A 65645-nucleotide genomic window follows, 5' to 3' on the forward strand; every position below is an offset into this window, starting at 1 on the left:
ATTTCAATTTTTTTTTTAAATCAAACTCGAACTTCAGCTATTCAGATTTAATTTTGGCTCAAGTTGATAAAAACGAATTGGCTAGATTCACAAATTTAAACGAGTTTTTTATACGCATAAAATAATAATATCTTTGTATGTGCTTTTAAATTTAAACATGTATCTTCTTAATTGCTTGACTTATATGATAGAAATAGAGAATATTTTAAATGAATTATACAAAATGATATTTACCAATTATGCATTTTATTGAGAGCTTAATCACTCAAAAGTTCTCCATCTTTAATTTTTTTAATTGTACCTCAAATTATTAAATTGACCTATTTTCACATGAAAAAAAAATTAAAATAATCTTTCATTTTTAATCTATATTTTAATTAAACACTGATATTATTAAAATCATTCTTCCTAAAATTATATCCAATAACTTTTTAAAATCAAAACTAAAAAAAATTCAATTTAGGGTACAATTGAAAAAAAATCTAAAGATGGGGGGATTTTGAGAGGATTTTCCTACGTTAAGGTGCAATTGAAATTGAAATGGAATTTAAAGGTAGGAGGATTTTAAGAGAGTTTTTCAACGTCAGGGTACAACTGAAAATAAGTTTAAAGGTGTAGGGTTTTTGAGTGATTAGGCCTTTTTTGAGTATACAAATAGCTTGAATATCATTAAAGTTTGAAAAAATAAATTCATTCAAACTCGAGCTCCAACTTGTATAAAACTTTTGAATTCGAATTTAAACTTGGCTCTTTTCATTTTCATCCCTATTTGGTGGCATCTACATCATATCATATGGTAATTTCAATGATCTTTATTTCCTTAAAACTGCAATTTGAAGTTTTTATATCAAATGGTAAACCGTATAGTATAGGTCAAATGATGCTAAAAAGTCGATTGTTTTTTCAATTTTTTGTAAATTTATTTAAAGCTTCTAAAGTTTGTAAACTTCTCCCAATTTGACTATTTGTTTTTACAATTCTATCCATTTTTTTAATTGTGTCAATCTTTTATTCTGGTGTAATGACTATTTGCCTTATTTTCCATTTTTAATCATTTTTGGCTTTAATTTTGCTTCTTCTTTAAGGAGTTCGTATAAAAATTCAACTAAAAACTGAGATAATCAAATTGATTAGAAATTGTTTGATATAATTGCAATAAAGCTATCAAATTACAATAGATTTGCAATTTTTTTTTTTGCATAAATTTATTAAACATCAAAAAGCTAAGTTTTTTTGGCACCGTTAAAATTATAGTATATAGTACATAAGTATTTGCATTTACCACATAAATTTTAAAAGAATGCAAGCATGAGGTGCAATATAATTTAACATAAACCTAATTACAATTTCACTAAAAAAAAGGAATTTGGTAATTAATTTTCTTTCCCCTTATTATTTCACAAAATCAAGTTGACAAGTCTAATCAACACGCATTCATAAAAAAGAGTCTAATTAACTCGAATTCAAAAAAAAAAAAAAACTCTTATCAACTCAAAATGCAAAAATGATGTGATGATCATCTTCCATATCATAAGCAGACAATTCTAAAAATACACGTATATATGGAGTATATTGATTGCATATAATTATGGAATATATTAATGAAAATAATTATAATGTTAAGGATGATGATGTCCTATTGCCTCCTTTTTAAGGTTTTGGACTTAATTTAGACCCCTAATTTATGTGTCCCTTTTCGTTTTTGTTGGTATTAACTAACGACAAATCAAGGGGATAACTTTCTTCCTTGGCATATTTCGTCATCGTTAATCAATCATGTTTTGGATAAGTTCTCCCCTAAACATGATTAGACATGCTTTTCCATCTCTGCAATGATTTATGTTTAGTTTAGTGTTTAATCTATTCGCTATAAACACCTAATATCGATATTTTTTGGGTAATTTTTTTTTCATATTTTGATGAATAATTTATTTTTGTGACGAGGATTCACTTTACTGCACCGTAACTTAATATTATTGTTAAATCCCGGAATATGGACTGCCCGCAAACCCACATATCTGATAATTCCGAACTATAATTGCCAGCAGCCCAACCTCAACCACTCCATATTAAAAAAGGGCGTAGCCGGTCTTCGAACCCGCGACCTTTGGCGTTCAGATGGTTAAGAGTTAGACCATTGGCTTGATGAATAAATTTTGATTAGTCTTATTTGATTATTTAAATTTTATTTTATTTTAAACGAGGTTTTCCGGCTAAAACACATATGGCAGTCAAATTTTGACATGTGGCAATCGGATTTTAATAGTTTTACTTTAAAAATTTCTCACGTATATATAATTTTAATTAAATCTTTAAAATTAAATTATCCATACATGACAACTTTTCAAGTAAAAAAATTAAAAAAATTATTTTTGAATAAAAGACCTCTTGTTGAAATAAAATTAAAATAAACTAATTAAATTTAGTCAGCTAGTTGTAAAAAAATACCATAGTTTAAGACTCTCATAATCAATTACCCGTATCTTTTTGAGAGAGCATTTGGTCGATATTTACAATTTTAACAAATTTTAAGTTGCATGCAATCATTCTTTTTACTTATTTGATTTAAAAAAAATTATAAATTAAATTTTAATCTTTGAAAATTATGACTATATATTTTAAAAAAAAAAAAAATTATTTAGATACTAATGACAAGTAGGACCTGGAACACCAGCCTCAAGGATATAATGCCAAAATTCTGATTGGATTTATGAGTAGTCAAGCTTCTCATTCAGCTTAGCTTCCAAGTGAAAACAGTACGGAATTATACTTGCTTAGAAGCAAAAACATCATCTATCACATCAATCAGAATTAATCCAGCTACTGGAGAAAGCAAAATCAATCTCAAAAACTGCCAGCTGAAAATAACACTTTATCTTATGTACAAATCCTAGAGATGTTTTTGCTGTACAGAATTGACCCAGATCTAAGAGATGTACTAAATGTCACCACGAAAACCAAATGAAATGTACTTCAAAGTGTACAGAAACATAGGCATGCAATATCCAATCATATAGAACTCTTTCAAGAACTAATAATTGATTAATTGAATTTAAATCCTGAAATTTTTGACATAAAATCAAAAACAAATTCATTTATGTATACATTTGTTCGAGAAAAATCAATTCCGCAGTTGGAAAATCGAATGTACTGGCTCATAAGGGATTTTATTTTCCTTTCCCTGCATATCAATTCATTCTGAATAATAAAAATGAGCATCTTCTAAACTAAACTCAAGTGACCTCAAGTAAATACAGTTCGTCTTGCATTATACATGCTGCTCCAGCACTTACGATAAGCCGATTACACCTCAAATGGATGTTGCAAGAGATAGTGTCGCTTTCAATTTTCATGTCTAATCAACATATGTGTGGTTTGGTAAAATTTTCAAGAATCCCCGGACAAAAAATTTCAAGTTGCACATCTAACCAAATGTTGTCAGACGTTGAAGCGAAATAACATGACATCTCCTTCTTGAACAACATAATCTTTACCTTCTGATCTCAACTGTAGAATCCAATGAAAACAAAAATAGTAATAAACGTAAGTAACAAGTCCTTGGAAGAATAGGACCAGGTTTGAACTTGCAGTTCAGAGCCTTGGAATATATGTTATCTCAGCAAAACAACAAACTTACAAGTCCTTTTTCCCTTGCAGCTGCTAATGAACCAGCAGCAACAAAATCATCATAGGCCACCTGCAGATCGCAGTAAAAAGAAAAAAAGAAATGAACGGCTTAAACATGAATAAAATTCCTCATTTTCAACAATAGATTTAATTCAAAGGTCAGGGACTCCACTTCACATATAAAAAATCCTGAGAATGGACATCCAAAAGTTTAAATTTTGCTTGAAAGACTCTGGAAGAAAGGATAATAGTCTTTGTTGACTTTCTAAGTTCCCGTTGTAGCAGTTATGTATACTTTTGATAAGGATTTATCAAAAGCAAGGGAACAAGGCAATGCAGGAAATTGAGGAAAAGTAAGCTTAGAGCAGGAACAATCAGCCCTCACCATTCACCAATTACTTTGTGGAACTGCCAGTTTATGTAGTTGTGGATTAATCCATTTGTCGTTGCCCTTTATTTCACATCATTAAAAATGCTTATATGCAATAATCTCAAACATACAGCTTACTCACAGCAACATTATACAGGATGTTGTGTAAACAATAGCATTTGCAGTACACTTATTTAAAGCATACAGAACCAAATGGCAGAATCTAGCAATTTAAAATTGTAAATATGGCATCAAAAATATTCGAGTTTACCTAAAGCATACAGAAAATTTGGCAGACTCTTTTTCATTTTTAAATGCAGAAAAGAAGTAGCGCAGCAATTTTAGTATGGACTATTAATCATGTGCATGTGGTAGTTAGGCCAATTAGGGATGTTAAGGTTAAATAAGGGTGTGGGGCTCATGGCAAGCTACACTTTGCTGAAATTTTAAGGTTTCAAATTTCTCTTTCCAAACACACAGGCATCAATATTCTAATGTAAGTATCAGCTGTCAGCAATGTGTTCCAAGTGCTCTTGCCATTAGCATGGTTAATCGCAACAATAGCTCAAGTTTTTATAACCAGCTTATTATTCCATGGGCACATGTTACCTTCATATAAAACCGGCAAAATAGATAAACTAGAGCTGTAGATTTGAATACTATGTCTTTCGCGGTAAAGCTATAGCATTGCTCAATATACCCCATAAGAGAGGTGTAACATGTCTACCCAAATGCATAAGTCTACCACAAAGTTATTTTATGCAGAACAACTTAATTGGAAACTGAGAACCACATTAACATGAGTTGACAACTTTTGCTCAAGATGCTTACTGTCTCAGCTCGAATAAAACCCTTCTCAAAATCAGAGTGTATAACTCCAGCAGCCTGGGGTGCAGTCATTCCTGAATGATGAGAAGAAAAATTTAGATAACAATCCCCTTCAACTCAACAGCATAGAGCAGCTAGCAGGAGTTTCCACTATTTGCAAACAAAACAAACTCCATGCACAGCCTGTCCCATCTTTAATTATTGCTAAAATCAAGTATAATAACAGCAAAGCAAAACTAACCTGTTAGTATGGTCCATGCTTTTGTTTCCTGCAGAAAAGATGAAACTATACTCCTTTAGAGTGTAAACAATTGACAGCATAGTTTTTGAGGAATTTATTGTCAATCATTTTTCCTCACCTTTTCACCAGATGTAAAGTATGTACGAAGTCCTAAAAGGTTATATGTAGCTCTAATAAGGTTTCCAAGGCCACTTTCACTGACTCCAAGTGAATTTAAAAACTCAGTTCTCTCTTCAGCTGGCAGTTCAGTAAGTTCTGACTCAACCTGAAATGTTATACATCTCCACAATTAATTGCCTTTGTAATATTACCATGTGCAACCTTAATACCAATAGAAGTTATGAAGTAGACATGAGAATGTGCGCGCACATCCAAACCATGATATTGTTACTCAACCTGTGCTGAAACTGCAACCAGTCCAGATTGCAATTCAGATGCAAGATTCATCACTTCTTTGACATGTGGATTACTATCAGGATCAGCAAGGTCAGATTCAGCAACATTTGCAACATATATGATTGGTTTCATTGTAAGCAAGCAGAGATGCTTTATGGCATCCTTTTCAAGATCTGGTAAAGCTACAGAACGTGCTGGTTTTCCGTCCAGCAGTGCCACTTGAATTTTTTCCAAAGCAGACTTTTCTGCTTCCTCCTAATGTAAACAAAAACAGGATTTGCATATTAAAAAATCAGCATGCTAACTAAAAGTACATGTAAGCAAAGTTACTGCTACAGTTTCTCAAAGTTAAAAAGATACACGTACCTTGACTTTAGATTGTGAATCCTTTGCTTTCCCTTTTTTAAGCTTCTCTAATCTTTTTTCAATCTGCATTTCTTGTAAAATATATATTCAGTTCTATCAGCTCATCTTGCAAGTTTAAACAATATCACCAAGGCAATAAGGGCATAAATCAAATGTTATTCAGCAATACCTGATCTAAATCCGAGAAAACGAGCTCTAAATTAATTACATCAATATCAGACTTAGGATCAACCTTTCCGCTAACATGAACAATGTCATTATCTTCAAAACACCTCACAACCTACAACATTAACTTAATAACCTCAATATTACGTACATTCAATAAATAAAAACAACGTAAACACTAATCGTCCATAATTATAATAACATCAACCTGAAGAATAGAGTCAACCTCGCGAATATGAGATAAAAACTTATTACCTAATCCCTGTAACATAAAAGCATAAATAAGATCAAATGATAACCTAAAATTAACTCAATATAAACTCAATCAAGGAACTAAAATGGACTAAATTCAACCTCTCCTTGGCTAGCTCCTTTGACAAGACCAGCAATATCAACAAACTCAATAGAAGCTGGAACCGAACGCTGAGATTTGCTGAGTTCCGAAAGCACTTTTAATCGCGGTTCCGGAACCGCAACCGTTCCTACATTTGGCTCTATTGTACAAAATGGAAAATTAGCTGCCTGTGCTTTACCATTCTCCACCTAACACAAACACATTACTCAATAACTCAGCTAATTTTACCTAAAACAAACAGTAAATAGTAATTTAATTCAGGTTATAAAGGAGTTACTTACAACGGCGTTAAAAAGCGTGGATTTGCCGACGTTAGGGAGGCCGACAATTCCGGCTTTTAAGCTCATGCTTATTTTAACGGCGGATGAAAACCGCCGGTTGTGGCCGGAACCGGTGATGAACTGAGAGGTTTTAGTGAATAAAATTGGGTTTTTGCATAGAAATTGTGATGATAATAATAATTTCGCCATTTTTAATTCGTTTTTTTTTTGAATGGAGATGGTCTGATTGTTTAATTATTATCCGAATGAAATGATGGAGGGAAAAAATTGGCCACTGGTTGAAACTAAAACCCTTGGCTTTTGGGAATTTAGATGTTTTGTTCTAGTGTGGTGAGATGTACATACAAATTTTTGTAGCTAATTATCTCATGCCATCTGTTCATTGATGCCTGGTGGAATCACGTACACGTGTTCATATCATATATACTGGCCGGTCTTAAGAGGCTAAAGCTATCTAGTGCATTACTCAGATTTCGGTTTCGATTTTGAGTCTTGGTAAGGCCAGCCGATTAAAACCAATTTAAAATTTAAAAATCTAATTACTATAATTTAGATCCACTAAAAAAATATTCATATACACTGACGAAACCGAGCTATAATGTGACGAAACCAGAATTTATATGCCCAAAAATATAATAATAAAAATTTAAAATTGAATAGCGTTTACTATATTATAAAAAAATGACAATTTTTATCGGTAAAATTTAAAAGTATATAGTTTTTTTTTCTGAAAATATACAAAATAGAATCTATTACATATGACGTATAAGTATAAACAACAATTTATACGTCATCCACGCCGTTTACGTTAAATATGTCACGAACAACATCATGACGATAAGATCGACTACTTCTGACGCCCGTAGCCTTCACTTTATAAACTTCAAGCCTTTTTCATAAAGCCTTTTTCATAATTTTTCATAACTCATCAACATTTTATCCTCCATCTAATCTAATATTTCTAATATCTTGTACCTCCTTTCTAAACAATTGAGATTAGAGTTCATTGGTTAAAAAGTATATAATTGAAGTTTTTTCATTATTAATGCATCATTTTTTTTAATAAAAATAGGAAAAAGTTTAAATTTTAAAATTTAGAAATAAAAATGCAGATAATAAATTTTAATAATTGGCTACAAAAATAGAAGGATTTAATGTTGATAAATAAAAGTAGAGATATTCATTATCAAAATAAGGACAAATACAGGTGACCAATTGTGCATTTTGCCTACAATATTATCACCACAAATGAATCCCTAGAATTTTAGTTGTAGGCTAGTGTTTATTTATCAGTTTCTCAAATTGAATTTCGTTTTTAGGGTTCTTAATTTCCTCCGATTTAGCGATTAGAGAAATAAATAAACAGTGGTTCGATATGGAAAGTGGAGTTGCAATTATTCAAGAATCTCCAAAAGTTATCAATCTCAAGCAACAAAATAGAGCCGATTCTTCTTCTACTGCAGGTTTTATCTAGCTTTTTAATTATTCAATTGTCGAATTATTCAATTATTTAATTTTATTGTCAATTATTTATGTAGTTAAAATTGTTTTTTAATATCGCAGACGGTGCTTCTGTGTTTGATGCATCACAATATGCATTTTTTGGTGAAGAGCTTGTTGAGGAAGTTGAATTAGGGGGATTAGACGATGAAGACGACGAGTTATTACCAGCTGCGGCTGCTGATTTTGAACACGAGGAAGAAGAGGAGTTTCTGTTCGGTAGACGAGATGTAAGTTACTATTTTCTCCTTTTTTTAGTTTGTTTATTGTCTTGTAGATGTCAGTTTATCTGCTTGATTGAGGTTATTTTAAGTAATTTTGAAGGCGATATGTATAGTTTGTTATATTAGCATTTCTATAGCATTAATGGATTTCTTCTCAGATCTATGGATCAGTTTGTTGAGCTTGAATAGTAATTTTTACAGTGATTCTAAGATCTTGATTGATATATTACAGTTACTATTTGGAATTTGAAATTTGAATCTGTGCTTAACTAGCATTTACCTTCTTATAGGGCGAGGCTGTAACATCTCTATCTGATGTTGATGATCTTGCCGGTACATTTGCAAAGGTTAGTTTACTGATTGTTGATAATTAGTTTACTGTTGTGTTGTGTGTTTCGGTGGTGGATAATACTTTCTTTGATATCAGTGTGACAAAGATTTGGATTTTTGAATTATGCTTGATGTTGCATTTTAGCATATTTCATTGTTTTTTTCTTGCAGTTGAGTAGAGATGTCAGTATACCAAGGAGTGCATCAATAATTGATGGTAGAGGATTCAGCCAAAGTGAGTTCTCAACTTATGTAATATACGTGAATGGTATATTTTTTTTTTTTTAATTCAAGTGATAAAAAAACGTATAACTATGTTTCTTTAATTTTTTTTCATTAAGGTTTCTTATGCTTGTAAGGACTTTTTCTTTCTGGTCTTTGGTTGCTTTATTATGCCACTGCTGTAATAATCCACCAGCTAGGAAATTCAGCTTAGGTCAAATTAGGAATTTTATCAGTTCTTCTTTACCATCTGCATATAAAGAAATGAGGTGGTGGAAGTAAATAAGATAGGAAGGTGTGTATGTTGAGAATTGAGATGTAGTCATTTTAAAGGAAAAGCTTGGTGGTGGGAATTGGTAAAACTATTGGCAGGTTGAAATTCTGCATTTGGAAGAATAAAGAGCACCTCTTTGACTTTGACCTTTTATTGCACAGGCAAATTGTTCTAGCTTGTGTTGTTGCATTGTGATGATTATCCTGTTTTTTTGTTGTTTTGAGTAGTCTTCTTTTATTTGTGCTGTCTAATTTTTTATTTTTTTTTACTTGAAAACCTCTAATTCTCCATATTTTCAACTTATCCTCAAATAGAAATTGAAAGTTTTGAGTATGATGATTTCCTTCCAGATTTATCAACTCCTGAATGGGCAAAGGGGGAGGATTTTCATAACTATCAACAGCAGCTCATTGACCTTGAAGGGAATCAGGGAAGCCAAAGCGGGTTCTTACAGCAATATTCGTCTTCTGCTCGCCTTTCAGAATTATTTCCTTTACGCAGAACATCTACATACCCTGAACAGCAACAACTACAGCACCAGCAGCATATCTCAAGTGAGCCAATTCTTGTGCCAAGGAATTCTCACACTTCATATCCTCCTCATGGTGGACAATCTTTACAGGCTTCACCAAATCATGGTCATTTAAATATTCCATACCTTAATGGTAATTTCCAAACTTCACCAAATTTATCTCCCTTTTCTAGTCAGCTTCAACTCCCTAGCTTGCAGCATGGATCACCACATTTTGGCGGAAGTTTGCCACAATTTTCTTCTGCTCTATCTGCAAACAGTCGGCCCCCCTACCAATGGGCTGCCCATATGGATTTACGTCCTGGAGGTCATCACAACAACTTGAATGATATGTTACGGATCCCTCATCCAAATGGTTTGATGCCTCCAAAGTTGTTGCAGCAGCATCATAATAGGCTGCACCATACAGTTCAACCATCATTGGGTGATTTATCTGGCATGCAGGCTCAGCTATTTAATTCTCATCTTTCCCAGTCCCCACCTCTGACAAACAAGTATGAGTATGGTTCTATGTTTGGTCCGGGTGGTATTAGAGATCAAAGAATGAAACCAGCCCCAAGAGTAGGACAAAATTTGCAGTATCAACAGGGTCCTGAAACCAATGGCAGGAAGATTGACTTTGCCTGGCCTCGGTTTAGATCCAAGTACATGAATACTGAAGAAATTGACGGAATTATCAGAATGCATCTTGCTGCGACACATGGTAATGATCCTTATGTGGATGATTATTATAACCAGGGCCGTCTTGGTAAAAAATCAGCTGGGGCAAAGCTGAGACATCACTTTTGCCCTACTCACTTGAGGGACCTTCCTTCTCGAGCTCGTGCTAACATGGAACCACATGCTTTTCTCCAAGTTGATGCTCTTGGTAGGATGCCCTTTTCTTCAATTCGTAGACCCCGTCCTCTTCTAGAAGTTGACACTCCAAATTCATCTATTAGCAGTGCCAGTGATCAGAAAGTTCCCGAGAAACCCCTTGAACAGGAGCCAATGCTTGTAGCTAGAGTGACAATTGAAGACGGTCTCTGCCTTCTCCTTGATGTGGATGATATTGACCGTTTCCTAGAATTCAACCAGCTTCAAGATGGCGGAGCCCAATTGAGACACAGGAGGCTGGTCTTGTTGGAAGAGCTGGCAGTATCTCTGCAGTTGGTTGACCCACTTGGCAAGAATAGACAAGCAGTTGGATTTGCTACAAAGGATGATTTCGTGTTCTTACGACTAGCATCTCTTCCCAAGGGTCAGAAGCTCCTTACACGGTACCTCCAGCTCCTTCATACAGGTGGCGGCCTAATGCTAATTGTCTGCATGGCTATTTTTCGTCATTTGACATTTCTGTTTGGAAATCTTCCCTCTGATCTTGAAGCAGCAGAGACTACCAATGCTCTTGCAAGAGCAGTATCATTATGTGTCCAGCACATGGATCTCCGTTCACTCAGTGCTTGTCTTGCAGCTGTAGTTTGTTCCTCAGAGCATCCCCCACTTCGCCCCCTGGGAAGCTCTGCCGGAAATGGAGCTTCTCTCATTTTACTGTCTGTTCTTGACAGGGCAACTGAACTGTTGAAGGAGTTTCAAGATGCTAGCAACAATGATGCAACAAATAGGGCACAATGGAAAGCCTCATTTGACGAGTTCTTTGGCCTACTCTTTAAGTATTGTATTAATAAGTACGACGAAATTATGCAATCTTCTATATTAGACCCAGCTGAAGCTACAAAGAGGGAATTGCCTGTAGAGCTTTTGCGTGCTAGTGTCCCCCACACAAACGCCTACCAGAAGAAGATGTTGTTTGATCTTTCGCAGCGTTCCTTATAGTTGGTCAATACGGAGGTAATTCTGGTTGCATTAAAATCTAATCATATCTGGTTTGACTTTTATATCTCTGCACGTTGACAATAATATGTCCTGAAGTTTCCTCGAGCCATACTTGATTTAAGTCAGGGACAACCTTCCAAACATACTGTTACAGCACGTCAGAAGGTACCAAACTGTTACGGCTTTTCTTAATGGTGTATAAATTTTGACACAACAGTCGTCATTTTGCTGATTAGAGTTGCTTATGCCCGCGAAGCTGTTTAATTAATGGTTGAAGCAGGTTTGTTACAAGTTGCAGGAACCTAGAGAACTTTGAAGTTTGAATCTCCAGAATCTCTGTAAATACATTGGTGTTGGAACCACTGGCTATGAATTTCCTTAACCTGTATTCTTGAATATCAGACTCAACTTTGTGTTTGTTTTAGTGAAAAATAGTCAGAGTGACTGGCTCATAGAGGATTGCTTAGTAGCTGTCAGTTCTCCCGTTTTCAGAAAAAAAATAGCTGAAAAAGTGCTTTTAATGGAGGAACAGCAGGAAATTGATTCCGGTGTGTCAGAACTCTGCTATTCATTATGTTTCTGTCCGATATTGAAATTCGGGGAGCAAGAAAAGAAATTTATCTTTCAAAGAACTTGAAGCATTTTCTGTGCTAAGTTGTTTTTGTAAAATTTTATTGTTAAGATTTTCTGGTTATTTTGTAATGTGCTTTTAATATGGTAGCAAAATTGGTTTGCAATAGTCGAAATACCAATCTAGGTAATTACATTAATACTAGAGATAGATTAAATTGCATCAATCTAATCGGTCAATAGTATTAATCTCTACCACCTAATAGTTTGTGATGTCAATAGGCGAAGATGGGAGAAAGGACACTTAAAACATTTACAACAGACTTCTAATAAAGATGGAAAAACCTAAGAGTTTAACGAATCAAATAAATATAAAAAGCATAATAATGGCAATAAAACTACCAAGCTAAGAGCAAGCTTTTTTTTTTTGGCTAAATGTCGTAAAAAGGCCAAAACTTTCATAAAAGTTTCACAAAAGTCCTGACCTTTCAATTTTGTCGATTTTGGCCAAAAATAAATTATTTGGTTTCAATTGTGGCCAACTCTCAATTTGATTTCAATTTGCCTATATGACGCCTATGTGGCGCCTATGTGGCATGTCAAATATTGAAAGGCCAGGACTTTTTTGAAACCAAATAATCCATTTTTGGCCAAAATCGACAAAATTGAAAGGTCGGGACTTTTGTGAAATCAAATAATCATTTTTTGGCCAAAATCGACAAAATTGAAAGGTCAGGACATTTGTGAAACTTTTGTGAAAGGTTTGGCCTTTTTACAACATTTGGCCGTTTTTTTTTTAATCTTTAGATAGAGATAGACTGCATAATCGATAACAAGCCTTCACCATTACAAACAATCCGTATATTATGATATCATTACAAACCAAGATATGTATATATATATATATATATATACACACACACATACACACGCACATAATATATACCATACAACATATATACTATGACATGTATCTCGAAATGTACGAGGGATGTCCTGTCCACTAGACTACATTCTAATGTGAAAAGTTTCTATTTGATTTTAGTTTGCCACAATGAATTATGAATCATTCAATATTTATGAGACACGTGTTATTGAATTTAATTAATCAATGACTAAACATCACATTAATTAGTGATATACTTAATCAATTAAATAAATATTACATTAATAGTGATTGGTTAATTACAAGCAATAATTACGTGCTTCTATTTGTGATTCTCTTTTAGTATTAAAAAAATTATCGATCATATAAGAGAAAATAATTAATTGACATTTTGTTCAAGTCAAGGTTGGCAGATTTTGATCCAAAATTATCTGAGACAAAGATCCGATGATTTATTGGGTGATAATAATTACACATGCCATTTTAAGATGAATTCTAGCTTTAGATTTATGTAAATCTAACGGATGATTATTACTACACATGACAATGTAAGATGAAATTAAGGTTAAGATTAATGTATGTAAATCAAACTACTTCACTAATTGTAGGCATGTGATTAAAAATAGAAAGAACTAATAAAACCTTAATTAGACCCATTACAGTTCTTTTTCCATTTTTGTTACCAAAATTAATCACAATGTATAATCTCTTGATAAAAGATTTCAAGAAATCTCACTTATTCCTGGATTCTCTCACCTTTCCATTTTCATATCCTCCTAAAAATGAACTCTATTTATTATATAGTAGGATTGACATTCCTTTTCACTTTCTTTATCATCTTTTCTCCAGACACATGTAAATTATCAAACAATTTAGGTCTACATCAATGGTTTCCACTCCAAAATGGTAATCTAATTAATTATCATTTGGCATTAAAATATAATGTTCTCGATGAATTTGTAACAAATGCAATTTTTTCAGTCGTCCAAGGTCTAATATTGCAATGGTTGTGGGATATCTACTCGGAAAATCTTCAAATCTTACAATTAACCTCGTAAAAAAATTTGAAACTACGAATCTCTATATTTATAACTTATTTTCATAGTAAACATAAATTTACTGTTATTCATTTTTGTATTTTTCGTTTCAGCATGTTAGTTTCCGTGTTACGTATGCGACTATTGACATGTTCTCACAATTTTTTTATTAATCAGATAAACGTTGCGACTTGTTTAGCGGTCACTGGGTTCCAGACCTGAGGGGGTCTCAGTATACAAATGTGAGCTGCAAATCGATCCCTGACTCGAAGAATTGCTTTAAACATGGAAGAAATGATACAAATTTCTTAAACTGGAGATGGAAACCTGATGGCTGCGAACTTCCGAGATTCGATCCCAGGATTTTTTTCGCAGTTGTTCGAGGAAAGACGATGGCTTTTATAGGAGATTCTGTAGCAAGGAACCATGTCGAATCGCTACTTTGCCTCTTGTCCCTGGTCAGTTCTTTTCTTTGCAATTTTCCTCGGCCTTATTTAGTTCTTTGTATTATATCAAAATTTACTGTTTTTCCAATAAAGTTTATAGGAGCAATGATATCATTAGTGTCTTAATTGTTATGAATCTACTAATTCGACGTCCGAACTTTTATTTCTTTTATATTAATATTTAACCTTTTAAAATTATATCAAACAAGTGCTTTTAGCCGATTTTTCAGTCATTGGTGTATTAAAAGATAAAAATAAGTCGCGTTTTTTACTTTAATCGTTGCTTCATATTTGTGAAATTATGATAATTGTGTGTAAAATGGCACACTTGAATGTGTATATTTCAAAATCATGTCAGCAAATTTAGAAGTTACTTTTGGAAAATGAGTAAAAAGACTCATTTGATCTATTTTTAGAAAGTTAAAACACCACTTTAGAAAAAAATATAAAGTTTAGATACTAAAAATAGTATATTATAAAAGTGTATACACTATACATCATTAGTTTAATTCTTTGTAGTCTAAATAATTAATATATCACTATATATTTCTAACATTTTAATTTCATTTAACCCAAATTTTTCTTGTAAAGGTAGAATAATTTCAGGTATTAATACTTAAATGTCTATGATTCTCTAAAATTTTAAAAACCAATAATAATTTTAATTAGTAATTTAATAAACTTAAACCATGCAGGAGGAAATTCCGTTGAACACTTTCAGGGATGCTGATAATCGTTCTCTAACTTGGCATTTTCCGAACAACAATTTCACTCTGATGGTGCTATGGACCAAATTCTTGGTGAAAGCCGAGGAGAGAGTGGTCAACGGAACAAATTCAGGCTCTTTCGATTTACATGTAGACAAAATCGAGAGAAATTGGACATCTAAACTTCCAGAAATGGACTACGCCATCATCTCAGGCGTACATTGGTTATTCAGAAAAAACTACCTATATGAAAACGGAAATCTAATCGGCTGCATATATTGCAACGAACCGGACACAAAAAGCTATAATCTCGAGTATGGCATCGAAAGAATTACAAGACTAGTTCTTAAATATATAAACAACTGCAAACAATGCAAATCCGGGTTAGTGACTCTATTAAGGACGTACTCACCGGCACATTTCGAGAATGGTTCGTGGAACACAGGCGGAAACTGTAACCGCACCAAGCCGTTCCGAGAGGGAGAAATAAACTTGGAAAGTTCAGAATTGAAGCTGAGAAGCATCCAAGCAGAGGAGTTGCAGAAGGCAAGAAAAGTAGGGAAAAGAGGAAATTATTTTGAGATTTTGGATGTGACTAAAGCTATGTTAATGAGACCTGATGGACATCCTGACGGGTATTGGGGTAATAAGTGGATGCAAGGTTATAATGATTGTGTTCATTGGTGCATGCCAGGACCTATTGATGTGTGGAATGATTTGTTAATGGCTTTGCTTAAGAGATTTACTGATTTCTCCATACTTAAGGAGATTAATCAGTGAGAAAATTTTGACTGTAAAAAAAATAGAAAAAAATAACAATAATAATACATGAGTTTTTTTTATTATTTGGGGTATGCAAAAAGATTGCAGATTTATTTTTTCTATTTTGGGTCTAGAGTAATATCTTTAGGGACCCTCCAAAAATGATATAATCTTTGAGGAAACAAACTGCATAAATTAATGGAAATTGAAATAGATTCCAAACTGGCAAATTTGCATTAAGCAATAAACATTCATATATTTCTAATCCTCTCAAAAGAAGAGATACCTAAAATTAATATTCATTTCTTGCCAGTAGATTGGCGTAATTTGTCTGAATTTCGCATCAAGTGCTGGTTAAATTGAACAGAATCGACTGAGACTTGTGCAAAACACTTGTTTGTATTTCGTGTGTCTTAGCATAATGCAATGATAATATGATACTGGTATAATTCTATGTTCGGAAAAATAAAATATGCAGCCTATATCTAGTTACAGCCTTTTTATTTGGATTGTTAAGAACAGTGATACACTGCAACAGAGCCAGAGGCGCCATTACTGATAAAATGAAGAAACACGAGAAAAACTATGATTGGAATCAGGCAAATCATTTACAGATCAGATGATAAATTACCACCTTAACAAACAATTACCATTTATTTCTATTGCTCGTATCATATAAAAATATACATCTACATGACATGTGTAAAGCATTACAGTAAATTGTAAACTAACCTTCTTGTGAAAGCCGAATGGAGGCTATGCGAATCATATCAATTACTTGTTCATCCAATCCTTCAAGTTCTCCAGAATGGCAAAGTTGACGGTATAAAGGGGCCAAATAATTTGCAGCCACTTCAACCAATTTCCAAAGAGAAAAATCAGCAGCGAGTTTAATCATTTTGATAGATAAGTGTTTGGCAGAATCTAGACAAGATATAATAATTCCATAGCTAATATCTTGAATGTACTCTAAAAACCAAAACTCAGCAAGCCAACAAAGCTCCACATATGGTTGGAGCATCTGTAGCCTTTCCTCATTGCTCATATTATCCCATAAACATCCCGATGGAGGACTAGAAATTTCATCGGTATACCACCAGTTCACTAGCTTAACCATTGCCTCCCAGCTAACTGGCATCTTTATGGTCTGAGAATTACTGCAAACATAAAATTGACATGAGAGCTTCAGTAAAATGATTAAAATGAAGAAAAATTGAACATCCAATCAATTTATATCATAATCACTCCTCTCATCCAAGATATAAAATTATGTGAGTACCTCTCCACCATGCCAGACTGAAACAAGGCCCGTAGATAATCACAACTTGACCATAATACAACTTTGTGACAATGCATATGTGGCGCTTGTTTGGAGCATACACTGCATACCCAAGAAGGAGATTCGGCTGCTTTAGCCTCCAAGATGATATCCCTGTAACCAGAATAAATAAATTATCATAAGTTTCTCCACGAGTTCAATTTTAAAACTACAATAACAATAAAGCATCCCATCCGTACATACTTTAACAGTCATCTTCGCCTTTCAACTAAAATGCCAAAATTATCACCCTCTGTGAATCAGAATAAAATAATCTTTTGCTTTCCAATTTGCATCTCCGGAGCTAAATATGACCAACAACATCAAATAATTTCTTTTTGGCTTGTTCCCATTCATAATTGTATTGTCAAAGCACAGATTCATCTCTTATTCAATAAAACAGAGGGTAAGTTTGAGATTAATCCCCTTATTGCCATATAGAATAACTGAGAATTCCAATGAAAAATGGGGGCCTATGCTAATATGACTGATGATTATATCCATAATGTCTCTAATATTATGTTGGGATAAACCTTATGGGAAATGAAAGCAATTCACCCATTAAAAGAAAAAGCAAAATATATGATAGACAAGCTCGACGTAATATGAAGATTTATCATTTATTCATGTGAAAGATCAATAAGAAAACCATACGTAAAGCAATGCTTGGATGGAGTAAGAGCGAGAGACAGATCATATTTTGGGAAAATCTTGCCCCACTTGGGATGTCTTCTAGTAAGCATCTGTAGAAGAGGTGGTATGCTACAGCGTTTGACAAGGATTTTTACTTTCTTCACAAGTTCCTCTCCTGCATTTAAATATCCCAAATAAACAAATTCCAACAGTTTGGACAACGCCTGGTTATCGACATGCGAAGATAAATAAATTTCTTTCTGAAATGTTCCATCCTTCCTCTCTATATCATATCCAATTGAAGAACCACCAAATGCTTTCTCATAACAAGGAAATTCTTCTGGAGGTATCAATGATGGACATCGAACGGCAAGAAGGACACCATGCACACTTATACAGTCCCTATTTGAGAGAACAAGGTGCAAATCTGCATATTCGTTCGCATTAAGTGCTCTTCCAATGCGCCTGCCAAGTTTACATGGAAAACCATATAATCCAAAGTAACTTAGAATAAATGCAGCATACCATTTTATTCCGGGAGAAGTAGTGGTGATGCAGATCTCCTGGAGTGCGTTCACAAATTGAGCTTCAGTGTAATCCACTTGGCCATCAAAGATCTCAGATTTATGTCCTACATAGCCAGAGTGTATCAATTCTGCCATCCCGCATAAACTATACAATAAGAGAATATCATTGCCTTCCCAGTCTTCATTGCATGACCAGCAACAAATCCTTTCACTGAACCTATTACGCAAATGAGGAACAAGGCTGGGTCTACCTATATGGATATCATTGCTTAAGTACCATTTTGAAAAACCCAAAAGTGCCCTTATTCCTGCACTCCTATCAATATGACTATGATATTGAGGAAAACAAGAAAAGCATACCAATGCCACTAAGTTTATACTAGTACGAAGAACATAAGGGACTCCTAGGTCGTCCTTAGATGGTCTGGTATTTAAAGTACGCAACAGGTAGTTCACGTACTCCTTCCCGGTTGGCTTTAGAATTTCATACAGTATGAATCTTGCTTTTGATGCTATATATTTGGAAGGAGAATAAATCATCATTAAGATTGCCCTTGACGCTGATTCACATCTAAAGGTATCATTTACATCATATGTACGTATTTGGCGCCCTTGGCGAATTGAATCCACAAAAGATATGCTGCCAACAGAATATATGATAATTGAGTAAATAAATAATAAAACCAAAGAACACACCGAAAGACAGATTAATGACCGAAGAAAACAATAAGGATACGATGAATGATAGATATTATATAGACAATCAATGTATTACCATGCACAGGTAATCAGGAAGTCAATTTTAAGTTCACGCCCACAAATGCTGGGGCCGAATTCTTCCTTACAATGTGTAACGAGCCAACCAAGAAGTTCCCAAATATATGGCCTCAAGCTAAGAAGAAAATTTGTCTTGAGACCTTCTTCTGCTATAGACATTTGTTCTTCCAGAGGCAGTGAAGATATAGATGGTCCACCATGAAAATCCAGAAGCAAGTTGAGGAGGACTTGATCAATCCCATGCTCCCACATGAAATTGTGATGCTCTCCTGGCCAGCGATTCATCATAAGAGCTATATGACAAGCTTCTACCAGTATAGACATCTCATCATTGGAAAACTTCCCTGAATTTGAGGTCCATCCACTCATTCCATCAATTAACGCACTAACAATAGGCTCACAACACAAGCTCATCAATTTCGAACATCCCTCTTCATCCGTCTGAAAAATTAAATGGCATAGTGAAAATTTATCCCAGTTTAAATGTCACAAATATACATTCAATAACAATAGTAATAATTATTACCACCAAGCACTGGGCAAGTCTAAATCCTTCAGTCCGGACATAGAAGGGGTGGGATCTGCCCATGCAAAGAATCATCATTTGCACAAGAGCTTCCCCATTCTGTAAAAGCTTTTTAGCTCCATTACCACAAAGTGCTGGCGTTACAAAGAAAGTCATTTTATTTCTATTTTTTCAGATTATCATGAAAACATAAAAAGAGAACAAGAAGAATCTTAATGCACAGATGATAAATTATACCTATAGCAGAATAAAGCTTCAAAACTGAAACCTTAATAGGAAAATCGGGTTTCATATGCATAACCTCCAAAACTTTTAACAATTCAGCATCGTTCCAAACATAATACCGAGATGGGGGCCAGCGTTGCAGAATATTACTCAGGAGAGTTGTCATCTCTTGGAAATATTTGATTGATGTAACACCATCATCTGGAACTTTCCTTATGCCACTAACAATATGAGACACGGCACCAGTTTCAATCAGAATATCCCAAACCTCTTTCTCTCTTTTGAGACTCAGATTCAAGAAGATCATATTCAATGCAATAGCACATAATATGGATACTTCTAATTGATAATATGATAACAAGGATGACAACGGATGAACCAGGTCTAACAAGAAAGGTTGCAACAATGTACTCGGAATGATGTTGATCAACTTCACTACCAAATCAGCAGTGATGCTTAATACAGCATTAATTTTTCTCTGAAGAATCCATACCAATGCACCAACTATATCAACAATAGAGTCCTGAAAAATGACAGGTAAAATACAAAAAAATAAAAGTCAGCATTTCACTTATACATTTACCTAATCCAGCTTGTGAACAGTAACTCGAACATTACCTCATTTGTAAGCATTACGATTTGTTTTAATGCTTATCTTGCATCAAAATATTACAATAAACTGTAGCAGTAAAGCATTGCATTGAATTTTAACTACTCTCTTTATGAAAAGTAGAAACACGATAGGAAACGAAATCTAATGTAACAAAGTTTCTCAGCAACAATACCTCACTTGCAAATATCAAACGTTTTAAATGCAATGCGCAATGACATGACAGATGACTACCATCGGAACCTGAATGACATTTTAAATAAAACAACCGAAATTTGTTATTATTATCGTAATGTCATCATAACATACCTTTACTAGTGAATTATGTACAATGTCTCCTGAAACGCAATCGAGAAAGGATGCAATCGACCGAATCACATGTTTTTGTATCTCAATATCAGCACACTGCCATTTCCATTCCTTTCCATCATAAACTCTGGTACATACAAAATTAAATATAACCTCAAATTGTTTGTTCCAATTAAAATTGTTAAGAATACTAATTTCAATTTGTAACATTGAATTTAAAAAAATTGGAAGAATTGAAGTTCTAGAGCTGATAACAACCTGGTGCCGAGGCTAAAAGCACGGTAGAGACGCTCGTGATGGACGGTTAACAAATTCCTCCGGCTCATTTCTCCCGATCGTTTCGACGATGATTTCATCTTTTCCATGTTACTTTCCCGTTTTGAAGCCATCAATTTAAATTTTGAATTCAAATAGTTAAATTTGCGGGTCTTAGAATTAGGGTTTTTTTTTTTAAAGGAGGAAGGGTTTTAACCGAGGGAAGAACGATTTACCGCCATTATACGGGAAATCACGTGCAGTCACGTGATTGACTATCTTTTTTTAGTCTTGACAAATGTTTAGATAGACGGACTCAATCCACCATGTCATATATGAATTAAACCTATCATATTATGACATGTCATTAAAATAGTAATATTATCGTAGTAATATTATTCAAATGTGTTAAAATATAGTAATAAATAAAATTATAATATTGTCACTATTTTAATAATGTGTCATAATAAAATAGACCAATTCACAGATCACGTGATAGGCTGGGCTACCTAAGAATCTCTCATCTATTCCGGTATTTCCATCTTCCATAATTTTCCATTTTGACTTTTCTCAAAAACAATTTCTTGCAATAAAAAAAAATAGGAAAAGGGTACAAAGATGGCCTTAATATTACCATCGAAATTTAAAATGACAATAATAATTTTAAAACACAAAAAATTGTCCTAACGTTATTACCGAAACTTTAAAATGATCCTACCCTTTTAAAAATTGAGATTTAAACCCCTTGATTAAGATGGAGTAATTTTACACAGTTAAACTAGGATTCATTTTTGTTTCTCAGAAATTATGAGAATCGTTTTTACGTTCAGTGGCAACATAAAATCACTTTTGTTTCTCAGAAATTATGAGAATCGTTTTTACATTCAGTGGCAACATAAAATCACTTTTACTTTTTTGTTGATATATATCGAAGAATAATTTGTTTATTTTTACTATATAATTATTAATTTTATAAATTATTTTTCCAATCAAATAATTTTCTTTAACTTTGTCATCTTTACTATTTTCTACCAATCTCAATATTTTTATTGTTATTCTCTACTAATGTTAATTGAATAATCTTTTTAAAATTTTCAATAAATGATCAATTCATTTCTTTTTGGTTTATAATCGTCTCTCTAGTTTACTAGATATCTTTTTGTGAATTCTTCTAAGCATTTTTCCTAGATTATAAATATTGTTCTTATTTAGATTTATTGTCATATAAAAAAATCTAGTTTTTGATGTTTTTTTTTTCGATTTTCAGGCGAGAAGAAGAATCATTCTCCTCTTTTTAGGGGAGCAGCAACAGCAACAGCTCCGAGGAGCTGCTGCTCCTCAGGCGAGGAGGAGGACTCCTCCTCCTCACCTGAAAATAAAAAAAAATGAAAAACGTGAATTGATGTTATTTTGTATAAAAGATATTTGTTTTATGTTTTTAAATTTTTAAAAATTATTAATAATTAATATAAATTACATGAAAAATTTGATTATTTGGTGAATTTTTTTGAAGAAGAAGGTGTTTTTATACAATTTAAAATATTAATGTTTAATTAGAATATTGGCTAAATATAAAGGAATTTGAATATTTTTTTTAAATAAAAAGAGGTCAAATTAACTCTTTAAGGTAGAAACGAAACATTAAAACCCAAAATAAGATACAAACCGTACAATTGAACTTTTTCCTAAATCAAAATATAAACGCAAAACAGTTATAAGGTGGGACTTTTTAAAATAATTAGGCCAAAATTTTATGATGATATATTATGGTGTTTATTATTTGCGGAATAATTTTTAATTTTTGTTTACGTTAAATTGTGCCTTATTTTAATTTAAGGTTCGTCACTGAGTATAGTCACACTGTACAAAGCAACCAAGCAAACCAATTCTGATCATTTGCTCATGCAATATATGTAGATTTATATTTTGTACTTTATATTAAAATTGAACCGAGACTTTGTTTATTTTTCATTACTTGTACTCATAAGTAGCTTATTTTATCACATCGGAAATTCTCAAGTGAAATACATAAAAATATGAGACAATATTAGTGAGACAAAGAATGAATGATTTGATAATTTATAATTAAAAAAAAGAAGAAGATAAATGTAAGCTAATCTGCTTAACATAGTAGAAAAATAACAATAAAATGTGAACTCCATAAATACTAACTAGAATAAATGAATTTTCAATACACATTAACAGATAAAATCAAAAGTAATCCTAATGCTAACAATGAGTTATTTAACTCCTCCTCATAATGAAAAGCCTGAATCTCGAAAAATATTAGCATCATTTTCAAGTGTTGGTGGCAATATTAAGATCATTTTTGCAAAGAGTTAATGCAGAGCTATCTTTCTTATTTTTGTAAGATTCAGTTCTTCTCTTCACAAAATATGATCCCCATGTATTTTAACATCATTATATTTTATAGCTATAGCATATCTCTATGCTCTTTCAATTTTTATTTATTCTCTTGTAATTACAGGTATAAGTTACTGTTTTTTTTATATAAATCAAGTTATTGTTAGTTGTTAGTTACTCTTTATAATCAAATAACTGAACTTCAAACCATATATTATAAATATTATTATAATGTACAACGTACATGTTGATTAAACTAAAACATCAACTCTATAACTCCATACACACAAAGAGCAGTAAAAGACTATACTCAAGTAGCAGGATTGGGCTTGTCATTTGGGCCACGGTGCGACTGAGATTGGTTGGTGGTGGTGGATTCATCAGAAGGTTTACTGGGAATCTGATGAGCACTTGAAAAGAGATCAAGAGGTTCAGAATCAGCAATCTTACCACCTTCAAGCGGAGTCCCATGCTTATACCTAATCCTTAAAGCTTCATCTTCTGATAGCTTCGCCTGTGCTGTCCCGTACTTTATATCATCCTTACTCTTCGCCATTTTTCTCTCTTTTATCTAATACTTTACTTACATCACAATAATTTCATCCTCTCCCCTTATATAAGCTTTACATGCAACGTTACGTGTCACTTCTAACAGCTTGAGACTGACATGTGTCATCTCAGCTTTGCCGCGTGGCTTGGAGCGTTGTCGAAGTTTCTTTCTTAATGGGCTAATTAATGCATTCATAATGGGCCCAATATCGGGCTCACTCGTGCTTGAGTTTGGCCCGGTGTCTAAACGACAACAGCATTGCGTGAAGTTAATCCACAACGATTGGATGTGACTGCACTGGCCTGAAGCCATCTTCTTCCTCACAAAAACTATTCAAAATCAAAATTTCTCAGTTGCTTCTTCTTCAAGAAAAGAATCAACCAATGATTGATTAATCCAGCTACACTCTCCGTATGTTAACTCTTCAGCTCCTCTCTTAATTTTCAGTTATTTAAATCAAATTCTTGATCCTATTCGTTAAGCATTAACAATTCGGGTCGGGCTTTGGGGATTTTAGATTATTTTAGTTATTTTATCAAATGGCAAGCGTAGTGAATTCAGTGTCTCCTTTAACAAACCCATACCCGGATACAGCAAAATTAGCTTGTGGATTCTTTTCACATATACCAAATCTGCATTCCTTTGCCATTAATAAAGCTTTCACTAGGGTTTTAGCCTCGAACCAGGTCACAATTTCCCCCAAAATATCAGTCATTGCGTTACCGAATTGGAGATCAGGCAAGAGTGACCAAAGAAATAGGGACATAAGGCTGAGTGATGCTTATTTTAACCTAGAGCATTTTGTTAAAAATGGGCATAAGCCTGATGTTGTTCAAGCAACTCAGCTTTTGTATGATTTGTGCAAGTCGAATAAGATGAAAAAGGCGATACGCGTAATGGAAATGATGATTGAGAGTGGAATTATTCCTGATGCTGCTTCGTATACTTTCTTGGTGAACCATTTGTGTAAGAGAGGGAATGTTGGGTATGCTATGCAGTTGGTGGAGAAAATGGAGGAGCATGGCTATACGGCAAATACTGTGACGTATAATACGCTTGTTAAAGGGCTATGTACGCATGGAAATTTGAATAAAAGCATACAGTTTCTGGATAAATTGATGCAGAAGGGATTGGTTCCGAATGCATTTACTTATTCATCTTTGCTTATGGCGGCTTATAAGGAAAGGGGATTTGATGAAGCGATGAGGCTTTTAGATGAGATAATTGCGAAAGGCGGGGAGCCTAATTTGGTTAGTTACAATGTTCTGTTGACTGGATTGTGTAAGGAAGGAAGGATCGATGATGCTATTCGATTATTTAGGGATTTGCCTTCGATGGGGTTTCGTCCGAATGTAGTGAGCTACAATATCTTGCTGAGGAGCTTGTGCTATGAAGGACGATGGGACGAGTCTAATGGGCTTCTGGCTGAGATGAATGGTGTGGAAAGCTCTCCGTCTATTGTTACCTATAACATACTAATCGGTTCACTTGCCTTCCACGGAAGGATAAAACATGCTCTTCAGATTGTTGATGAAATGATGGAGGGACCATTTAAGCCAACCACAACAAGCTATAATCCTATAATTGCTCGTCTTTGCAAAGATGGTAAGATTGACCTTGTAGTCAAGTGTCTGGAACAAATGATTACTCGTCGATGTAATCCAAATGAAGGAACTTTCAATGCTATAGCTGTGCTATGCAACGAGGGAAAGGCACAAGAAGCATTCTCCTTAATTCAAAGCTTAGGAAGTAAGCAAAATTACTCAATCCGCGACTATAACAAAGGTGTGATCTCTAGCTTGTGTAGAAAAGGTAACACATATCCAGCATTACAACTCTTATTTGAAATGACAAAATATGGATTTGTTCCCGATTCTTACACCTACTCGGCTCTAATACGAGGGCTGTGTGTTGAGGGGATGCTATATGAGGCAATGGAGATTTTCAAGTTACTGGAAGAAAACGATTATAAGCCCGATGTTGACAACTTCAATGCTCTCATACTAGGATTGTGTAAATCTCGCAGAACAGATTTGTCGTTGGAGGTTTTCGGGATGATGATTGAGAAAGGGTACATGCCTAGTGAAACAACATACACCATTTTAATTGAAGGGATTATTCACGAAGAGGAGAAGGAGTTGGCGGCGGATATTCTAAGAGAGTTATATCAGAGGCAAGTCATGAGTCAGAGTACAGTTGAGAGAATTCTTATGCAGTATGACATTGAGGGTGTACCTGTATAAGACGATGTGAATTAGGTAGTACATATCTACAATTGAGGATTCCATCGTTGTTGCTCTCTATGGAGTTTTCACTGCAACTCTTCAGATTAAGTGTCATTCCGGAACATGAATTCTACGCATGGATAACAATTGCAGTGGAATCTGATTCAAATTTTGCAAAGCTCCGGGTAAAGCCATGTGAGAGAACTTCGGGTTGCTTTAAGCTAATGGCTCAACTGATTACACTACAGAGATTTTGCAGTTGTATTAGCTTGAAGTAAATAATTTATAGGATATGATGCTGACACATACTTGATCATCTTTGTCCTCATTAATATCATATGTAACAAATGATTCATTTATTATAATATTTACTTTGAAAAAATGCTTTATAATCTAATAGTTTGTGCTATCTCTCATTTTCCATCTTATGGGTCCAATTTTCTTCTAAAAATATATAGTGAAAACAAAAAATTAACTCCCTCCAATCTCATTGTTTTATCTACATATCAAATGGGATAAACCATTCTTTTATTAACACATAAGGTAGGATAAAACATGCTCTTAGTAATGTTTTTCTCCCTTCAACAGAATAAACAGAATTTTTAAAATAAGACAAAAAATGTACTACGATTTTCAGTAACAAGGGATTCACCTTCATAATTTCTTCAAATTTTAATAATTTATAGGCAACATGCCAGAATTTCAGCTGAATTTATTTTGGAATTATTGGTTTATTGTCTGTCAAAGATATGTTAAGACAAATTTATTAAAATTGCACGAATTAAGATATATATATATATATGAGCAGAAAAGCTCAATATCAACAGCAATAAGCAACAGAAAACTTTTCAAATTGAAGACAAATGTTGACATCGTTTACAAGTGCCAATACACAATGCAAAATCGGAATTACTTAAATATTCAACTCGTGCATTTTGAAAGGCCCTTACAGGAGGGCGACTAATTCTCAAATAAGTAAACTGGAAGAACTAAATAAGCAAATTGACTTAAAATTGTTGAAACTGCAGAGTCAAATGCTACAATCCATGCCAAAAATAACGTTCCAAATAAGTCTCCCTCAAATCAAAGAGGGTGATCAAAAGATTGAATAATTGACAATCAAAACATAGAACAATTACCACAATTATATAAATTTTACCATTTCAATGCGAAAACCTGTTCAATCTAACAAATGCTCAATTATCGTTTATGCGTACAACAAAATGATCCAAAACCTGGTCAATCTGCAATATGCTATATTAAAAGAGATCATTCAATTCTAGAAGAGATTAAGTGAAAAAGTAGCATAATCCATTTAAAAAGCATACTAGAATATCAAGTCTATTACATAACCAAAACCGTTTAAAAAATCCAAATTGCAGAAACATTAATCTCAAGCTAAAACTATAACTAGCCTGACTAGCTGGACAACAAACCAATGAAGCTCTTCCCTGATACCCACCGGACTCAACCGAAAGCAGCAGGATTAAACAAATCAGTTCATCAGACCAGTAGCCTACTTGGATCTCTGTCTCATCTTTCGGCGCTTCCTCTTCAACCTCCTCATTCTCTTCTTCTTCCACTACAGAATCAATACAATAACACATTAGAGCTTCTCTTAAACACAATTTTACGACAAATAGCTCGATTTCACAACAGGCGGCAATAACAATTACAGCCAAAGAATTGGCACATGCTATCACAGATTGTAATGCATTACAAAAAATACAAACGAAACAAATTTAAATTTCCAAATAATTAAGAAACAAACATAAATCAATGCATCACGCAACTTAATTTATTTTCAAGTGTCAGTTTCAGATTGTTTAAATGTGATATATAATTCCTTTATAAACTCATCGGAATCTGTTAAATTATGAAAAACGATTTCTTACAGATCATGATAGTAATGAAACTTCACAACCTAATACACAACTCTAAAACACTAAAAACGAAACAAAAAAAACAATGACGATCACAGTTAATTAAGAAAATCAAAGAGAAAATCCATACCTTAGCTCGCATCTTGAATCAGTTTCGGCGTCTGTCTCTCAGATCGGCAATTTCTGTATGTAACCAAAGTTTTCTGGTTGGCAAATTTGAGAGAGACGAATGCTAACCCTCTCGTTCTTATTTATAGGGTTACTGAAAAACCCTAATCACGAGTAAAATCTCCTATAGGGTTATTTTCGTCTATTACAACACAAACGGGCCCATATATAATCCAGTAAGACTTAAATGGGCTCATTACCCTTCAAATAAAATTATGGGCCTCCAAAAATGTCTCGGCCCGTCAATTCGTCTTCTTCCAAGTGAAACATTCACCAACACCAGAACATAGTGCAATCGAGACGAAATGGATCCTGAACAACAGTCCGACCCGATTAAAGAAAATCCGGAAGAACAGCAATTCATTGACAAGAGCGACGCGTTGGCGAAAGCTTTATCAACAATGTTGGGAAGTGTGATTAAAGATTTCGATTGTAAAGCTGAAGAGACTCTCAAAAGCCAAGAACACTTAACTTCCTCAATCGATCGTCTTACTCGAGGTATTTAATCCCACCATAGTTTACTTATCGAATTGCTTAAGCTTAATTAATTGTTAATTATTGTGATTTGAATTGTGTAATAGAGCTTGATCAATTGCTCGAAGATGCGCCTTTTCCATTCATAATACAGCATGCTGCCAAGATTTCAGCACTTAGGAAGAGAGTTTTTTCGTTGAATTTGCTTCTTAAATCTATACAGAAGCGTCTTGATAATCTGGATCGAGTTCTTTTTGCGGGTCGTCCACAAGGTATTTGTTTTATCTTTATCTTGCTTTATATATTATGCTATATTTTCTGTATACTGTATTAAATTTGTTCTTTCTTAGTTTGAAATCTTTCGATCTCCATTTAATTGGGATTAGTATTACCAATGGAAATTATCGTCCCTTCTTTTTTGTTGAAATCAAAGATGGAATTAGTAGTCATGAAACTGCAAAACCTTATAAATGAAATTGTGAGGATAACCTTTTTCAGAACTTATTATCAGAATAAGAAATCGATGCCTGAGAACAATTGAGCAAGCAAGTTTGCCGATGTACCAAGAAAAACGATGGAAACGTCATCTATCTCTTGTAAAACAATTTCAATGTCAAAAACGATAGAGCTGAAGTAAGAGAAGTCTTGTTTATTGTCTCTAACTGAGTTAATGACTTCCATAGTATCAGAATAACAACCCGAGCTAAGGCCTTATGTCTCACCCTATTTAACACTTCTCTAATCCCCTCCCCCACTGCATCTGCAAACTTTGCCTCTGCATAACCAGGAGTTATGGCAGCTGCACAGGACTGAGACCATCTGCCAATTCAGAATGTCTAAAACGGAACCATCCAGATTTATTTTGTCCTCTTTTTCTTTGGCTTTGTCCAAACAGCAGCACCGTAACCTTGTCTCAACCCAACTTATGTTTTAGCCTGTAACTTTCCACTTTGCCATTGAGAAAAAATACATGGAGGCTTCATTAACAATTAATGCAGCAGAAGACCAGTGTTTATTCCTCTCATATCCCTTCTTTGGGTAAGTAGAAAATAAAGTAAAACTGGGATACTTATGTAAAAGTGCTTAAATTTTCACTATTTAAAAATAATTGTAGTGCATATTTATGCACTTATTACTTTTGATGTAATTTACATTTTCAGTTGTCATCTATTGCACCTAGCAATTTTGTTCCATCTTATATACTTGGAGGGACATCTTGAATCCTTCTGTGAATGATGTCCGGTATGGCAAAAGAATATAAAACTAAATACTTTCATGACAACATAATACATTAGAAGACATTTCTATGATCACTACTTTTTGTTCATGTGTATGTGGACAATTACAAACAAATCCACTCGTCTGTTTGATAGTGAACTACTTGCTTACAAAACTACAAAAGTGTCTTCCATTTTATAATTTTATTTCATTGACGCTTTTTCACCAGTGTTTGTAGAGTGTTTCTTATGATGCAGAGCGTTTAAAAGAGTTAAACTTTAGCTTTTTTTATTCTTCTGTGTAGGGAAAGACAACATCAGCATCTAACTCCTGCCATGTGTTCATCACAAATTCAAATTTCTAATAGCTCGTTCCATTTTCACGAGAAACGTAGCGAGCTACTTGAATCGCATACCTGGAACAAAAAACAAACAAAGTTGAAGTGATTTTCTTTTTGTAGAAGCTAATATGAAAGTCAAGGAATATGAACATTTTGTGAAATTGATTTGAAAATTCTCTCATGTAAGCAAGTATGCATTGCTTGGTGCAGCAAGGAATGAGCTTGAGGGTAACTTTATTCTTACATCAGCTTGAAGAATTGCTTCTTCCTTCCACTGTATCTTCAACATAGCAGTTTCTTCTCACGCCATTGCCAAATTTGGATTCCCTATCACGAGCTTGTACAGAAACAGATTTTTCTAGATTGACTGTTGAAGTCCTGGGGTGTGGGTGTGTTTATGACTAGCTGATGTGGCCTATTGCATTATTCTTACTGGATTTGTAATCAGGAACATTCACCACAATGATCTACATATATGAAGTTATAGAATCATTATTTTGGTGTTATTGAGTATGTTAATTTATTTCAATATGTATCTACTAGTATATGAAATTTCGTTCTTTCCGCCATAGGAAATGAGAGAAGTGTGCAGGTTATAGATTGTAATAAAGTCTGTTTGCAGTTGCCTCTAAATCATTTAAAACAAGATGAATATGTAAGACAATAAAACTAGCTGTATGTTCAGTATATTGCCTATGAAGGGGAAAACAACCAAAGCCATATTTTATTGGATAGGTTAATTGCTAGTCGAGTCGTAAATGACAATTGTTCTCTGTCCTTCTGTATTTAATTGTGCATAATTACTGTTACGAGAATTAAATCGATTGCTAATGTGGACATAGCTTGGATGGCTAAGACAACTCTAAATGCATCAAAAGGTTGTGGATTCGAACCAGTCTCGGTAACTGACAAACTAACAATTGAGACTTTAAAGAGTCTATTACCATTTTTTGACAAAAAAAAAATTAAATCAATTTGACATTAAATTTATTTTAAAAATTGATAAGCTCGGTCTGAGATTATTTTTTCAAGGCTTAATGGCAAAAAAAACTCAAACCTTTACGACTTGTTGCAATTATATCCAAACCTTTTAATTTTTATAATAATATTCAAATTGCATTATTTTGTTGTAATAATATCCAAATTGCACTTTTTATGTGAATTTTTTTGAGTTTTTTGCCATTTTTTGGGACTTTTACTATATTATTATACATCAAAACATAATAATAGCCTAATATCTTAATTGAAAACAACAAGTTCAGCCATCAATTTTACTATTATTGTTACAAAAAATGTAATTTGGATATTATTGCAACAAAAAAATGCAATTTGGATATTATTGCAAAAATTAAAAGGTTTGGATATAATTGCAAGAAATTGTAAAGGTTTGGGTTTTTTTACCATTAGGCCTTTTTTCAATTGATTCAATTCAACTTTAAAATTATTTTCGATGGATTGGTGGTGTAAAGAACCGACTATATAGGTATGATGTTATGCAGATGAGCCTCCTAATCTTACAACAGATCTGTTCTGTTCAAAATCAATTAGAGGATGAGCCTCTTAAGGTTGTTGAAGTTTTAAGTTCAACACAGCAAGACATGCTGAATACAAACGTTGCAAGTCCAATATTAATTTCATTCAGCAAGTCTTAAATCCAATTTTTAACTCCCATTGCATTTACCATTAAACAACTTAATGTATAGAAACTGCGTTATATCTAGTCAAAACGTTTCATAAAATCCAAGTATATAAATGTTATCACATTTACCATGTTATTACCAAATCACAAACAGTACTCTAATCAAATTCCACTTTTTAAAATTGTAAGTGTTCTTGATTCTACAATGGCGTCCAGGTCTTACTGCATTTTCGTTTTGGCTTTTTTCATCATCACAATCAATCAACTAAGCTACGGTGCTCGCCCCCACCTCATGGACACTGAACCACCAACAGAATCCGCTCTGCCTCTACCCCCAAACGGAGAACTATTTCTGGTTCCGTTCACCCCATCCTTTCCACCAATTCCTAGATTAACATTACCACCTCTGCCTCTCATTCCTGAATTCCCTCCATTTTCAACGGATCCCGTCAACTCTTCAAATGAGTGGGACGCTACACCAAATTAGTTCAATTTCAATTACTAAGCAATTTAATCGAATTATTATAATGATCTGTTAAAAATGTTTTTATTTCATTGATTTAATAGAATAAAATTGTCTTGTGAATGTGAACAGGTGAATAGTAACAGCAAGCTTATTAAGAAATTAAAGCAGCTGTGTCGCAAATCCTGTAGTTATTTATTTTTGCCCGTTTAACGAAACGCCTAGCTATTGATAAAAATGCTTATGCGTCAGATACCATAGGCAAATCTCTAAATTTCAAAAAGATTAAAGTTATGCAATCTCAGCCGAAAGATGGTGATTAGTGTTAAATTAATCAAAGTGAACTCAGAAACTAAATTATAATTGCATCATAGATTGCATAATTAGGAAATGATCTAATTTTATGAAAATAATTAGATTAGATTAAAAATGCAAGAGAAATCAGATGGTAGTGCATGTAATTTAAAATCATCATTTAGATTACAGATTTATATGGATAACAATCATCATATTTCTGCTTGCATTCAATCTTTTAATTTGAAAATAAAAAAAAAATGGATAATAAATAAGAGAATCAGATATAAAAGAGTCAATCACCACCAAGCATTGAAATGCTTATAAGACTGGGGCGACAAAAAACTATCATCATCTTCTCAATTTCATCTCAAAAACAAAAAAATAAATACGTAAGAAAAACTATAAGTGGAAGTAGCAGCTGAAATTATGAAGGTGTGATGCTAAATAGGTGTATATAAAGAGGGGAATTAGGGTTTTGAGAAATTAGGGGTTTTTGAGGATAAAAATCGGGCTAAGGCCCAATTTTACTAAACAACTAGGCCTGTTGAACTTGATAATGCTAAGGCCTGATTTTAGTATACAATTGGGCCTGCTGAACTTGATAATGAACACTGGATACTGGTATCCAGAAACGAGGATGATTATTTTCTGCAGGGGAAAGCGACTCGGAAGAAATGGGTCTAGTGTCTTCTATATGGCCCATGTTTGTACTTTGTTCTATATTTACCATATGGAAATTATCATTTTCGAGCAAAGAGAAGGTGATTTATGGCTTCTGGCCGGAAATCAGTGTTTTTTAACTATTTATTTTAGCGCTTTTTTATTTTGCGAATAAATTGTTCTGGTTTTTGAAGATTTGGTTGTTTTTCCTGAGTGTTTTTATTTATATTAGTTTCGCATTACGTGCTATGCACGTGACTCGTAACGTAATTCGTCAATAAACATACTAATAAATTTATTATAACTGTATCAATTTTTTATTTATAATTAATATTAAATTAGTTAAGAATTTTTGTAAAAGTAAATATAATATATTTGGCTATTAAATTTTTTCCATACTGAATTTATTTTTCTTTTGGTTTTATAATAACCATAATTAAATAATTAATTTTATTTTATTAATAACATCTTTAAAAATAATAAGATAGAAATTTAAGTAATATTATATAATATAGATATAGATATATATATATTGTAATTTTAACCTATGATATATATTTTGACATTTAAATTGTAATCTCAATTGAATTCCTTATTATCGTAATCTCTTGTTAAAAGAAAAAAGATGAAGGAAAATCATATCCAATTGTGTTTTGACAAAGTCTCAAGGATATGCATGATTGAGTAATTATCTTTTGCTCTTCAAAATTCCAATTTGGTAGGATATCATTTTCGTTAAAGGATCACTCCAATCAGCTTATCAACTAAATTATATAAATATCTATCCAAAAAAAAAAAACTAAATTATATAAATAACACAAAAAAACAATATTCTCAACTAGGTACAGCGTGATGAATAATTCATTTTTTAATAAAAGATTCATGTAATTTAAACATTAGAGTTACTGAATACATTTTTTTAAATAAATAAATATAATTATAAATATTTAAAACTTATTTAAACTAAACACATTTTTATATAAAAGAAATAATTTTATGAGTTTCTTATCATAAACATTATAGACGATGGAACATTAACTGTATATTACTAAATTTTTGTTATGCTCATGAGAGGTTAAATTTAATGAATTTTTAATTTATGTCAAAATGAGAAACACGGTTTTTAGAATGTGGGATGATAACAAAAACAAAATTTCAGAATCAGAAAACAGTTATTATCTACATGTTCCTTATTATCTTTCATCCCCAATATGGGTGATTTTCTCTCCCTATGTGGGTGTTTATTTTCTCTGCTAAACTCCTATATAACACTTATCAATAAACTTTTTAAAATAACTACTTAATTTAAAAAATACGATAACTTAATTAAAATAATTATTTAGTTATTACTTAAGTTTTTAAAACGAAACCTATTTCATAAGAGGGGCCTCTCAATTGGCCCCTCTAGCTCCTATTCTGGGTAGATAAATCGAGAGGACTCCTTCAATATCAGGTATAATTATATTAAACTATTATTTTATTTTTACGAAATAAATGAACAGGTACATTTGGGCAATTCTTTCTGGATATTTTTTTCAACCTACGCTACTACATGTTACAATAAACTCACAGGGTACTACTATTATCATATCATTTTTACTATTGATACGTATCTTGATCATCTTTAATATTGTCAATTTATTTTATCGTTCTACCGTTTGTTTAGCAAATTATTTAAACTTTTGTTTATATATATTTGTTAAATAAATGTGTATTTGGATGGCTCATATTGTAGCTACAAAGTCCACTTTTTTTTTTGACAATCGAATAATCTTTCATTAATAATAAAGAGCAGTTACATGTGTAAGAATTTAGAAAGGGTATAACCGTTTATAATGACCTGACATGGAACAAGATATAAATCTTGATTCGCAGCTCGCCTTACAAAATAAAATCAAAATTACATAACTGCTCTAACACAATAAGATCCAATCCTTTTCTGTCTAACAGAAAACTCACAAACTCTTTATAAAACAACAACAAATCTTTCATATAGAAAGAACAGCAAAACTTTCAAAAAGAAAGACAATCGCTGTAAAATAGTTATAAAAAAAAAAACTAATATAACCTATAACGATCTCATCTTCAATCTTGAAAGGTCTTGATCCATCTCTGATTTTTTATTTATTGAAATTGATGCGCCTCGTCGATAGATTTACCAACCAAAATGAAAAAGATGAAAAAGAGTCGGTCATTTATTTTATTCTAAAGCAATAAAAAAGAAATGGCTACCGTCAATGGCAAAAATAAACCATTGACGGCAGCCGAAGCGAAAATAAGAGGAGAAACGCTTGACGGCTAGGGGTGGTCATTCTTCTATATATTTATATATTGTTATCTCTGGCAAAAAAAAAAGTTTATGGTAAATGGAAACAAGGAGATTGGAACAAAGGAAAAATTGAATTTCGAAAATAGAAAAAACTTTATAAAATTTTGTTATTTCACGCTAAAAATACGGCAAATGTTAAAGCAAAACGACGTCGAAAGAATAGAAGAAAAGATTTAAATTGTTGTTGGACATATGTGATTACTAACTGTAACACTGGAATGCAGTGAAGTACAGTGAAATAAAGACACTTGGACTAAGTTCACACAACCTATCACCACTTTTAATTTTCCCAAACCCTAAAAAACCAAAAACAATCAGAATCCCATCAAAAACCTCTCATTTTCCCTCCTCTATCTCTCTCACCCTAAAAACTCTCTCTATTTCTAGTTAATGCTTCACACCGCCTCATAAAAAATGGCCTCCGCTTGTGTCAACAACATCACCATGTCGCCGGAGAAGTTCCCTCCGGCCACCTTCCCATCCTACGGCTGGTTAAGTCCACGTATCTCCTTCTCCCGTGAAGACGACGCTTCTCCAAAGAAATCTTCCGCCTCCTCCAATGCCACCGCTGTCACCGGTGATCTGTCGGACATTTTAGATCCTGTCGACTTTGAGTTCCGTCTTGACGATTCCGTTACTATGTTGCCTGCTGATGAGCTGTTTGCAGATGGTAAGCTGATGCCGTTACAAGTAACGACGAGTGTTAAGCCTATTGCTAGTGTTAATACTCGTGAGATCAGAGCATCTGAAACGACGCCGGGGAATGTTAATAAGTCTTGCCGGAGACTGGAGATGGAAATTTCAGGTACTGATCCTTATTTGTTTTCTCCTAAAGCGCCTAGATGTTCGAGCCGTTGGAAAGATTTGTTAGGTTTAAAGAAGCTTTACCAGAACGCTAATGCCAAATCCGAAACCAACAAAGCGACGTCGTTATTGTCGTCTTCCTCTTCAGCTTCTTCTAACCCTAAATCACTGAAGCATTTCTTGCATAGAAGCTCTAAATCTTGTAGTGGTAACTCGTCTTCGTTTTTAGATCACTCACTGAGTTCACCTTTGTTGAAGGACTCGGACTGCGAGTCTGTTTCCATTTCTTCGTCAAGATTATCGTTGTCGTCTTCCTCGTCTAGCCATGAGCATGATGATCTCCCCCGGCTCTCTCTTGACTCCGAGAAACCAAACCAGAATTTGAATCCGAGTCCAAACCCGTTTATCCTCAACCGGAATCCGAATCAAAACCCTCCAAGAATGAGACTAGTTAGACCCAGGGCAGAGATAAACAATACTAATGGGAATGGCAATAACGGCAGTAATCCAATTCCAACGGCTGCGAATCGTACGAGTAGGAGCCCGATGCGGTGGGCCACAGCGGGGGAGCAATCAACTGGAGTGACGAGCAGAGGAGCATCAATAGACAGTCCAAGAATGAATTCGTATGGTAAAATAGTGTTTCAAAGCTTGGAGAGAAGCTCAAGCAGTCCAAGTAGCTTCAACGGAGGGCCAAGATTGAAACACAGAGGCATGGAGAGATCATATTCAGCCAATGTAAGAGTCACCCCTGTTCTAAATGTACCCGTTTGTTCACTCAGAGGCAGTTCAAAGTCATTCGGGTTCGGTCAGCTGTTCTCTTCCTCACCACAGAAAAGAGATTCCAGTAGTAGTAATAACGGTAGCAGCAGCATTGGTAACAAAGGACAGCACAGTAATTACACCAGGACTCGCATTGATAAAACAACATAAACAGAAGGGTAACTAGTAACATTTTTAGCATTATTCTTAAGTTTTTGTGTTCTGGGTACTAATTTTTTGCTCAAAATTTCAGTTTTTTTTGTCAATTAAGAAAAAAGGGCAGTTGGGAAAATCTGTGTAAATAATCGGTAGAGGGTCTTTTCGTTCCGTTATGTTTTAACCAAGCTAATTCTGTAGTTTTTGCCTGAGTGAAAGATATGGAATCTCTCTGGTTTTTCTTAGTGGTCACCAGCATTTGTTCAGCACGCGCTTCAATGGAGTATATTTTTTGTATTAGTGTGATCTAATCTAATTCTGGTTTAGTTAATTAAGTTTTATTAGCTTTTCTGTTGTTTAGTGGTGGCGTTTTGGGAAATGCTGCCAAGATTAACAGAAGCGCCAGCTCTTCTGATTAATTTTTTGCATGTCAGTCTGATCCTGAAGCCTTGCCCCCTTCTTTTAAATATCTTAAACGCAAATATATTTTTAAAATTTAGGATTTAAGTTGCTGTGTTTTTATAATGTTAAGTGATTTGTTTTGTAATGGGATGATTGATCTGGGTGAAGATTATGGTCGGTGGACCATGAGTGACCCCGCCTGGATCAAACATATATGGGTCAAGTTCCAAAAATTTATGCTGACTTGGGCAGATTCTCTGCCAGATTCTTTGGATTTTATATTAAAAAAACTGTTTAACTATTCAATTCATGCCATTACCAATTGGATGTGAAACTGTAGATGGCATAATAGCATGTGATCTTTTGTCTTTCTTTTTGGTGTTTTGCTAATTGGTTTAACTAATTCTGGATTAGTTTTATATTAGTGTAAATGTGCTATTTAAGAAAATTGAGGTGGCCAGTTAGGCCTAGTCTAATTGAATAAGGCTCTTTAAATGCGTTTTTGAAGTTTTTAAGGCCAATTCTAATTTGAAAATCCAATTATTCGTCACTTATAATGATATTTTGGGAAAAATGAAAATAATTTTGAAAATTTCATCAAAATGTGATGCTTAAATTGGATTATATTGAATGGAGAACAGCTCAACTATGATAAAAAAAAAAAACCAGACTGGTGCAATTCAAAAAGACCCAGGTAAGATGGCCTACAAAATTGCATCATTTAAGAAGGCAAGCCCATGTGCCTAAGCTAATGTTGCTTGCAGGCAATTTTTTTTAATTTATAAAATTCGTTTTGTCATTGTCCTATGGGTCATTCATTTATCCATCTTTAAATTTGATAACTCCTATTTGACCATTTTGTCCTAATTAAGATTTGTATTTGAAGCTACTTCTTGATTTGACATTTGGACGGTGATGCCTGGCTTCTATTTTATTCCACTACTCTACCTCTATAGAATACCCTGTTACCAATCCTACTAGATAGCCGTTGGATCTATCCATATTTTTTCTTGGGCATGATCTGATCTATTTATGTTTTTTTCTTCACTTCTTGTTCCCTGAAATGATAATTAATAAATGTTCTCATTTGACTAGTCTTATTGGACCAACTATTTTGTCTTCTAGCATTTTTATTTTACTAGCATTTTCCACACATTTTAACGAGAAATATTTTTCACTTTTCTACTGCAGTTACTGTTAAAATTCAAATATTCACTGCCGTGCAAATTCATTACTACTGGAACGTGGTAATGGACACTGGACAGTGTGTAGTAGTCTCTGAATAGATTCCTCTTTATGCTTCATCTTTTCTTCTTGCTCTTCTCCAGCTCTTTTTTCAGATTATCGAATTCCGCGGCGCAATCTTTTTCAGGTTTTTCGTTTGTATTAATGTGTTGCCATTAAAGATCATCAATTAATCAAGTATTAAAAGTAAATTGTAAATATCATGTGATTTAAGATAATCTAGACTTTTATAATTCTGATTTTTGGGACTAAACTTTTTCAAAATCAAACATCGTTTATGAGATTTAAAGTTAATATCCTAAATCTTTTATAGTAGATAGTATTGTATAAATAAGAGTTTTTGGTAATCCAACTTATACACATAAAATTTTTAGGTGTAAAAGGCGAGTTGAAGGGGTGAGGTTTCCATCGAATTTTTGGTTAAATTTCAATTTTTTCTATTTTAAATCAAGTCATACTTTTTGAGTTTTACAATTCTTAAATCGTGCATTACCAAATATGTTAAATCTATTTGATTTAAGATAAAATTATAAATTGATCTTTAAAAAAAATTACATTTGAATTACTTTATAATTTTATAGACATTTTGAAGAAAGATAAATCAAAGCCTATTTTAATTTATTTCTTTCAATTATACAGCCAAATTCAATCGAATGTTTGGATATATTTTGTTTTGATTGGCTACAATTAGAATAAAATTAATTATAAAAAGGTTAAATATAATCGAAAGTATTATTAAATAAATTGATTTATTTGGTAGTTCAGCCTTATATTATTCTTTTATTTTACTTATTATTTATCCTTTGTAATGAAATTTGTTAAATTACAATTTTTTCACCCATGTTCATCTATAAGCCATCTCATATCATTTGTCAAACATAGAGGGTAGAGAGAAAAAATAGTGATACCATCACTATTTCTTACAAATAAAAGAATGAAATTGATACCGTATGCAAAATTGTACTTAGTAATTTGGCGGAATTGGCAAATATTCCTCTCATCATATAAAATCACCAATGTGTTTTTTTCCTCAATATGAAAGAATAAAATCAATTCAAAATATTGAACAAAGTATATATACATGTGTCATGTATATGTTATATTGGTATGTGGTGGGGGTACATAATTGAGCTAGCAAAGCTATTTAAGCCAGTACATAACCATATGTTTGTGTTTTTTCTGAGTCCTGGTGAGCTGTATATCTTTTACTATTTCATCAAAATATCTTCTTAATTATATTATCCAATCTGCCTACATTCTACAATTTTAATGTGCTTTATTGTTTGATGAATTAGTAGCATCAAATTCTACTTAAATTGGCATTATTAAATGACTATTTATTGAATTCATGTTCTTGATTCTTTGCTAAACATATTTTTGCAATTACTATTTTTAGTTGTTTGCATGTCAATTGAGTTATATATCTTTTATTCGGTTTAGTTATATGGTAAAATTCAGTTTATAAAAGATTTATAATGATTAAATAAATCTATAAATTTATCAAACACAAATAAATTCGCTTACTAATAAACTATACAAAAGTTTATAAAAAAATTAAAAAAACTTTTGAAGCTTTTGTATATAAATGCAATTTGGTCATGTTCAGAAACAGGTTCCTCATCAATTTATTTTTATTAAGTAAAAAGAAATTAAAAGTGCTTCTTTTTGTTTTTTAAAAGGAAAGTGAAAAACGTTCTGCTAAAAACAGCACATTTGTTTATAGGCAAAATCCAGGCGGAGGCCCCTCTATTTTACCTGTTTTGTTCGAGAGGCCCCTGACGTAAAGTTTGTCACGTCTGGATCCTTGTACTTGTCAATATTCCAATTTTAAAGCCCTTATGTGGATAGAAAATGGAGAGTGTAACTCACTCTCCGTTAGTTAACAGAAAAAGGTGATGTAGAATTTTTTCCATATATTCAGATCCACGTGGCATTATTTTTTTGTACTTATAACAACTAAAATCACAACTTAATAAAAATATGTAAAACAAAACAAATTTTATGGCTTCTTCCTTGAAAATGCTGAACTTCAAACCACAAATAAAAAAACCGATCTAAGTGATATTGATGATCCATAATTTATTCAAAACCTTGAACAAAGATCTAAATTTCAATCTAATTCCACAACTCGAACTCGATGAACAAATCCCAGTTATAGATCTTTCAGCGTCACGCCCTATCAATATTCAAAAACTAGTTTCAGAGATCGGAGACGCTTGTGTCAGAGGTCCGTCGCGAAATGAATAAAAGCTGCGAAAGCGTTGTTTGATTTGCCATTAGAGGAGAAAAGAAAGGTGAAGAGAAATGAGGTTGATCCTATGGGTTATTGATGTTGACTTCCAGAATCCGATAGTTCCGGCGATAGATGAACCGTCTCATAAAAATGTGTGTTTGATTCATCAGATCCAATGATTTTGCAGGTTGTTTTTATCTTTTATATGTGTATGTGTGTTTCATTCAGTGATTAGGGACAATTGAACTACTATTTTTTATTTTATTTTTTTGGTACAAGAAAGGAGGCAAAAGCCTAGACAAAACTAATTAAGAACTCTACGCTCATAAGAAATCCCTTGCATATCATGAAATAACCATGGAATAAGGCTAGTAGGAGGCTGTTCATGCCAGTATATACCAATGCTATTATCATGCATCATAGAAGCAAGGTGGTCTGCAGCCATGTTTGCCTCTCTGTAAACATGTGTTATAACAACTTCCCAGTCCAGCTTAAGAAGACCATGGATAGAAGCAAGGAGGCCTGAATAACCAGCTGCATAAGAACTAGAATTGATCTTCTCAACTACCAACGAGTTGTCCACTTCAAGGAGAACTTTCTTAGCTCCCAACTTCCACCCAAGCAAAAGACCATGATAAACACCTCTAAACTCCGCTCCAATGACCGAATCATTGCCGATGCACATCATAAAACTGCCGAGCCAATTACCGAGCGCATCACGGGCTAACCCTCCTGCTTTCGCAATCTTCGTCAACGGGTTAAAGGCCCTGTCGGTGTTAATTTTAATCCAACCATTATCCGGCCTCTTCCAATTGATAGACACAATTTTATAATTCCTCAAATGATTAGTCCGAGTCTTGCTGCTAGTTTCACCATTTTTTTGAATCTGTGTTGATATGCTTTTTAGTGTGCAAAAATGTTTATGACTGGATTTGATCTGAAGTAGGTGAATCTTTAGCTGCCTCATTTTCTTTTTCCATCAAGTCGATTTTTCCCTTTATTTTGAAAAAGTTTCTCAACCAATTACTTAGTGCAATTGTTATCTATCTTGTTCTTAAAAGTGTATATAATTGCCCACTTGCTTTAATTTCTAATTGCATGTTTGCTGTATGGGTTCGCTGTATAAAGCTTAAATTTTGAGCTACCTCTTTTCAATAATCTAAACCCATGTTTTAATAATCTTTATGTGATCATTGAAATGGTAGTTTTGTCGTGAATGTCTTTGAAGCTGGACCCAAAGAACAAGCTGCTGCTTCAAAATGGTGAGCTCTAGAAATGGCCAAAACAAAAAGGGTTAATTGTAATATCTTGGTGGCCTCCATTACAGCATCAAGTTCTAGAGTGGGATGAAAATTAAGATGGAGCTCGCACTATTGGAAGAAGTTATGATATTGGCAATGATTTTTGTCATATTTTCAGCAATTGCAGCTCAAAAATTTGGCAATTGTTTCGGTGTCAATTCACGACGGATCATTTGGCAACGCCTGAGATATTCTTAGAGTAATTTTATTTTTTTGAGAATCCTTAGAGTAATTATTATAAACTGAGTACTTTGTATAAATTTTAGCTCTTCCAATTCAAATAGCTAGAAATTTATGTTTTTATTTGTGTGTTGATTACCAGAGTTTAATTATCTGCTCTGTTTGTTGGTGAAGAAGATGAAGTCAAGAAAAGGAAAAATATACCTAAGGTCCTTAAATTTTATGTGTATTTATGTGGATTAAAAGTGAAATGGTCACAGTTTTTTTTCTTTTCATACTCTCATTAACGGAGAGTGAATTACACTTTCCATTTTCCATCCACAAAAGGGCCTTAAAATTGAAATATTAACAAGTACAGGGATCCAAACGTGACAAACTTTGCGTCAAGGGCATCTCGAACAAAATAGATAAAGTAGAGGGGCCTTCGTATGAGTTTTGCCTTGTTTATAATATTAGTGAAAAGATTTAAATGAGTGTGCTTTGCCATGTGACCATTACAGAAAAGAAGCTTTTCCATGAGCTAGAGAGTTCCAAATTACATGCAGCTATCACTCCATTATTGAAGAATGGGTACAAACATGCCGAACCCCAGCCAGGAGCTTCATATTATCATATATATATATATATATATATATATATATATATATATATATTATTGTTTCATATTTTTAACTAAGGATTTAGTAGAGTCGAGTTTTAATTATGTATATCACACTACGAATTCAATGAACCTCAGTTTGAGTTCAAATGGACTTAATTTTTCAAAATCGAACTCAAACAATATAAACATTTCTATTATTTTTAAAATGTTTTCTTTATATAAAATATACAATTTGACGGATTTATATGACACATAAACACACACTTAAAAGTATAAAAATATAAATATTATACAAGATTTAATTATTTTTTTGTGTTTAGAGAGGATCGTTTAGACTCCTGAGTCTCTTTAATTGATATTTAATTCGATGCATGGGCGATCGCCGGGAAAAAATTAAAAAAAAAGAAATTTTTTCATGTTTTAACCGCCCCTACAAACGATAGGGGCGTTTTTTTTCTTGTAAGGACGTAAAATTTCGACCTTACTGAATTTGAGTTCTGATTCCGCGATTGATTTGGTGTGAGATTAAACTCAAATAGTCCCAGATGATTATATCCCTATTCATAACCAAACCACGTGATATAACTATAATGAACAAACAAAATCATGAACCAAAGCATGTTTTAAGCCTATTTAATTTAAATATTTGTAAGCCTTCATTGAAAAGAAAAAAAGAGACACCGTACTTGAAAGTTGAAACTCTTAGAAATATTACGTAGTATACATTGATTTGTTGTGGTCCTTGTTTTCTTTAGCCTTGAGTACTATGTTAAAATTTTAATATAGCTAAAAAAATGAACTTGACAAAGCTGGCATGAAACTAATTATAAATGCATATAACTATATATAGCATTAGCATTTTTCATATTAGCTAAAAAAGCCTTTCAAATTACGACTGCATTAACCAGTGAGTTATAATTCAAATGGTATAGCGGTTGTCTGCTGTGACTGTCGTTAAATATCTCCCACCAGCATTCACTCTCAATAATAATAACAAAAACAAAACTATACAATAACTAGTTTAGAAATCATAAATGAGAAGGATTGTAGACAGTGCATCACAATCATCGCTATAGCTGCGTCATACGGAAAATAAAATTGCTGTTCTACAGAAGTGTACATCAGTTTGCTACATGCAATATTATAAATGCAACCCCAAGATGAATACTATTCTACTGTTTAAATATACAAAACTTAACAAAAAACATTTTAGTTATGTGGTTTTGAACTTGCCCAATAGTTTTTCAGTTGAAAGATATATAAATTTTAGCTGTAAAGATTTATAAATTTAGAATGGCTTAACTCATTCTGAAGTTCTCATACTTTATCACTTTTATTCAGAAAGATTTTTCCGTACAAATATTTTGTCTAGTACATTTACTTAATTTTTATTTTATATATTTTTATTTGTTTTTTTAGTCCTTTAGTGATAAAAATATTTTATTTCGATTCCATTAAAAGACATGGAAAATCAAACATTAGATAAGTAAAAAAAAAACAATTTTATAGAAAGAGCTAGCTTTTTGAACAAAATGATAATGAGTTTTTCCATTTAAAAATTTACCATCCTTTAATATTCATCATTTAAAAATCTCACATTTTGTATTACAAAAATTAAAATTCTTCATTGATTTCTTTAAGAATGCTTGCCCGACCCAACTGTCTATTGGCTAGGGAAAGCTGCACTGCAGTACTTGTTTTTGACCACATTTTGAGAAATTGGTCATTTGATTAGATTTCTTGTTTTTTGAGTTGAAATATCTGATTCATTTGTTAACCATGTATTTTTTTTAAATGTAATATAAGAAAAATTTAAAAAAAAAAGTGAAGGGAGGTAATAGTTTTACCGTACGTTATGTCCTGTTCTTTGTTTATGTCATATTTCTTGTAATAATCACGTGAACATCTCCTTGCCAAAATCAGCCATTTGTTTGTCTTTTTCTCCTTCTCACGTTATCTTCCTTTTTTTTTCTTTTAATTTCCTTCTATGGAAGTTTCTTTTCTTACGAGAGATTTGTTAGCGCAGTAGAAAATAAATAAGAGAAGAGAAAAAAATCACACAAGATTTTTTACGTGGTTCGATCAATGTGATCTACTCCACGGCAGAGAGAGAATTTATTCTATATGTTTGTTGTTAGTTTACAATAGGGTCATCACCTCTATTTATAGTGAACCTTTAAGACACAATTTAAGTCCTAATCCAATAAGGAACTAGACTATAAATCCTAAAATGAAAACAATGCTAAACAAAGGATTAAGTATCCTAATCTAAATAGGAACAATATGTCCTAATCCAAATAGGAACAATATGAGCCATAACTCAACAATCTCCACCTTGGCGAATACACCCAACAAGATTAATCCTGAAACCTTCTTCAGCAAATCACAAGGACACCAAATTGCATCACATAATAAACTCTCCACCTTGACTTAAAATTACTCCAAAGTCAAAGTTAACCAAGACCAACTCTCTCTCTGCCATCCATGCCCCTTAAGGGCCTCATGCACTGCGTACATTGACCAAGTCCAAGCTGAGCTTGAACTTTTCAGTAGGCAACGGCTTTGTTAACATATCCGCTGGATTAACTGCAGTGGCTATCTTCTCTATAAGAAATCTCTTGTCTTCCACGACATCCCGAATGAAGTTCATCCTCACATCAATGTGCTTTGATCTCTCATGATACACCGGATTCTTTGCCAAGCACAAAGCACTTTGACTATCGCAATAAATCACAGGCTTCTGAACTTCTAAACCCAAGCTATCAATTAGACCTCGCAACCACATACCTTCCTTGACCCCTTCCGTCAATGACATGTATTCCATGAACCAAAGTGAGGAACATTACGGAATAGCTATTTGATTCCGGACCTATTCCATGAACCAAATATGACCTTTGAATTTTGAAAATAAGTTAGATAGAATAACTCAAATTTGCATGCATGCCTTGAGAGTTGAGACTTTAAGCTTCAGTTTCAATTTCTAAAGGAGGTACCAATGAAATGTGGTTCGAATGGTATAATAGCTGAGCATCATTGTCCCGCATTCTGCTAAGGTCGTGAATTAATCTTGTTGAGTTATGGCTCATATTGTTCCTATTTGAATTAGGATATATTGTTCCTATTTAGATTAGGATACTTAATCCTTTATTTAGCATTGTTTTCCTTTTAGGATTTATAGTCTAGTTCTTTATTGGATTAGGACTTAAATTGTGTATTAAGGGTTCACTATAAATAGAGGTGATGACCCTATTGTAAACTCACAACAAACATATAGAATAAATTCTCTCTCTGCCGTGGAGTAGATCGCATTGATCGAACCACGTAAAAAATCTTGTGTGATTCTTTTCTCTTCTCTTATTTATTTTCTGCTGCGCTAACAAGTGGTATCAGAGCCTGGTTTTAAATATGAGATTCTAGGTATTTTGTTGATTGAAGATGTCGCTTCATAAATTTGATATTGAGAAATTCAATGGTTCGAATGACTTTACTTTGTGGAAAGTCAAGATGAAGGCTGTTTTGGTTCAACAAGGATGCGTAGCGGCGTTAGGAGGAGAAAGCAATTTACCGGAAGATTTGTCTGTGGGAGAGAAGGCAGATATTATGTCAAAGGCACATAGTACGATTCTATTGAGTCTTTCTGATGAGGTGTTGAGAGAGGTTATCGGTGAAGGAACTGCTGATGCTTTATGGGGAGCGTTGGAGAGCAAGTTTCAGAAGAAATCTCTTACAAACCGGTTGTATCAGAAACAACGTTTGTATACATTGAGGATGACGGAAAATACTCAGGTAAGAGATCATGTTAATAACTTCAATCGAATTGTTATAGATTTACAAGGTGTTGGTGTTTCGATTGAAGAAGAGGATCAAGCCCTCATTCTTTTATGTTCTTTGCCCAATTCATATGAAAACTTTGTTGATACAATGTTATATGGTAGAAATTCGATTTCTGTTAGTGATGTAAAGGATGCTTTGCAATCCAAAGAACTAAAGAAAAAGGTCTCTAACTCTAATGAGGAGGAATCGGTTTCTGGTCTTGTGGTGAGTCGGGGCAGGAGTCATGAGAGAGATGGTGGGAAAGGAAACAGGTCGCGTTCCAAATCGAAGTCTAATGGACGACGATGCTATCACTGCAAGGAGAAGGGGCACTTTAGAAGAGATTGTCCGAAGCTGAAAAAGGGTGGCAAAAACAAGGAATCAAGCGGTAATGCTAATGCAGCTGTGGTACAGGAGAGTTCTGATGAGGAAGAAAGCGGTGATGTTTTGACTGTGAGTACATCAAGTTCTGATAGTACCTGGGCCCTAGATACTGGTGCATCTTATCATATGTCTTCTAGAAAGGAATTGTTTAATTCTTTCAAGGAGTGGAATGGCACTGTAAAGGTGGCGAATGATAAGGAGCTTGCTGTCAAGGGTAGTGGTTCTGTTCAGATTAAGATGTATGATGGTATCACTACAAGAAAACAGGGCTTTAGCGACGGAAATTTCCGTCGCTAAAGCCCTCATTTCCGTCGCAGAATTGCATTTGCGACGGATCGTATCCGTCGCAACATTTTTGGTCGCAAACAAAATTTGCGACCAAAAACGTGTCCGTGGCTAATTTTGCGACGGAAACGTCCGTCGCAAAAGCCACAACGTCCGTCGCAAATGCGTCTCCAATTCATTTCGTTTGGAGACAAATTGGCGACGGAACTTGTGCATTTGCGACGGACTTGTTCGTCGCAAAAGCCTTAGCCTTGGAGACGAAGGCTGAGGGTCTGCGACGGATATATCCGTCGCAAATCAGCGACGGAAAAAGTCCGTCGCCAATTCATCAGCTTTTGTCTCCAAAAGCTGATGAATTGGCGACGGACAAGTCCGTCGCAAATTCCACAGTCCGTCGCAAATTTCATTTTTTTTTGGCATTTTTTTGCCGTTTTACGCTATTTTTTGCCGTTTTCCCCTGTCGTTTTAAATACAGTAATAACAATTCATTTATAAATTACAATCAATTGAAACTGATAAATAAATATATATATATATAAATATCAGAGTATAAATGTAAAGGTCAAAAAATAAAAATAAAAACCGTATATATGTGTGTAATAAAATAAGCTAACACGACACTACAAAGCTGGAGTGTCGTCATCGTCTGGTGGGGTAGGTGGGCGCTGTGGCCGATACTCTGCCGGAAGGTTAGGAATCATCCTGGCAATCTCCTCGCGTATCATCTGGGCCATGTTCGCAGCCTGCTGTTCCCGAGCCAGTCGCAGACCCTCCTGAATGCCGGCCTGCACACGGCGCTCGACCTCCTCGTCTGCCTGCTGCGAATAGAAGAGCTGCCTCGCTGCACCCTGCTGCTGCTGCTTGGCCCGGCGTACCTGCTGCTCGCAGAACCCAACCCGTACACGCGTTTCTTCTTGTTGACGCCCTCGATGTCTAGAAACACCTGGGTCTCGTCCACTGCAGCTGGGGTCGAGGAGCTACCCTCTCCGGTCTGAGGCTGTGTCGCAGCAGCAAGCCTCTCAGTGATGGCGTCCTACAAAACAATAAAAAAAATATCAGTTTAGTTTTCAAGCAACCAAAAATGCATAACATATTACAAAGTAAACCTAATTTCTAACGAAATTTCGACAGCATTTCCTCTGTAATATGAGCATCACCCATTTTTCAGGGAAGTCCTGCAAGCAAATTCCAGTATATAATCCAATAATAAACATGTTTAACAACTAACCAACAAGCATTTTCAATCTAATAGATCATTTCCGAATTATTAAATTCAACTTAGAGAATTACAAGTTTAATAAAAACTTACAGTCATATCCTGAGCCCGTTTGTCGACCGGCTTCTTGTCAGCCTTCGTGGAGTGAAGGCGAGTGTACAACTCCGTCGCACTCGGTTTCCGGCCAAGCTCCCTTTCCTAAAATAAAAAATACAATTCAATTAGTATCAAAATAAAATAAATACGTTATTTAAGTATTTTAATTACTGAATTTTAAAACAAACCATGACATCCATATGCTTCAGAGCAGAGCGAGATCCACCAGTATGGCGGACAGGTCCAGAACCGGCGCCCGCTGGCTCGCTCATCCGATTTGCTCGGGCGGTTTCTGACCTTTTTTTCTCTTTCTCTGAGTTCCAGAACGCGTTCCAAGCATCCCAGATGTCCTGGGTCACAGAAATATGCTTCTGTTGCGTCCTCCTCATTCTGTGGATGTTGTCTTTGTAGCGGTTGGCTGCATGGACCATGAAGACCTGTCTAATGACCTCCTCGCTGTACGCCGCACTATCCCACCAGAACTCTTTCTGCAAACAGTACAAACATGTTGCATTAGTTAGTTTTTAAAAAAAAAAACATAATTTAAACGTTACGAAGCTTTAAATTAAATTACCTGAAACTCCTGGAAGTAGAACTCCCTCTGCTCGGCTGTTAGAAAGCGCCATGCTGTTCCATTATCGAACCAGCACTTCCTAAAAATCTCCCGCATAGCCCGTGAAACAGGCCCAGAGTCGATCAACATCGTCCTGTGATTTTTTAGGCATAGTTTTAGTATATATACATATTACAATTTAAACGTGGAAAACTAAATTGTAAACATACCTGCTAGGGTCCGGGTGAACCCTCGCCCTACCCCGGTCGTCCAGAACAGCCGGGGGCTCGCCAGGCTCACGCTGCTGCCGAGGCTGAACAGGTGCTCCAGCCTCTAACTGCTGCTGCTCCTCAGCAACGTTGTCATCGCCAGGAACAGGGTCTGATCCCCGTCCGCGTCCTCGGCCTGAGGCTGATCCTCGGCCTGTGCCTGATCCTCGACCGCGACCCCTCATACCTGCACATACATCAATTTTAAATGTTCGACAAACAACCAACAGATTTATTAATAAAATTATACATTCCTTCGTGAAACATAAAACTATGAAATATTAATTCAAATTCAACAAGTGTACACATGAATAATATAAGTATAAAACATAAATTCGAGAAGCGTTAATACATCATCTTTAACAATTAATTAAGGTTTCAAAAATCTAGTGCATAAAATATACTAAACTACTAAAGTTCTTCGCTTTCATCTTCGTCTGATGAGGATGCGATGAACTCATCTTCTGTTTCTTGTTCAGGAGGCATGAACAACGCATCTTCCTCAGCTTCTCCAGTTTGATCAGCCAAATATGTCGGATTGTCTTCTGTTGCAACAATGAGAGGATTTTCTTCTATGTCATCTTGAAAGGCCGGGATAATCCCTTCGGGCATGTCAAGCTCTGATCGCGCCTTTATCCTGCAAACTGCCCACCAATTTATTTTATCCCTTCTTTTACTCGGATATGGCAGGTAATGAACTTGGTCGGCCTGTTCAGCTAAGATGAACGGTTCATACTTGTTGTATCTCCTTCTGTTATTAATATCCACCATGTTGTATTTTTTGTTACTAATTGTGCCTGAATTTTGCGCTGGGTCGAACCATTCGCATTTAAATAAGACAGTCGTTTTCATTGGAAGCGCTGGATACTCTAACTCAATTATGTCTGTCAGAAATCCATAAAAGTCATTTTCGCTATCGACATATTGAGTTCCCCTTACGCAGACTCCACTATTCATTGTAAGTTGTTCCTCCCCATAAGCTTGAGTCTGAAACTTGAACCCGTTTACACGGTACCCCTTAAATGTTCTGACTGATCTAAGAGGTCCTTTAGCGAGACTAAGAATGAAGGGATTGGTACAGACAGTTGGATCTTGCACCTGAAGCGTAAAAGTGTATTATAAATCGGAACTTTTAACTAAAAGATTCGAAATATATTCTGTTAAATACTTACATATTGTTGAAACCAGCAGGCAAAGTCACTCTCGAACTTTGCTTCAATTTGCGAGGTGCTGATTTCAGGGTTTCCTCTACGCAACTCGCCTTCGAAAACCCTTTAGTTACGAAGAAAACAATAATTAGAAGCTAAATAATCATTGTTAATTACATTGACAGCTGTATTAAAGCTTACTCTCTGTAATTTTCAATTTCTGAACAATTCAACAGAACATATGTCCGGGCAGCAACAATCTCAGCATCTTCAAGATATCTCTTGCGGCAAGCACCCACTGATTGCCCTTGCGGCTTGAAAATCGATAGTCTCTCAACATCATCGTCGACTTCAATGTCACAAACTTCATTTCTTTGCAGCCGCTCAGGTATCATTGGGTCACCTTCTGAAAAATAATAAGCTGCAAACATTGCGGTTTCTTCATTTAAGTATCCGCTACTAATGCTTCCTTCCACCCTCCCTTTATTGCTCACTTTTTTTTTCAGTTTTCTCAAATATCTGATTCCACATACGCCACAGTAAGTAAACATTACATGTTAATATACTGATACACAGAATTGAAAAACATGTTGAAATATTACCTTTCAAATGGGTACATCCAGCGATACTGAACCGGCCCTGCCATCATAGCTTCGTACGGTAGATGTACGGGTAGATGTTCCATGGAGTCAAAAAAGCTGGGAGGAAAAATACGTTCCAGCTTACACAATATCTTTGGGATTTCCAGCCTCATACGATCTAGATCTTTCTCTGTTAGAGACGTGGAGGTTAACTCACGAAAGAAGATACTCAACTCTGTAATAGGCTCCCACACTTCCTTCGGTAATAGCTCACGGAGAGCGATTGGCATAAGTCTTTGCATAAAAATGTGGCAGTCGTGACTTTTCATTCCATGCATTTTCATACCGATTGTATCGACACATCTGGACAAGTTGGACGCATAGCCATCTGGAAATTTTATTAACTTTATCCACTCGAGCAAAGCCTTTTTTCCGTCCCTGTCCAAAGCATACATTGCCTTAGGAAATCTCCCAGTAACCGGATCTTTTGCTAACTCAGGCCGAGCACATATGTCATTCAACTCTTCTCTCGATTTTGCATGGTCTTTTGTTTTCCCGGGAATATTTAGTACAGTATTGAAAATGTTGTCGAATACGTTTTTCTCAATATGCATGACATCGAGATTGTGACGAATTAGATTCGTTTTCCAATACGGCAAATCCAGAATATACTTTTTTTATTCCAACCATAATTTTCCGACTTCGCAGCATTATTTTTCTCAGCCCCAATTTCATATGCCTTCATAAATCCCAGACTGTCCACCTCTGCCAACAATTCTTCTCCGGTTTTCGGCTGTCCGAAACTATTGGTTACGGTTTTTCCTTTTCGGAAATGAGTTGTATTACGCCGGTACGGGTGACCACGAGGCAAGAACTTTCTGTGACAGTCAAACCACGACTGTTTTCTACTCCCTTTAAGCGTAAAAGCTTCCGTATTTTCCATGCAGTGTGGGCAAGCCAGCCTCCCAGATGTGCTCCAGCCAGACAACATCGAATAAGCAGGAAAATCATTAATTGTCCACATAAGTGCCGCTTTCATTTGGAAATTCTGTCGCCTTTGAACGTCGAATGTCTGCACTCCGAATTCCCACAGTTGGTTCAGCTCAGCTATCAACGGTTGCAGGAAAATATCCATTTGGTGTTTAGGATTTCGAGGCCCAGGGACAATAACAGTTAAAAACATGAACTCGTCTTTCATACACATCCCTGGGGGGAGATTGTATGGTGTCAAAATTACAGGCCATGATGAATAATTCTGCCCGAAGGCCCCAAATGGCTGAAACCCATCAGTACACAGGCCCAGTCTGATATTTCGAACTTCTGCCGCAAACTCTGTATGCAATTCACTGAAATGTTTCCACGCCGGGGAGTCTGACGGGTGACACATCTTTCCATCAACCATTTCGTGTTCTGCGTGCCACGTCATATGCTTGGCGGTGGCTTTAGAAGCGTACAACCTCTGCAGTCTCGGAGTTATAGGAAAATAAAACATTTTCCTATAAGGGACGTTAACTCGTCTTTTCACAGAATTTCCTTTAGGGGGCGGTTTCCACCGTTCGTGATCGCAAATTTTGCATCGCGTTAACTCCGCGTCTGACCCCCAATAAATCATGCAATTGCGGAAACAGCAATCGATAACTTCAACCGGCAACCCAAGACCTCTGACTATCTTCTTTATTTCAGCAAAGTTCTTTGGCATCTTGTTGTCCTCTGGGAGCAGCTCTTGTATAAATTCGGTCACATCATCTACTAAAGCTACTGACCCACTATGTCGACATTTGATGTCCAACATTTTAGCAGCTGCAGACAAGGGAGAATGTTTGCTATTACCGGGGCATACAGCTTCTTCGGCCGCACGCATCATATCATAAAAATGTTTAGCTTCATTATTCGGCTCCTCCTCCGTGAACACTACTTCTGGACCCGCAGCATCAATAACCATTCTCTGAACTGAGCTGAACTCGTCACCCCCCTCATATTCCATGTCAACGTCACACTCCGGCAGTTGTGTAACAGGACGGGGATTTAAAACATTTCCCTCCCCATGAAAAACCCAAACTTGATAATCTTTAACAAACCCTTTCTGCAAAATGTGGAGCTTCACTGTTTCGACATCTCGGTAACTCGTATTTTTACATCCCACCCTAGGGCAAGGGCATTTAATATCGGGCCCGCTCATACACGCTGGATGGCGTAAAGCGAAATTTACAAACTCTTGGACGCGCTCCTCAAAACCAGGGTACAGCAACCCGCCCTGGAGCCGCCTATACATCCAACTTCGGTCTGTATCCATTTCTGTAGCACGGATAATTAGGAGGGTTTTCGCTCGAGAATAGCAAAGTCAATGTAATTGACTGCTTTAAAGGTGTGGACCTATCCCATTCGCAAAACTGGCTCCCCTTAACTCGGCCACGATATATGCCTAGCAACGGAGAAAAATATTCGGCAGCCTTCCGGCGTCGTTCTCCTTCAGTGCGATATTTAGTATATGCGCTGTAACGCTAATTATATATTCCGCGAGGAATAAGCGTTACAAAACATATACTATACATCCACCCGGAGAACAAACGCTGGAAAACAACCAAATATTTTTCTACCGCTACTAGACATATATGGTTTTCGTGACCGAGTTACGGGAGGACCAGTTTTGCAAACTGTACAAACTGTACAATCCCGTGTCGTTCAATCTCTTGAACACACGAGACGGGAACTCTAAGGCTAGGTTTGCGATTTTATTCGGTGGGAATAAAATCGAGATTTATTTATAGGTTGAATGTTGTAAATAAAATCTATTCCAACTAAAATAAATCAAAATAAGCAATAAAACCTACTTGTTGAAGGGCAGAACCGCAAAGAGAAGATGAAAAGCCCAGATAAGTCGGAACCACTATGCGCAGCGAGTGTCAGAGAATACAAACCTATCACATTTAAAAAAAACACGTATTATTATAATAAAAAAAATCTAATAAAAATTCGGCAGCACTTCCCCTAAAAATGAGCATCACCCATTTTTCAGGGAAGTCCTGCAAGCAAATTTCATACCACAATCCAACAATACAATCCAATTACATCGAAAATTATATTTATAACGTAAATTACACTAATTAGCCTAATTTAATCAACTAATTAACAAATAAACAATAATTATAAACAAATGATTATAAGTTATAAAATTACTAATTCAACATTATTAATACAAATTAAACAAATTCAAATATAATTTAATTAACCTAGACCCTAAAAAAAATTAATATATTTTACTACAAAAATAGATAATTAACCCTAATAAATAAAACTAACCCTAAACTAATTAAATTAAACTAATTCAAATATAATTTAACTAAGCTAACCCAAAAAAAATTATATAATTTAAAAAAAATAGATAAATAACCCTAATTAATTTAAAAAAGTAATCCTAAGCTAAATTAATTAAACTAATTATACAATTATAAATTTATTAACCTAAACCTAAACTAATTTAATATATTTTTAAAAACAGAAAATTAACCCTAATTTAAATTAACCCTAATTTAAATTAACCCTAATTTAAATTAACCCTAATTTAAATTAACCCTAATCTCTAATTAATACAATAATTAATAATAAAAAAATTAAAAAACTTACCTCAGGCAGCAGCGGGACTGACCGGAGCCAGCAGCGGGTCTCACCGGAGGCAACAGCGGGACGCTTACCGGAGGCAGTGGCGGCGGGCGGGACTGTTTTTTAAAAAATAAATATATATTTTTATTAAATAATTAAATAATAAAAGAATAACAAAAAAATAAAACCCTTACCTGAGTGGTGGCCGGCAAGAACGGCGGCGAATGGCAGAGAGAACGGTGACGGCTGATGAACGGCGGAGAGAACGGTTGACGGCAACGAAGAACAGACGGCAGCGAAGAACAGACGGCAGCAGCGAAGAAGAAGAGGAAAGGGCGGCGGAGAATGGAGGGAAATCGGAGAAGAAGGGGCTGCGGAGAAGAAGGGAAATCGGAGAAGAAGGGCTAAAAACGGCGGAAACAGAAAAGAAGGAAGAAGAAGGGTTCGCTGTTTTTGTCTTAATTCGATTTTAGCGACGGATTATTAAATTCCGTCGCTAAAATCGAATTAAATGAAACGCAGCGTTTGAAGCAGCATATTTGCGACGGATTGTACATATCCGTCGCTAAATTTGCTGCTTTAAACGCTGCGTTTTGAAATTACAGCATTTAGCGACGGATTCATTAATCCGTCGCTAAAATAGAAGGCGGTAACAATTCCCTCCAAAACCCCGCCAAATTAGCGACGGGATAGTGACGGGTCATCCGTCGCTAAGTTGGCGGGGACTCTCCCGCCAAGTTTTTTGGCGGTTTAGCGACGGATTATTTGTCTGTCGCTAAATCCGTCGCAATTTGGCACTTTTAGCGACGGATTTTTAGTCCGTCGCAAAAGTCCGTCGCAAATTACCTGTTTTCTAGTAGTGTATGGTTAGAACATTTGATGCTTGGTTTATTCCTGAACTGCGGAAGAACTTGATTTCTGTGGGTACACTTGACACGCAAGGGTACAACCACTCAGGTGGAGATGGACAGATCAGAATTTCTAAAGGTGCATTGACTGTGATGAAGGGTGTGCTACAACACGGCATTTATATTCTTACAGGGAGTGCAGTGGTGGGAACTGTGGCGGTTGCTCGGTCCTTGGAGGTACATGATGGTAAAACCGAGTTGTGGCATCGGAGGTTAGGTCATATGAGTGAGAGGGGGCTATCCATATTGAGTAAACAAGGGTTGTTAGAAGGAGCGGAAACGGGGAAGCTGAAGTTTTGTGAAACTTGTATTCTTGGCAAGCAACGCAGGGTGAAATTCATTTCTGGAAGGCACACTTCTAAAGGCATCCTGGATTATATTCACTCGGATTTATGGGGTCCTGCTCGGGTTGAATCCCACAGGGGACTCAAATATTTTGTGACCTTTATCGATGACTACTCGAGAAAGGTGTGGTTGTATTTTCTGAAATCGAAGGATGAAGTGTTTGGGCGGTTCAAGGAGTGGAAGACCATGGTTGAAAAACATACTGGTAGACAGGTCAAGACACTCAGGACGGACAACGGGTTAGAGTTTTGCAATGCACCATTCGATGACTTCTGTAGAAAGGAAGGTATAGTGAGGCATCACACTGTACGGTACACACCACAGCAGAATGGGGTTGCAGAGCGGATGAACCAAACACTACTACAGCGTGCTCGGTGCATGCGGTTAAACGCGGGTCTTCCAAAGCGTTTCCGGGCTGAAGCAGTTAACACTGCTTGTTATCTAGTGAATAGATCGCCATCTACTGCAATTGATTTGAAGACACCTCAAAAGGTATGGTATGGTAAACCCTCTGATTATTCTGGCTTGCGTGTTTTCGGTTGTGTTGCCTATGCTCATGTTAATGATGTTAAACTTGAGGCGAGGGCAATAAAATGCATATTTCTAGGGTATGCGACTGGAGTTAAAGGGTACAGACTGTGGTGCACAGAGATGGATAGAACTCCAAAACTGATTATTAGTAGAGACGTAACCTTTGATGAATCTACTATGTTTGGCCAGAAAGAGGAACTTGGTGATCTTGCAGGAAAAACTGATCTGGGTGCTAGCCAGAAGGTGGAGTTTGTAGCTCCAAATAGGATTACTACTGATCCTATAAGCGAGCCTAATGAAGAAGTGGTAGAAGAAAGTATAGCAACAAGGAGAGGAAGAAGGCAAATCAGAACACCAATGAGATATGTGGATTGTGTTGATACGGTTGATACTAATCCTATGGCTTATGCTTTGGCAATAAGTGAGATCATTGATTCTGATGAGCCGCAGTCGTATAAAGAGGCAGTGCAGAGTAGAGACGCATCTGACTTGGTTAATGTACGCATTTCATGAGGCCCTTAAGGGGCATGGATGGCAGAGAGAGAGTTGGTCTTGGTTAACTTTGACTTGGAGTAATTTTAAGTCAAGGTGGAGAGTTTATTCTGTGATGCAATTTGGTGGCCTTTGTGATTTGCTGAAGAAGGTTTCAAGATTAATTTTGTTGGGTGTATTCGCCAAGGTGGAGATTGTTGAGTTATGGCTCATATTGTTCCTATTTGGATTAGGATATATTGTTCCTATTTAGATTAGGATACTTAATCCTTTATTTAGCATTGTTTTCCTTTTAGGATTTATAGTCTAGTTCCTTATTGGATTAGGACTTAAATTGTGTATTAAGGGTTCATTATAAATAGAGGTGATGACCCTATTGTAAACTCACAACAAACATATAGAATAAATTCTCTCTCTGCCGTGGAGTAGATCGCATTGATCGAACCACGTAAAAAATCTTGTGTGATTTTTTTCTCTTCTCTTATTTATTTTCTGCTGCGCTAACAATATATAATCACTACTTGCATTTTCGGAATCCTAGACACATAAACTAAAATAAGCATCAACCATAAATTTCTTTATATTTTTACATCAATATGTTTGACTATAAAATAAACTATAAAGCAGTAAATGAGTGTCCTTCAGCAAATCCGTATTTCCTCCAACTCTGCAACAGGGAAAAATTTCAATTATATTAGTAAAAATAACCACTTTTACTATGCAATAAAATCACCAAAGTATTGCACATATATGGGCATTATAGGCAGCAAAAACACAAATAAATGAAATAATTACGCTTGCATGCACATTAAAACGAGACCAACTGAGACTAAAAAATACCCACATGCTAAGTTGTGGAACTTTTGAAGCCTCCTCCTCCTTGGTCTTGGGTTTGGTGCCATGCTTAGCATTAATATGCAGGGTAAGCTGCTCATATGAAGATAGACCTGTTCATGGGCTTGTGTATCCGGCATGCCCGCCCAGGCCCGTCCTCTTAAGGCCGGGTTTGGACACCAATTTTTAGTCTCAAGTTCGGTTCGAGCCCGAGCCCGAAAAAAGGCCGATTTTTTATGGGCGGACTCGGACTTCTAATATTATAAAAAAACAACATAAACCCGCCCAAACCCGGCCCGAGCACGTAAATATAATGCATTATGGCCGGGATTGGGTAATATTTTTAAAGCCCGATTTTTTATGGGCGGGCTCGGTCTTCTAATATTATAAAAAAACAACATAAACCCGCCCAAATCCGGCCCGAGCATGTAAACATAATGTATTATGGCCGGGTTTGGGTAATATTTTTAAAGCCCGAACCAGGCTTGGGCGGGTTTGAGCTTGCCTTTAAAAAAAGTCAAGCCCGCCTAAGCCCGGCCCGAGCCCAGCCCATGAACAAGTCTATATGAAGAGAACATCAGGTTCGGGCAGCGGCTACACTTATAATTGAGAGCGGGATCTTTCTTAGCGCTATCTTTCTTCTTGCTGCATGCCATTGCAAATCAAATTCAGAAAAAATAGATTACTATTGTATTGAAAAGAGAGACAAGCAAGCCCTGTTTTATAGAGCAATGCATGGCTTTTTAGTCATTTTAACAGTAATCATTAAACTTGGACGCCAAGTAAAAAACGAATAGACCGATCGATGGTAGTCAAGAAACACATCCACATTTGGAACGAAAGAAATAATATTCTACGTCAGCTCACGAAAATTGGGGAGAATATTCTACGTCAGCACACCAAAATTGGGGATTTTTTTAATTAAGCATATGACTTTTCCTCCCCTTCTTAACTGACCTGAGTTGAGTTTAGCTCTCTTAAGTAAAAATGTATCATCCGGTATAGGCTTTTTGATCTATTTCTAAATGAAAAGTCCATTGATGTATAATTAGCAGCTCACTTGGCCCAAAAGTGAATATGTTTAATCAACTTTTGGGTTAAAGTAAAGATAATGGGCTGAAACTCTACAGTTTTCTTGAAAAAAACACATAATTATTTTCTACTTTACTAGCTCCAAATATTACACTCGCATCAAAAAAATGAAATTCTTTTTGTATTTTTACTTTATCAATAAACTAATGACACATCATGAGACAATTCCCATCTAAAAAAACATAATGTTATATTGCATCGTATTTGCAGAGATATTCTTTTTCTTCCGTCTCCTCCATTGATTCATTCATGTTATCTTTATAATGGTGCCTTCCTTTAGTTGGCCTAAATTTCTAAAGGCTCGTAGTACTTAAATGAGATTTAGGTTGGGTTTTAAAAGCAATAAGAAACGAGAAAGTTTATAATCTATAGTCTAATTGAAAATTCAAGAATAACACCAACAGTCCAACATAAAAAAAAAAAGGCCTAATTATTTAAAAAAACCCCACCTTGAAACAATTTTTCGTTTATACCCTAACCTAGGAAAAAGTTCATTTGTACCCTTTTTTTGATTTTTCGTTTTCAATTGTACCCCAAAATTTTATTTTTTGACAATTTAATTAATTAAAGGATGAAAATATTAAAAATAATTAAATAGAAGGGTTACATCATCTTTTTTCTATTTGAAAAAATACAAATAAGTTAAAAAATGAAGGATTATTTTAAGCTTTTTCTAGATAAAAAAAAAAGTTCAATTTAATGCTTTAGGGTAGAGTTGAAAACAAAAAATCAAAAAAATGGTACAAATGAACTTTTTCCTAGGTCATGGTATAAACGAAAAAATATTACAAGGTGGAGGTTTTTTAAGTAATTAAGCCTAAAAAAATGACATTATAGAGACGATCTTGAGTTCATGGCCCAAGGGTAAAGATGTGGAAGACCCAAGGGAAAATTGGTAAGCAAACAGCAAATTAAATTCAATAACCTTATTTTACAGGTGTTTTTCATGTTTCTTATGTATCACCATACTTTTGTAAATATACAAGTTAAATTTGTATTTTGGTAATATAAAAAGGTTATAAATGTAAATAACTCTAGTATATGGCGTAATTTTTTCTGCTTAGATATCAAATTATCCCCCTAATTGGTGTTGGTACGTTGAGAAGGTCGTCCACGAACGTCAGATTGCCCACTAATTTGCTCTTGTTGCACACCCACGCTAACATTAATGGCTTCCTCACTTGCCATGTTTGCTAGTTTGCAAAACATGAGTACCTAGGATAAACCTTTGCTTTGATACGACCTGTCACGGAGTTAGGAATTTCACACGCTAACCCGCGCGGCACGTGGACAATCTTACTTGTGAAGATGCTAAGTAAGCCTTGAATTTAAGTACGAATGTAGCTTAGTAGCAAATAGGGACAAAAAGAGTTCGAATAATACAAGTTTGTATTGATAGTAAATAGAGAGTTTTACAATGATTCGTGTATATATACAAATGAGGGGGTTTGCCTATTTATAGAGTTTCCACCTCCTCAATGAATGGTTATGATCTATTTCATCCAATGGTTTATATTATATATTCTAGAACTATCTACATTATTCTATACAATATAAGAAGCCACTATATTCATCTAGTACCTTCTAGAGAGTTATAGAGTATTCCGTATTAGTTTAGAGGATTCTAGATAATTCTGAAATAGTCTCGTGAAGAAGCTTTTAGAATGTTCCAGAACATTCTAGAGTGTTCCTGAAAATTCTAGGGTGTTCTAGAATATTTCGGAGAATTCCATAATGATGTAGAGTGTTCTAGATAATTCTAAAATGTTCGAGAAGATTCTAGAATGTTTTAGATAATTTCAGAATATAAGGTTTTCTAGAATTTCGGACGATTCCGGACTATGAGATTAGTGCGTGTTTTAAAGAGGTTCGGAACAATAACTTTTATCACGTGCGGAAAATTATATAGCGCGTGATAGATAGCTCTGCTTGAGAGCTGTAAAGGATAAAGCTTAAAAGGACTTACCAAAAAAATAAAGCTTGAAAGGAAAAATTCTACACCTAACCTATAACATTTGCTAAAAAAAAAGGAAGACGATCAATTCAAAATTAATGATTGCTGACTCAAAATCGTTCGATTGTAAAAGTCAATATAAACCAACGCAATTATAGAACAAAGTTCAGTCTTGTTTGGTCCGTTTCATTTTCAGTTTAACCAAAATATAAAATTTATTTTTTAAAAAAAAAAATAACATGAGAAAGCTAATAGTTAATTAAAAATAATAACATGAAAAGGCTACAATTTTATTGAACTATTATAATTTTAGTTTAAAATTAAAATTAATTTAAAATATACATTAATTATTTGAATACATAAAAAGTAATATTATTCTTAAACAAATTAAATTATCTAAATGTAGCTCAATTTTAATTATTTTCTATTTTTTAAAAATTAAATCAAAGTAATTTTTAAAAATTTACAATAAACAAACTAAACCGACCATGTTCGATTCAGTTTTCAGTCTGATCAATTTTTCAAACCCCTAACACTAATTCATGCATAAAAAGTAGTATATGGTACATGCAATTGCCATTTATTACTCCCTCCGTTCTTATTTGGTTGTCTATTTAGCTAAATGAATTTGTCCATAATTAGTTGTCCATTTAAAATTTTAAGATGGTTTTAGCTATTATTTTTCAAATTTATCCCTTACTAATAAATGACTCTATAACTCAATTTACAACGCATTTATTAATTAATACTCCCCCCGATCCATAATATTTGTCGCATTTGAGAAATTCTTTTGGTCCATAATATTTGTCATGTTATAATATCAAGAGAGTATTAATTACTATTTTTCCATGTTTGTCCTCCATTAATTTATTAAAAGAATACAATAAACAAATGAAAATGGTAGTCATAAATGTAAACAAGTTTTAATGTAGGATGAACTTAGTAAAAGTGTTTACAAATTAAGACATATTAATTGTTTTCTTAGTTATTGTGCCAAAGCCAAATGCGACAAATATTATGGACCGGATGGAGTAGGTTTATATTAGTATTTATTTTAATAATTTAAGACAAAAATTCAACTTTCTTAATAAGTGTAATTTTGACTAAATGGATAACTAAAAAAGACGGAGAGTACCGGTTAGCCAGCCAGAGGTTAATTCAAAAGTAAGAGCTTAAAGGTTGAATGAGTTGAAAAAGCTTTGTGACAAATCACATCTTCACACAAAAGCATACACAAATATAAATAGAATGATCAGTGACGTGATTAATCATCTTTACCCTCAATCTCATCAAAGTTCCGACTCCAAATTTTTATTGGTGTAACATTTACATAAATTTATGAAGGTCTAAATATGCTCCAAAATTTTTATGGAGGAATCTTTCTTTCCTTACTTTTTTAAATTCTTTACAACAAAAATCTTGAAATTTTAAAAACACGTTGAAGCGAGTTTTTTTTAAGTATGAACATAAATATTCTTTCACCAAAAATTTTATATGTATTCATGTGCCGAATTTGGACGGACTCGGTCTGAACTCAACAAAATTTGATCTGTTTTATACAAGTTCGATTGCAGCTCATGACTGATACAAATATAATTTTTTTTTATCTAAATTCGGTTCATATATTAAATATTTACATATTTGAGCCAACCTTTACGAACCTATATTGGAATTTAATAAATATAAAAGGTAATATTTGTACGTACAAAATGAAGTTAATAAGGGCTCGTTTACTTTAATATATTTAAAGAGAAAAATGTTGCACATGTCCCACATTTAAGAAAAATATATAATGAATTTATAATTGTAAAATTTCAATTTCCAAATGACTAGTTGTACATTTTAAATATAATTAAATCTATATTCATTTATGCATATGAAGTGTTTTTTAATTTATTTATTTTAGGAAATGTACTTAAATCTATTTAAATAAATGTTATTACAAATTTATGGAATTCTGCGTTCTAATCTTTTTGTCATTCCATCTATAATAAAATAATAATTTAAATAATAACAAAAAGAACTCATAAATTCCACAATATAATCCTTTTCTGAGAAAAAAATATGGAGTCAATAAATTAAAAAGGACATCCGGACATCTCAATTAAATTGATATCCTATTACGTATATAATCTAGATTAGTAGAGATGTTAAACATGTAAATGTTAAAATTATTTAGAAAAATGCTTGGCTTGAAAGAACTGAACAGATCAATTTCTTGAACTAAGAAAGATTATTGGGCTTTTCATATTCATGTCCTTGTTCAGACACTAGACGTGCAAAGGGTTTGGTTAATAGCCCGAAAAAAGGGTATGGCTAAAAGCCCCCCATAACTGGGAGAAAATTACACAAATGGGCTAAACAAGGGCTTTTTTTACAAAAATGCTAAGGCTCCTCAAATCTTACACCTATGCTAACTTTTTCTTTACTTTTTTTTTTTTTTGAATTCATCGGATCTCATTAAATTAAATATGAAACAGTTACATTTGTAAGAAATTCGGGATAATTTAAAAACTAAACCCGATGACCTGACATGGAACAGACAACATGTTCTGATTCGCAGACCTTACTTACGAAAATAAAAATAAATTACTAACTGTTTCGTGAATTAAGTGCAGTCTTCAATTACTCTTCGTTCAAACTTCTTCAAACACCCGCAAACTCACAGCATCCAATTCATAACTCCTTCTAAAAAAGAGACAACAACTCCTCTAAAAAGGAGACAACAAACCTTTCACAGAGAAAGGACAACAAACATTTTATAAAGAAAGGACAAAATAAAACATTCATAAAAAAGACAAACAATAAAAAATAAATAAAACTAGTATAGCTCATAGACGAATCCATTTTGTTACTGAAAGATCTTCAATCTATCGTCGTTTCTTGATAATTGAACTGCGCTTCGTGATAAATTTTAATCTGTCAGAAAAATGAAAAAGAATTGGCTATTTATTATGTTCTATGAAATTAAAATGACATAAATAAAAGGGGTGGCTACCGTCAATAGAAAAATTAAGCCATTGACGGCTGCCGAAGAAAAATAAGAAAAAAAGCTCTAGGCGGCTAGAGTTTATTAGAGAGAAAAGAGAAGAGAAGGCGGCTAGGGTTTTTTTTTTTGCTACTTTTTCTTTACTTTGTTAAGCTAATAACGGGAAAAAATTACACTCTATACATAAATGATCTCAGCCTTTTACTTTTCATATTTGCTTCATTTTTTCATAGATCTAACACATATTTTTTGTCTTCTTTCTTTTTATTCTTTCTATTTTCTTATTTCCTCCATTAATGGCCATGGTTAACTTTTTTTTTTCTTCTTCCTCTCACCCATTTAAAATTATAAACCTAACACACACTGCTTTTCTTCTTTCTTTTTCTTCTTTCTATTTTCTTACTTCCTCCATTAATGGCCATGGTTAATCTTTTTTTCTCTCTTTTTCCTCTCACCCATTTAAAATTATTTTGTCTATTTTATTTTCTTCATATACCACATCTCTGCTCCTATACCTTTAATTACTATATAACTGTGCCGATAGCTGAGACTTATTAATTCAACGAAAGAAATTTATGTATGAATCTGAGATTTGGACTTATACTACATTTTTGCTTCACTTTAGATGCTGCCACCCAATTAGGTTATGCTTTTTATTGTACCTAACAAAACGCAGCACAACATTGGATGCTTTCTAGTTCAGATGAGTTCCAAATTTTTTATTTTTTTTCAAAATTAACCCTTAATGTAATAAAAGTTAAGAGTTTGATCCAAGTTGACTGATATTTGATGTAATTAGGCCTAAAAACAAGTACTGTCATGGGTTTGATTGATGCTTAAATTAAATGGTTACTGCTATCACATTGTACTGTATAATATGTTAGGTGTCATGTCGTTGTTATACCCTAAATGGCTTTGATAATAATCATATTATTATTTACTAAATCTAGTCTATAAAAAATCCAAAGACACTAACTCTCAAGAACAATTTTACATAAGTATGCAAATAATAAAATAGATTGAACAAAAAAAATTAATTTATACTAAAAAAAATTAAAAAAATTATAATATGGTGAATTTAATTTATATAAAAAATTAAAAAATAATCAAACATACAAAAAGGCACTTGAAATATAAGTTTAAATAA

General features: G+C 34.3%; 9 protein-coding genes, 1 long non-coding RNA gene, 3 other non-coding genes and 1 pseudogene across 13 annotated transcripts; 6 read left to right on the forward strand and 8 right to left on the reverse strand.

Moving 5' to 3' along the window:
* Nucleotides 1-3046: 3046 nt before the first annotated feature.
* On the reverse strand, nucleotides 3047-6916 carry LOC126674737 (uncharacterized). Its single transcript, XM_050369235.2, has 11 exons — nucleotides 6630-6916; nucleotides 6348-6536; nucleotides 6202-6255; nucleotides 5998-6108; nucleotides 5829-5891; nucleotides 5463-5717; nucleotides 5185-5331; nucleotides 5067-5094; nucleotides 4829-4899; nucleotides 3638-3697; nucleotides 3047-3507 (listed from the first exon to the last, which is right to left on the reverse strand). Exons 1-11 carry the CDS (start codon nucleotides 6816-6818, stop codon nucleotides 3439-3441), a joined length of 1236 nt encoding a protein of 411 aa, XP_050225192.1. The 5' UTR covers nucleotides 6819-6916; the 3' UTR covers nucleotides 3047-3438.
* Nucleotides 6917-7850: 934 nt separating this feature from the next.
* LOC126673209 (protein PAT1 homolog) lies at nucleotides 7851-12220 on the forward strand. Its single transcript, XM_050367235.2, has 5 exons — nucleotides 7851-8092; nucleotides 8193-8359; nucleotides 8644-8700; nucleotides 8855-8918; nucleotides 9530-12220. Exons 1-5 carry the CDS (start codon nucleotides 8005-8007, stop codon nucleotides 11524-11526), a joined length of 2373 nt encoding a protein of 790 aa, XP_050223192.1. The 5' UTR covers nucleotides 7851-8004; the 3' UTR covers nucleotides 11527-12220.
* A 1324-nt stretch (nucleotides 12221-13544) lies between these two features.
* LOC126674524 (xyloglucan O-acetyltransferase 3-like) lies at nucleotides 13545-15999 on the forward strand. The gene is made up of 3 exons (XM_050368985.2): nucleotides 13545-13888; nucleotides 14197-14477; nucleotides 15161-15999. Exons 1-3 carry the CDS (start codon nucleotides 13765-13767, stop codon nucleotides 15950-15952), a joined length of 1197 nt encoding a protein of 398 aa, XP_050224942.1. The 5' UTR covers nucleotides 13545-13764; the 3' UTR covers nucleotides 15953-15999.
* A 570-nt stretch (nucleotides 16000-16569) lies between these two features.
* On the reverse strand, nucleotides 16570-21332 carry LOC126671976 (BTB/POZ domain-containing protein At1g04390). Its single transcript, XM_050365826.2, has 8 exons — nucleotides 21118-21332; nucleotides 20860-20986; nucleotides 19953-20463; nucleotides 19716-19849; nucleotides 19188-19630; nucleotides 17907-19052; nucleotides 17214-17366; nucleotides 16570-17091 (listed from the first exon to the last, which is right to left on the reverse strand). Exons 1-8 carry the CDS (start codon nucleotides 21246-21248, stop codon nucleotides 16662-16664), a joined length of 3075 nt encoding a protein of 1024 aa, XP_050221783.1. The 5' UTR covers nucleotides 21249-21332; the 3' UTR covers nucleotides 16570-16661.
* Nucleotides 21333-23670: 2338 nt separating this feature from the next.
* LOC126671978 (SEED MATURATION PROTEIN 1) lies at nucleotides 23671-24254 on the reverse strand. The gene has a single exon (XM_050365828.2). It carries the CDS (start codon nucleotides 24032-24034, stop codon nucleotides 23789-23791), a length of 246 nt encoding a protein of 81 aa, XP_050221785.1. The 5' UTR covers nucleotides 24035-24254; the 3' UTR covers nucleotides 23671-23788.
* Nucleotides 24255-24332: 78 nt separating this feature from the next.
* Nucleotides 24333-26645, forward strand: LOC126671977 (pentatricopeptide repeat-containing protein At1g79080, chloroplastic). The gene has a single exon (XM_050365827.2). It carries the CDS (start codon nucleotides 24568-24570, stop codon nucleotides 26269-26271), a length of 1704 nt encoding a protein of 567 aa, XP_050221784.1. The 5' UTR covers nucleotides 24333-24567; the 3' UTR covers nucleotides 26272-26645.
* Nucleotides 26646-27542: 897 nt separating this feature from the next.
* On the reverse strand, nucleotides 27543-28435 carry LOC126671057 (uncharacterized). Its single transcript, XR_007638910.2, has 2 exons — nucleotides 28267-28435; nucleotides 27543-27835 (listed from the first exon to the last, which is right to left on the reverse strand). It is a non-coding gene; the product is annotated as an uncharacterized LOC126671057 (long non-coding RNA).
* A 142-nt stretch (nucleotides 28436-28577) lies between these two features.
* On the forward strand, nucleotides 28578-30842 carry LOC126671248 (uncharacterized). Its single transcript, XM_050365005.2, has 3 exons — nucleotides 28578-28802; nucleotides 28886-29050; nucleotides 30301-30842. Exons 1-3 carry the CDS (start codon nucleotides 28610-28612, stop codon nucleotides 30321-30323), a joined length of 381 nt encoding a protein of 126 aa, XP_050220962.1. The 5' UTR covers nucleotides 28578-28609; the 3' UTR covers nucleotides 30324-30842.
* A 1890-nt stretch (nucleotides 30843-32732) lies between these two features.
* Nucleotides 32733-32818, reverse strand: LOC126676022 (small nucleolar RNA Z196/R39/R59 family). Its single transcript, XR_007640200.1, has one exon. It is a non-coding gene; the product is annotated as a small nucleolar RNA Z196/R39/R59 family (small nucleolar RNA).
* Nucleotides 32819-32873: 55 nt separating this feature from the next.
* On the reverse strand, nucleotides 32874-32955 carry LOC126676021 (small nucleolar RNA Z195/SNORD33/SNORD32 family). The gene has a single exon (XR_007640199.1). It is a non-coding gene; the product is annotated as a small nucleolar RNA Z195/SNORD33/SNORD32 family (small nucleolar RNA).
* Nucleotides 32956-33009: 54 nt separating this feature from the next.
* On the reverse strand, nucleotides 33010-33091 carry LOC126676051 (small nucleolar RNA U31b). The gene has a single exon (XR_007640226.1). It is a non-coding gene; the product is annotated as a small nucleolar RNA U31b (small nucleolar RNA).
* Nucleotides 33092-35941: 2850 nt separating this feature from the next.
* Nucleotides 35942-37746, forward strand: LOC126674921 (uncharacterized). Its single transcript, XM_050369467.2, has one exon. The coding sequence runs from the start codon at nucleotides 36139-36141 to the stop codon at nucleotides 37459-37461; it is 1323 nt and encodes a 440-aa protein (XP_050225424.1). The 5' UTR covers nucleotides 35942-36138; the 3' UTR covers nucleotides 37462-37746.
* A 70-nt stretch (nucleotides 37747-37816) lies between these two features.
* LOC126676036 (small nucleolar RNA Z122) lies at nucleotides 37817-37892 on the forward strand (annotated as a pseudogene).
* Nucleotides 37893-48611: 10719 nt separating this feature from the next.
* Nucleotides 48612-50614, reverse strand: LOC126672979 (uncharacterized). Its single transcript, XM_050366924.1, has 6 exons — nucleotides 50434-50614; nucleotides 49986-50211; nucleotides 49777-49909; nucleotides 49391-49690; nucleotides 49200-49304; nucleotides 48612-48923 (listed from the first exon to the last, which is right to left on the reverse strand). The coding sequence occupies exons 1-6, from the start codon at nucleotides 50519-50521 to the stop codon at nucleotides 48612-48614; spliced, it is 1164 nt and encodes a 387-aa protein (XP_050222881.1). The 5' UTR covers nucleotides 50522-50614.
* Nucleotides 50615-65645: the final 15031 nt, after the last annotated feature.

Source organism: Mercurialis annua, linkage group LG3 (genome assembly GCF_937616625.2).
Source record: "Mercurialis annua linkage group LG3, ddMerAnnu1.2, whole genome shotgun sequence".
Classification (NCBI taxonomy): domain Eukaryota; kingdom Viridiplantae; phylum Streptophyta; class Magnoliopsida; order Malpighiales; family Euphorbiaceae; genus Mercurialis; species Mercurialis annua.

Coding starts and splice junctions, on each gene's coding strand:
- LOC126674524 (XM_050368985.2), top strand. CDS start 13,765: ATGAACTCTATTTATTATATAGTAGGATTGACATTCCTTTTCACTTTC. Junction 13,889..14,196: donor ATGGTTTCCACTCCAAAATG/GTAATCTAATTA, acceptor TTTATTAATCAG/ATAAACGTTGCGACTTGTTT. Junction 14,478..15,160: donor TACTTTGCCTCTTGTCCCTG/GTCAGTTCTTTT, acceptor TAAACCATGCAG/GAGGAAATTCCGTTGAACAC.
- LOC126674921 (XM_050369467.2), top strand. CDS start 36,139: ATGGCCTCCGCTTGTGTCAACAACATCACCATGTCGCCGGAGAAGTTC.
- LOC126671977 (XM_050365827.2), top strand. CDS start 24,568: ATGGCAAGCGTAGTGAATTCAGTGTCTCCTTTAACAAACCCATACCCG.
- LOC126674737 (XM_050369235.2), bottom strand. CDS start 6,818: ATGGCGAAATTATTATTATCATCACAATTTCTATGCAAAAACCCAATT. Junction 6,537..6,629: donor CCACGCTTTTTAACGCCGTT/GTAAGTAACTCC, acceptor TGTTTGTGTTAG/GTGGAGAATGGTAAAGCACA. Junction 6,256..6,347: donor AAGGAGCTAGCCAAGGAGAG/GTTGAATTTAGT, acceptor TTTATGTTACAG/GGATTAGGTAATAAGTTTTT.
- LOC126673209 (XM_050367235.2), top strand. CDS start 8,005: ATGGAAAGTGGAGTTGCAATTATTCAAGAATCTCCAAAAGTTATCAAT. Junction 8,093..8,192: donor CGATTCTTCTTCTACTGCAG/GTTTTATCTAGC, acceptor TTAATATCGCAG/ACGGTGCTTCTGTGTTTGAT. Junction 8,701..8,854: donor TTGCCGGTACATTTGCAAAG/GTTAGTTTACTG, acceptor TTTTTCTTGCAG/TTGAGTAGAGATGTCAGTAT.
- LOC126671978 (XM_050365828.2), bottom strand. CDS start 24,034: ATGGCGAAGAGTAAGGATGATATAAAGTACGGGACAGCACAGGCGAAG.
- LOC126671248 (XM_050365005.2), top strand. CDS start 28,610: ATGGATCCTGAACAACAGTCCGACCCGATTAAAGAAAATCCGGAAGAA. Junction 28,803..28,885: donor AATCGATCGTCTTACTCGAG/GTATTTAATCCC, acceptor ATTGTGTAATAG/AGCTTGATCAATTGCTCGAA. Junction 29,051..30,300: donor TTTTGCGGGTCGTCCACAAG/GTATTTGTTTTA, acceptor TCTTCTGTGTAG/GGAAAGACAACATCAGCATC.
- LOC126672979 (XM_050366924.1), bottom strand. CDS start 50,521: ATGCGTTGTTCATGCCTCCTGAACAAGAAACAGAAGATGAGTTCATCG. Junction 49,691..49,776: donor TCTACTTCCAGGAGTTTCAG/GTAATTTAATTT, acceptor TACTGTTTGCAG/AAAGAGTTCTGGTGGGATAG. Junction 48,924..49,199: donor AACGGGCTCAGGATATGACT/GTAAGTTTTTAT, acceptor ATTGTTTTGTAG/GACGCCATCACTGAGAGGCT.
- LOC126671976 (XM_050365826.2), bottom strand. CDS start 21,248: ATGGCTTCAAAACGGGAAAGTAACATGGAAAAGATGAAATCATCGTCG. Junction 19,850..19,952: donor GAAGCTTTATTCTGCTATAG/GTATAATTTATC, acceptor TTGTAACGCCAG/CACTTTGTGGTAATGGAGCT. Junction 17,092..17,213: donor CAGTCTGGCATGGTGGAGAG/GTACTCACATAA, acceptor TTATGTTTGCAG/TAATTCTCAGACCATAAAGA.